The sequence below is a fragment of the Ceratotherium simum genome, chromosome 23, assembly GCF_057802395.1.
Source record: "Ceratotherium simum simum isolate JZ-2026a chromosome 23, ASM5780239v1, whole genome shotgun sequence".
NCBI classification, from domain to species: Eukaryota; Metazoa; Chordata; class Mammalia; order Perissodactyla; family Rhinocerotidae; genus Ceratotherium; species Ceratotherium simum.
This window is the reverse complement of record NC_141922.1, coordinates 16,223,707-16,295,795: the sequence shown is the minus strand read 5'-3', so window position 1 is coordinate 16,295,795 and position 72,089 is coordinate 16,223,707. Positions and strand designations below refer to the sequence as shown.

At 39.6% G+C, this 72,089-nt stretch overlaps 1 long non-coding RNA gene across 1 annotated transcript; it reads right to left on the bottom strand.

Annotated features, from left to right (window-relative positions):
- Positions 1–54,653: 54,653 nt before the first annotated feature.
- On the bottom strand, positions 54,654–61,231 carry LOC147913980 (uncharacterized). Its single transcript, XR_015555921.1, has 3 exons — positions 60,899–61,231; positions 58,822–58,940; positions 54,654–56,870 (listed from the first exon to the last, which is right to left on the bottom strand). It is a non-coding gene; the product is annotated as an uncharacterized LOC147913980 (long non-coding RNA).
- Positions 61,232–72,089: the final 10,858 nt, after the last annotated feature.

The window sequence follows — 72,089 nt, the reverse complement described above, 5'->3', positions numbered from 1 at the left end:
TCCAATATAGAATTTTGTTCCTAATGTGTCAAACCTGCTTTTTCCTTCATCTTGAAATTTTACATGGTGACTATAAATAACACTAAGGAGTCTCAACCTTGAAAATATACCAAATCATGCTATTGTACCTAGAATGTTACCTTTGGGGGCCATGGATGCAAGATAGAGTGGGTGTTCTTTGAATTGCTAATAATTGGATAATTGGAGTTGGAAATGAGGTGGGTCTTGGGACTAGAATGTAAGCTTTATGAAGGCAGGATTGCCTTTGACCCCATGCAGACCAGTAAGGATGAGCACAGCCACTTCCTACTGAGTGCAGTGGCAGATCAAGTAACAACAGCAGCCCCAGAGTGGTGGAACCCCAGATAAATCTTTATTTATTCTTTCCTTGCTAGGAAATCGTAAGAAAAAAATAGGACTGACGTTTTGGTGTGGAATAAAGTAGTGCTACACTTCCCTCCCCATTTTAGAGGAGATCTAGTCATGGTTACAACATGTGGCTGATGGTGGAATCCTTTGTAATCTTACCAACCTGTCATGTGGAGGAGTCTCACAAAAATATCCATGGGTGTGTGTGGATGTAGGCCAAGAGAGCTTGATTTGTGGCATTGGGCTCAAGGCCACTCATCCCTTGTGACCATAGCAGGTTACAGCACGAAGAGAGAATGCCTTCCTCCCTGGAACAAGATACCTTTCTCTCAAATCAATAATGGTAGGCATGAATCAGTTACTGCTGCAGACAAGGACTGTTGAACTGTGAGGGATGCTGTAGAGCAGTGACAACAACAAGAGGTAAGGAGAAAGGAGGAAAAGGTGTCCTGCCACACTAGGTAGCTTTTATGTCCTCTTTCCCCAACATTATTCTAATTCTTTGGACCAAAGCCAAAAAAACAATGCTGGGGTTCTTGGAGTGTTCATGGGAGGGATGTGACCTGGATGGTAGGGTTTTTTTTTTTTTTGTGAGGAAGATCAGCCCTGAGCTAACATCCGTGCTAATCCTCCCCTTTTGCTGAGGGAGACCGACTCTGAGCTGATATCTATTGCCAACCCTCCTCCTTTTTTTTTCCCCCCAAAGCCCCAGTAGATAGTTGTATGTCACAGTTGCACATCTTTCTAGTTGCTGTATGCGGGACGCGGCCTCAGCATGGCCGGAGAAGTGGTGCGTTGGTGTGCACCAAGGATCCAAACCTGGGCCGCCAGTAGCAGAGCGCGTGCACTTAACCGCTAAGCCACGGGGCCGGCCCTGGATGGTAGGATTTTTAAGGCTCCCTAGATGAGTTGAATTGTAACCAGGGCTGCAAAGCATTGTTTGGATCAGTGATTCACAAATTACGAAAGGTTAAAAAGGACCTCCTTGGAGGTTTGTCAAATTGCATATGCTCAAGATTCTCCATTCTCTTCCTACTACCCCAGGTAATTCTGATTTCCCCACCAATCTGAGAAATATAGATGAATTATAGAAACATAGAAATAGTAGATGATTTCTAATGCCTCTTTCAGATAAAATATGTCCGTGATTACTCTTTTCTACAGTAGGATTCTTCTGATCAATGGATTGGACTAGATCACAGATAAAGACATTCCTTATGTTTTTCTTTTGAACCTCGGTTATAGGGGATTGAGTTCATTATCAACTGGGTTTGCACATGGTCAAGGTCCCTATTGAGAATGGAGGTGTAGTCTTAGTTTCCGCTCTGTGCGTACACATAACCCACCTATTTTTTCAAATCCTCAGCGTCAGTCAAACTTCACAGTAAAAACATAGCATTTGAGCTTAAAATCAAACTACTGAACTATAACAAAATTACATTCTCTTGCTTATACATTAAGTTTGACAGTCTACGAATAGTTTAGAAGATGATTTGAAGAACAAAGGGATAAAATTTCGTTGAGTTACCATTTGAGTGGAGGGATTTGGCCCTGCCAAGGGTGCTTTTCCTCGATTCCCTAAAAATCAGTGGTATGTTGGAGGGTACACGGACAATCCTAAGCAATTGTAGCTGCAGGATAAGGGTGTGATCATTACCAAAGAATCCCAAATGGAAATGACTCCCTACATATTCAGCCATTGTAAGCCACTTCAGATACCCATGAGATCAGAAATTTAGAAGCATAGGAGACAGAGGAATTGCCAACTTAATGCTGTTTAATATTAATTAAACTTAATATAACTCAGTCATCTGTTTTTCAGATAATCCCTGACAGAATATCAGAGAAGAACTAAATCTATATTCATATTATATCCATATTTAAATTATATAATCATAAATATGTTCATAATTATATATTCATATTACATAACATATATTATCATATGTTCTAGATTTATGAATATTTCTAGAATCACTGAATAAGAGGAATAGATATACCAAATCAATAATTTCCATGAAATTGGTTATTTGGGGAAATTCACATGAGAAGAACTGATACAGGCGTTATTCTTATAAACACACGTTCTCAGTACACTGTGAAGAACGCTAAAATACTGCTATATGCCCTGCACAATAACCATTCAGGAGTGGCAGCAATTAAAGTCTCCTAGAGAAGAGGCATCATGGAGGAGGTGACTACCCAGCTGTGTTTTAAAGTACATTTAAAGTAACTAACACCTTTGAGAAATACAGTTACTGAGGTGGTGCTATCTTGGATAGGTAACATATAAAGGACAAAAAGAGAATAGCAATCTTGGTGAATATGCACTGCATCAAAATTTTGATGGCTTTCCCTTTGGGAAGATAATCATACATATAATAGAACTATCATTGTCCCTTCTTCATCTGGTATAAGTATGTAATATTTACAACAGGGCAAGAAACACTCAGTGTCTATTGAGCAACCCAATTTCTTTTAGTTGGTCTTTTGAATAGTCAGATGTTAAACATTACTGAAATGTATAAAATTAAATTAGCTTTTCCAGCATTAGCTCTAATGTAGCAAACATGGACACTGGTGGTACATATGGGGAGAAGTAGAAGAAGTCAAGTCTAAAGGAGTGGAGGACCTGGGTCCAGGGTCCTGGTCATGCTTTGAAACTTACACCACAGAGTTCAGGTTTCCTTGGATATAAAATAAGGGGCAAATCTGTACTTCACAAGCCAGGATTGTCAATAAACTCCGTGGGGAGTTTTGAAAATATATAGATTCTCAAGACCTAGCCCGTGATTTATGTAGACAGTAAGGTCTAAGAATGTGCATGTGTAAAAACTCCCCAGGAGAGATTGCTGCTTCCAACCAAGATGGAATAACAGGGATTACGTTAACTCTCCTGCAGAAACAAGTAAAAAATTGGGCAAAACAAATGAAACAATAATTTTTAAGACATTGGACTCAGACAACAAAAGACAATGATCCCTGAGAGGCAGGAAACAAATGAGGCGAGCCCTACGATTATCCCTGATTGCTGCTTTGAGAAAGTTTCCAGATTGTGTTGCTAGCAGGAGATATCCAGGCTGAGCGTGGTGGTCTCCCTGTGTTGAGTAAATGGACTAGGGAGTCCCAGAAAGCCAGAGTGGCTAGAGTTTGCAGAGTAAAGTACTAGAGAAAGAAAGCAGCATACAGAGGGAACCCTGAAAACGGCAGAGGGTTCCCCCTCTGGGCTTCAGCTGAGTGCTGATCAGTGTGCATGCTTGTGAGAAAACTGCACCAGGGCAGCCAAAGAGGCAACATCAGCTCTTGATAAACACTCTCAGCAAACCGGGAGGAAGTGGGAAATTAACATGACAGAGAGCGTTTATGAACAAAACAAAACGAACCAAAAACTTGCTGTTAACATTGTACTTAATGGTGAAAGACAGAATTATTTCCTCTTAAGATCAGAACCAACACAGGGATATCTACTCTCGTCACTTCTATTCAACATTGTACTGGAGGTTCTAACTAGTGCAATTAGAGAAAAATAAAAATAATTGCATCCAGATTGGAAAGGATGAAGCAAAACTGTCTTTACTTGTAGGTGGCCTTATTGTCTATATAGAAAATCTGATGGAATTTACAAAAAAAGCTGCTAGAACTAATAAGTGATTTTTGAAACATTGCAGGATACAAGATTAATATACAACACTCAATTCTATTTAAATATATTTGGAAATTGAAATAAATATCATTGACAATAGTATAAAAATTTGAAATACTTAAAGATAAATCTAATGAAAGATGGATAAAACCTGTACATTGAAAACTATGAAATGTTGCTGAGAGAAATTAAAGCAGACCTAAGTAAATGGAGAGATATACTTTGTCTATGGGTTGGAAGATTTAATAATGTTAAGATGTCAACTATCTTCAAATTGATCTAAAGATTCAACACAATCTCAATCAAAATTCCAGCAGGCTTTTTTTGTAGAAATTGTGAAGCTGGTTTTAAAGTTCATATGGAAATGCAAAGGATCTAGAATAGCCAAAAAAAGAAACTTTGGAGATGAAGAACAAAGTCAGAGGGCTAACACCACCTGATAGATAAACAAACTAGAATTGGCTAGCTCAAAATCATGTCCTGAGGCAATTAGGAACATTCTGAAACTATATTAAGCCATTGTTTTCCTATTTAGCAAATGACTAGTTTGATGAGCTAAACAATAGCCTGGAGGTATATGAGTTATGGTTTCATTGCCATATTGTATGTAGGAAGAAAGGAAATATGAAGTATGGGCCACTAGAGTAGGGATCAAAAAATCTCGTGTTCTAAAAGAACCCCTATTTCTTTTTTTTTTTGTTTTGTTTTTTGGCTTATAAACAACAGAAATTTATTTCTCACAGTTCTGGAGGATGGGAAGTCCAAGATCAAGACCAGCAGATTCGGTGTCTGGTAAAGGCTGCTTCCTGGTTCATAGACTGCAGTCTTCTTACTGTGTCCTCACATGGAGGAAGGGGCAAGGGAGCTATTGGGGGCCTCTTTCATAAGGGCACTAATCCCATTCTTGAGGGCTCTCTAACAGAACCCATATTCTTAATGCCTACAATGGAGAAGCAATATTTACCTGCTCACCCTTATTCACTGTAAGGATTAAAGCATGTAACTATGTTTTAAAGGGACAAAACACTTCGCAGCTCTGGAATTGTTAGCACGTGAATGCAGATCTTTCATAATGTGTATTTGCAGCTCCCAAGGAATGAGGAAAATTACCCAATTATTGCTCGATCTGGGGAAAAAGTGCCTGAAAGATGGGAGATAGAGTCACAGCCTGCACCATCTGTAGGATATGAAAGCCTGGTGCTCTACCCCACATCCTGTGCTCTGCATTGGACATTAATTTAGAGGAGTAACATGTAGGGAAAAAGGAAGTATAATCCAGATATATACGAATTAATACTGTTAAACAAGATATGTGTAGCAATTTCTACCAGCTCAGTAGATATGGGACGTTAGTGGTGAGTGGTGAGGATTAAATGAGAAAAAACCATGTGCATAGCATGACGTACAAAGTATGGTACTTATATTAGGAATTTTATAATGTTAGTCACAAATATACATGGTTGTCAAACAAACCCCCCAAAATAATGTCAGAACTTAGGAGAGTGAAAGCATTCCCTTCTGTGAGGTATAATGTAAGCCATGCAATTTGGTCCACTTCCATTATTGCCATGGTTACCTGGAAGCTCAGTACCAATTAAGAAGCATATTTCTAACAATTCTAAAATTCCTATCCATTTTATATCTGATTCATCTTTTCTTTGATGCTAGTTTTCTTTTTCAATTAACTTTCCCATAAACTTTTTGGGAAGAGAGAGGAAGAAAAATAAATGAATGAATAAATAAATAATGTATATATAAAAGGCAACATACCAGCTGCAATTTATTCACATTCATTAATAAACATGGATGAACTATTAAGCAGATTCTATGTAAACCCCACTTGAAAACTAGCCTCATTATATTATAGTTAAACCCCTGCATCTGTGAGTGTGTGTTTGTCTGTCTTGTGTGTCTGTGTCTACCCTGGTTCCATTGAATCTCATCATTCTTTAGGGACTTTGAGTTAAAGGCAAATCCATCCTTTTTTGGCCAAGGAGAATGAGGCGTTAGTTAATTAAATTCCTTGTAGGCGTCTTTCCTGATGCAGTAATACTAAATTCAGAGATAAGTTGTCTTGGCAACTGCTTTGGCGACTGTTACCAGCCTGCTTTTTAGGCTCGTGAATAAAGATGTTTGAGAATGTAAATCACCAGCTGAGGTCTAACAGATTTTATTCTCACTCTTCTCAAGATGCTGGACACAAATTGATAACACAGTTCACTTTCATTTATGTTTGAATAATAAAGCAATGTTCATAGCTCAGCCCTTAAATGATTACATATATTATTTATGCTTTCAAAATGTAATAAAGATACACACTTAATGTCAGTTTTCTAATTAAAGTTTATGACCAAGCTTGGTGATGGTTATAGTTTTTGGCAGAGATTTTCAATTTTCTTCAAATGCTTTCTTGGGATTCACAAAACAGCTTCAAGCATAAACATGTTTAGCTTGGGAGAATGGGAGGGGCAGAAACCAACACACATGCACATGAAGATAACACATATGCAAAAATTTCTCAGGTGATGAATCTGGCAAAAATTGACAATAGTCTTATTTTTTAAAACAATTTCTTTTTAATTAAAAAATCCTTTTAGGGTTCACATGCACTGGAGAAATTGGCTAGTGAGTGAATTTGTTAACTATCAATTTTGTGGCTAGCTAATGTGCACCAATGTCCTTTCTTAACACTAAAATAATATGTGCCAATAAAACCATTTTTACTAGATAATAAAATAATCCTTACTAGGAGAGGCTTTACATTGAATATTTTATAGAAATCTAGGGTATTAAACAATTATGTAGGATTGAAAGCGGCCTAACATCATTTGGGGATACTGAGACCCAGAGAAACCATCAGTGTCCTGAGTCTATTGTAACTGCAATCAGGCCGTGAGTTCTCCAACATCACCAAAGCAATATAGAGGGTTCTGCCATGGTGGCCTTCCCTACACTTATTTCTGGCCAAAATAACTCTTTCATGATATTTTTCCCTCCATATAAAGACAATATGATATGATTTAAAAGTTTGGAGTTCTGAGTCATATAGACCTGGGTTCAAATTCAGATTACTTATCTTTTTTTTTTTCATCTAGTATCCATAATCTTGATTCTCACGTAATTCTTACAGTCAGGCAGCAGCCTGACCCTATCTATAAAATACATGGAGGGGTTCTATAACCTGGAACTTATAAATCTGACAAGGGATATTTGTGAGAGGCTGATCTTACTCTGCTATGAGAAATTCACATAGTCTTCAACACATGGATAGAGTCAATTAGCTCTACAGAACAAAGTGTGTTTCAATATCAGTCTCCATTTAGTGCCCACTGGTGAATTGTTCTCATTCAGGATTGCTAAGGAAGAGACCTCTGGCTTGTCATGTCTGAATCTTTTTCTCTGTACCCCATCTTGTCCTTTTCCCATATAGCTTAGTCTGCAACAAAATATCTGCTTCTTGGTTCTTTATCTTAATATGTCAAAGCTAAGAAAGGCTGGAATATACTATGGCTCTCTCTCTAGTGTAATGTGCTCAGTTCTTTTTTAAACCCATCACTTCTGAAGCATATGATATGGTTCTTCTCTAAGAGTCACTCACTAGGGCAGTGCTGTCCAATAGAAATTTCTGCAGTGAAGGAAATATTCTGTGTCTGCACTGACCAATCTGGTAGCCAATAGCCTCATGGGGCTATTGAGCACTTGAAATAGGACTAACATGATGGATGAGCTGAATTTTAAATTTTACTTAATTTTAGTTAATTTAAATTTAAATATGCACATGTGAATAGAGGTTGCCATATGGAACAGTACAAGTCTAGAGGTTGGATGGATAGATATTGGGAGCCTGCCTCTCTACCTCTCTTCCTTCTTTTTCCTCCCTTTCTTCCTGCTTTCTTCCACTCTTTCTACTTTAAGTTTTCTCTTCTATACATGATAAAGTAACTCAGGTCAAATAGAGCTTCTTCCAAGGAAACTTATTTGCTTTTTAATGGAACTCTTTTGGAGACAGTCCTTACACTGGAAAAAAAGTAATGCCAGGCTCCATAGAATCCTGGTAGGGAAATCTTTTGAGGTTAAGGAAATCTGTGGTTATCCTGTGCCCCTCAAACCACATCTTACAGGTAAGTATTCATCTGCCAGTTTAGAACAGAAGGCATAGTTGAGCATCTCCTATATGACTGACATTGACATTTCTTGATATGCTGTAGTAATATCTTTTCTCCTTTAAATAACTTGATATAGATTTTAATGCCAATAGCTTTCAGTGCTTTAAGTCATTAAATCTAGACTCTGTTCTTAAAACAGGTAATGACTTCCTTTTTAAAGGCTTTGCTCATCTATCCCTAGTCCCCCCATCCCTATGTCTTATGTAAGTATTGATACCACCTATGTCACAATAGTTTCTTTAAATCTCTTGTGTTCATTCATTGCACGAACACCATGCTTCCTTCATTCTGCTAGTGCTGGAGGGAAAAAAAAGAAACAAGATAAATATGGGCATTTGTATTCTAAGGTGGAAGACAAACAAAATATTCCACAGGAAGCCATTAGGAAGGTTTCCTAGTTTCAATAGAAATTTCCCTCTTCCGTTCTTCCCTGTCTAGTACCTAGTGTCTGGCCAAGAGATTTTATTTTGGGAAGTCTTTGTCTCTCAGCTTCTGAAGTCACAACCTTCAACAGTGATTTGAGTGCATGGCCTGTGGTTACTGAAGCCCAGCCCTGTTCTTTCAAGATTAGACTTTCTAGACACCAGCTGGCTCATGATCCAGCCACGTGGGAATCAAGAGGCACAGCCCTCTTGGTAGCTGAATACAGGGCTGCTTTCTAAAGCTGTTGTTTCAATAAATTACCTTCTAAAACTGCACCCAAATGTACAATTTAACCTACTATGTCGACTGGGTAATCCATTCAGCAATGTTCCCAACTCCTCTTAAAATATCCTTTTCATAATTTTTTCTGATGATGTGAATGGTTTGCTTCTTGCAAATTTATAAAATCCTTGACATCTAGAGTGATGTAGTACCAAAGTAATTTGTACCCCACTGATTAGCAATGAGACCAATTAGACAAACATTCTAAGAAAATTGTAGTGTAGATGAGGGAAACTATTCTCCATTCATTCATTTAATATTTTGGTGCTTACTGTCTTAGGACCTCTGTCTGGGTACATTTCTTTAATTTAACAGCAATAAAAATTATTAGTAAGTTGTCATTTTCATTCTTACCTGTAGGTGAGGAAGCTAAAGCATAAGATGTCCAAGCAAATTCTGCAAGATTTTGCAGCTCATAGGGGTAGTTGACACACAAACCCAGGTCTGCGCAGCCCCAGGGACAGCTCTTTCCACTTCTCACACATTTAACCCACTTGAAAAATCAGGCTGATGTGACATATATAATTCATACCTCATATTTAGATTCCAAGTGCCATTACCAGTGAGTCTTATCTATTCATTACAGCAGGCCTGACAAGATTTGAAACTATAGATACTCGTTTGCACTAGTTCGTGTCTTTGAAGAAAATGTATTTTCTTACCAGTATTACAAAGTACGATTTCACAAAGTGAAAGTTTCTATCATCCAATTAGTCTTCATTATGAAGTTTTAAAAAAATGTGTGACTCTCTGTATACATATATGTGTATATTTTGTTTCCCATACACACACATTTAAGTCCAGTCTTGAAATTGACTTTTGATCCTGAAATTGCCTTTTAGGATAAAAAGGAATCTCATTTTCTGAAGACATTGGTTTAAAAAGTTGGTTCCCAGTTTGAGTTCATCTACCAGTTTCCCATGCAGCTTTGACAAACACAATTAACTCCTGGGGCCTCAGTCTCTCCACCGGTGAAATGGGAATGATGGCCATATTAACTGTTCTTCTTACTTTTTTCTCATGAAAATAAAGAATTATAAATGAGTTTGACATACAGTACTTTTCCCTTAGAAATGAAGCCTAGTTTCTTATTGAGTACATTGTCCTCCCTTGACCTTTGTCACTTGCTGTAACAGTAATAAATTTATCACCTGCCCATCTAACCTCTATATCACGTCTGATGTTAATATTTGAAGCATTCTTTTCACCATGGAGAATCCAGAACCCTCTCTCTCTTATTTCGTATTCCAGGAATATCAGAATATATACCACTAGGCTTTGCATATAATTTGAGAAAGAAAAAAAATCCACAGCATTCTGAGATAAGCCTGTTTGGGAAGCTGCTATAACTGTCTCTGCAGAGTGACCACAAGGTGGCAGCCTCTTAGAACATCAGGGCTAGCAGAAGTCCTGAGCAATTGCAATGGCCATGGTTCTTGCCTTTGGTTCAGCCCTATCAAGGTCCAGTGTCTGCCAAGGTGATAGCTGCTCAGAGGTCCATCAGCCAAGAGTTTAGGGAACTACTTCTTGACAGCATTTTCTAAAAAGCAGTAACCACATCACTCATCCATTTTAGAGTGCCATAACTTTCAGAATGCTTTATTCCATTCAAGAATCTAATACCTACAGTGGTTAGAAAAAAAAAGGGGGGGGGGGCTCTTCCTTATATTTTCTTATTGCTTAAAGTCATTGGTTTTCAACCTTGACTGTACATTAGAATATCCTGGGGAACTTTTAAATCAGTCTCTGGGGCAAGGTTCCAGAAATTGATTTTTAAAATCACCCCAGGTGATTCTAAAGTGCATTCAGAGTTGAGAAGGATCTTTTCAGGTCCTCTCAATTTATTCCTTCATTCACTCACCATTTATTGCATCCTTCCTCATGTCAGCTTTGAGCAAGGTGATGGTGATGAGATGAGATTCTACAATTGTCCCTGAAGACCGTTCAAGTTTGTAATTCAATTCAATGAAAGTCAATTCAGCAAACATTTATCAAACTCCTACTACACGACAGGTACTATGCTAGACACAGAGGAGGCTGAGATGAGAGCAATTCCTGCTGTCTAGCATTTGTATTCCAGTGGGCAGTATGTACAAATAATTATTATATGTGGCAGAATTTGTTATTATTAACGTCTTACCTTTCTATAGCATTTCGTAGTAACACAAATATTTTTCACCAACCTATCTAACTTGAAGCCAATACAATAATTCTTGAGACTGGTAAGCAGCGATCTATCTATGTGAAATTCAGAGAGGAGACCAATATGCTTTGCCAAGAAGAAGCAGAGTAAGTCTTCCCACCGTATCTGTGGACTCTGTGGTCAGTGCTCACTGCCTCATTCTATGCTGTGTGGTGGGGCTCAGAAAAGACTGGTTGATTTTGACTGCAGGAGTAATGTATTTGTCCAAGGGTGTATTTGTCTTGGGAATTTTATTTCCCAGAGAGTGAGTAGAGGACCATTTCTGTCCACACACATCCTGGGATCCTTCCTCCATCCAGTCAAAGGCCTCTTCTGATGCTGTCTTCATGCTCATATCCTTTTTATATGATCTCCTCCTACTTTCACCAAATTTCTGATCTCTAAAATTGTTCTGGATGTCTATTGCCTTGAAGCAAAAGCTGAAAATATTTAGTTCCATCAGCAGATCTGCTTGTCATAAGCTTCTGTCAATCACAGAAAGGTTTAATTAGGGGGCTGAAAATTAGTCCAAATGTATATAAAGAAGAAGCCAGACAAGTTTCATGTTCAGAGATCTCCATTCTGTCAACTAATAAAGTGTTAAGCCAAAAGCCATCTGGATTGGGACTGGCACCTAAGACAGTTGATGACAGGCACGTTTTAGGAATTAACCTTATGGCTGATTTTGAGAGCTGACTCTTAAAGGAGTGAGGTGTGGGTGAATATCCTCCTTGTCTGCAGAAACAAAATGATATTAGCATCCTTCAGGTCAGTAAGAACAGGTAGAATTTCCTGGGTTGCTGTTTTATTTCCCCATAATAGCAGAGAATCCACTAAGTAATTGATTCCCAGAGGACACATGGCCTTTCTATTGCACAGAAGACTTTGCTGCTGAAAATCCCACTGTGGGGCTGTGGAATTGTCTTTCCTTTTCTTAAAGACTTGGCAATCCTAAATGGTTAGGATTGTCCAGATTTAGGTACTATAGCCTAAGAGAAACACTAAAGAATTGGAATAATCCAGGAGAAGACATTCATGGATGAGGTATCTGAAGGGAGTCCTTTAAAGAGGAATAGTAAAGTTTTAGGCTGAAGAAGCAAAGACCCAGAACTGAGAATTGAAGCATGAATCTTCAGTATGCAAACATCTATTTGTGGAAGTGGGGTTATATTCATTCTCTCTAGCTCCAGAGAGGAGACAAACACCAGGGGTGGAAGTGACATGGGGGCACATTTCAATTTACTCTGATACGGAAAACAATAGAGTTACTGAGCAATGGAAGCAGTTCCTTCATAAACCCTCTTTATTTCAGAGATGTTCAAGAATACTATGTTAGGAATGTGAAAGTAAGGATTTCTGAATTGGCTAAGAAGTTGGCTTAAATGAATTTTGCTGGGAATATTCAACAGGTCTGGATATCCACCTAAAGAAGTTTTAATTCTCTGTCACTAATTATGCTTATCATATTGTCTATGTCATTGAACTTTACTCTCTCAAGTCAGGGAAAACACTTGATTGATGTTAAAAATCAGCCAGGCATGCAAAGTGGACAGGTAAGCCGTTACCCACACTTCTAGGTATATAGGACACTCATCTAGTCCCTGTTAAATGAGCATATGTATAACTTTTTGTTTTTCTAATGTCAAATCAGCTGTGTACCAGAGGGGACTAAGGGTCCCACACAACCTGATTCCAGTCTACCCGTCAGCCTCATATTGACCTGACCTCTCACACTTTACACTTGATCCTACTCAAACATGAGAGTTTTCTGAACACTCTTCTATATCATACCCTCGTGCCTTTGTTTAGGCTGTTCCCATGTCAGAAAACCACTCCCTTCTGTTCCTTCACTGACTTCTCTACCCACCTCACTTGATAGTTTTCTCCTCCTCCTTGAGGGTCATCTCAGGCATCATTTCCCATAGGAAGTCACCCCTGACTCTCAAGGCTATGTTCATTGCCACTCCTTTGCTCTCACAGTACCTCCTACACCACTCTCCTCTCCCTTAAGCTCCTGGCACTCGTTACTAACCAATAATGGCACACTTTCTTGGCTGATCCTAGATTCAACTTTAGAATCCTTTTCAAGTCATTCTGGGCAGCCACTACTAAAGAACTAGAGTTGATGATCCAGATGAAACCGGCTTGGCAGTCCTAGTCTGGGGCATGCCTCACTCATGACACTTTTTAGATTGTATGGAAATAGTTTGTGAACTTGGTTTTTGCACGAGGCTGCAGTCATCGTTAGGGAAATTGCTGTCATTAAAAATTTTTTTATTCTCCATACCATGCACGGTGCTCGATATGGGTCTTTACATACAGCTCCTTGTTATATATGTAAACTGAAGGACTTGGCTGGGAGGAGGTTGGAAGCGAAGAGGAGAGCTCTCGGTTTCCTTCACAATCCAGTCTCAGTGTACCTGCCTGATGATGACCTGGGCTGTATTGTCTTTGAATAGGGAATTGGCTGAGGCACCATGACCTCTGTCTTCCTGGGGGATGGGCTGGAGACACTCCAATCAGTGCTCCTGTAGGTGCCTCTAAAACCCTTTCCTTCAGGGTCTGAGGGATCCCCTGGCAGGAAAGGCGTTGCTTGCCTTTGAAGTCCTTTCTTTTTAAAGAGCCCTTCAATAGTCAGGCCTTTGTGTGGGCAGATTTTCATGCCTGCCTCTTCTCAGTGCCTTGTATGGAGCTCTCACCTTTCCATTTCAAAGCACCCAATTACTCATGGGAGCGCTTTAAGTCCAGCTCCATTTCAGCTGTCTCTCCCCTATTTGCCAGCAGGGGGCCTCAGTTCAGCACCGGTCCACCACCTCTTGTTTTGGCTGTAGCCTCCTCTGCTCTCTCCATCACCTCCTTACAGGCCACACTCGTTCCTTCTGCTTGATGCGAGGAGCTTGCCTTCCAGAAACTTGTCCTTAGTAGCTTTTGCTTCTGAGCCTCCAGCACTTCAGGAACCGTAGAGAACAGTAGAGCCGGGGGCTGATTACACGGGCTTTGGAGGCAGAAAGGAATTATTCCGCCATTCACAACCCATGTGATCTTGATGTGATGCTAAATGACACTGAGCCTTAGCTTCCTTGCCTATAAAACAAGATTATAAATGATTTTAGCTGCCTCATATGATTTCGTGGAAGATTAAATGAGATAATACCTGCTGTACCCTTAGCAGACCCTGCCTTACAATAAGAGCTTACAAAAATTTTTTAAGTGAGTAATTGGATGCCATAAGAAATCTAAAAACTAACTGCAACATAAAGAGGAGAGTGGATTAATTCATTTTAGGTAGAGGAAATATTGGTCAGCGTCATTGGGGAGATAGATTTTGAGCAGGCCTTTGTGGCAGAAATGGCCTGGAAGAGCGTTACAAGGAGAAGAGATGACATTCCCAAAGTCGGAGGTGGAGAGCAGGACAAGGTTGCAGATCAACCGGGGCTTGGGGTGCTAGGAGGGGGGATGCAGCGGAAAATGAGACGGGGAGATAAATAGAGACCAAATGCAGACTCCGGCAGAGTTGCCCAAATTCACCGAGTATGGGAGGTGTTGACATAGACCCTGGAGGAGAGGGGATGCTGAGACAAAGAGCTGTGATGTGCCACACCCCAGGGTGGAGTTGTGGCTTTTGCCTTGAGGGGTAAGCTGAGGGGTGTGTCCTTTGTCCTACTTTTGCTCTCTGGGCAGGAGGGAAAGGATACAAGGAGATTCATTGGCCAAGTCCAGCAGACAAACCCCACCTGCAGCAGGAGTCAGTGGTCCGGGAATTTGCTGGTGAACCGAGTAATTCTCCTTTGGAAGAGGAACCCTGATTTAGACCAGACTAGCTTGAGCCTTATGCTAACAGGGAAGGGCTTGAGGAGCCCCACTGGCCCTGTTCTGGGCCCTGAAATCCCTGCCTTAGTCACTTGTTTGGTTAGTAAATCTTTGAAGGCTGAAAAGGCAGATCAGATAGCAGCTCCTTTATGCAAAGGCTGAGACTTGAGCATGAGTTGGGTCACCACTAAGGAGAGGGGACTCTGTCAGAGTTGCCCCAATTCACAAGTATGGGTAGTGTTGACATGGACCCTGGGGGAGAGGAGATACTGAAACAAAGAGCCATGGGGTACCAAGCACCAGAGTGCAGGCCTGGTTGTGACTTCTGCCATCTGGAAGCTCACCACTGAGAAAAGATGCTCATATCTCTATTGGACTTTCATCGCAGTCCATCTGCAAGTTTAACTTAGAGAAACAAAGACTCATAAGTGGGAGTGGACATGTGGGAAACGACTACTGGGTGGAAAAGGGGTTACACTTACTCTGCCCAGCTCCAGAGAAAGGACAATGACCAATGGTGGACATTTCAAGGGGGCCAGATTTCAGTATAAACACTCAGTGAAAGAACTTTAGAGCCATTGAATAGTGCAGACAGCTGCTTTACAAAGCTTCCTGTTTGTCGAGATGTTTAAAGACAGGCTGTCGCTTTGCGGAAGAGGGTTCATCATTTGTTCATTATTGAAGTAAGAATTTAGTTTAAATGAACTCTTATCTTGGTTAGGAAGTTGGATAAAATGTATTTTCCTGAGACTTTGTGATCTGCAACATACTTTGTTCATTCATTCAAGACTCCTGGATGCCCTGAGAAAAAAGAGTTTCCCCAGTCCACTTGTATCTAAGGATCGTTATTCCACTGTCTATACCAGAGCATACTATTATCTCAGCTGAGGGCAGCTCAGCTTTATTTATGTCTGAAACTCCAGCCCTTAGGATACTGCTTATTACAGAGTGGATGTGCAACAATTGTTTGTTGAATGAATATCAAATTAATTTTGTTGATTCTAGGATTCGAACACGGACTGAGTCCATTTTGTATACTAGAAATACCTACTTGGAAAGATTATCTCTAGCTAACATTTATCAGGCTGTTGTTATTGGCCAGATGCCAGGTTTAATGCCTTACATACATTGTCTCATTCAACCTCTGCAAGCAAACCTATTAAAAAGATCAAGCAGATACTATTATCACACTCTTTTTACTAATGAGGAAACTGAGGCCCATGAAGGCTAAGTAGCTCCCCCACAGTTACACAGAGAGTAATTGGATGATGCAAGGTTGAAATGCAGGTTGTGTGACTCCAAAGCCAGCACAGTTCATTGGTGCCCTGTACCTTGAGTGAAGGAGTGATCATTAGCCATAGTTAGTAGGGCAGTATATGTTGAAAACATTGCTAACAATTATTGAGTGCTTGTGACATGCCAGGCATTTGCTCACTTAGTCCTCATAGCAGCCTCACAATGTAGGTACTATTGTTGTGCCCATTTTACAGATAAGGAACACGATCCAGGGTTTTGGGATCTAGGTTTATCAGACCCTAAAGCTTATCCTTCCAATGTTATGTGATCTTCTTCCCTCTTTTGTGACACTGAAGAGCAAATAATGAATCCTCAACCATGAAGTGTATATATTGCTTTAAGAAAATTGTATTTGGATTTGACCTGGAACTGGATCTTAACTCATCAAATACTCTGTTAGGATAGTAACATTCCCAAATGTCTTTTGTGCTTGCCCACAGGCCATGGCTTAGCTAAGGGTTTAGAGGCAGGTTAGAAAGTGACAAAGAAACTCATCCTAAAGGCAGTGTTGTGGAAAAAACTGAGAATTTAGGGTCAAATAGTGATGGCTTCAGGACCTGGTTCACCATTTTACTAGCTATGAGACCGTGGAGGCCGCTTAACCTCTCCACACCTTAGTTTCATCATCTATAAAATGGGGATGACAGTTAAACCCACTTCATAGTGTTGCTATAAAGATGAAAGGCTAATACACACAAAGCACTGAATTTCAAGTCTGACACATGCTGCTTCCTCCTTCTCCTTTCTCTTTGTTCTGTTCCTCTTCATTCTCCTCTTTCTTCTCCATTTTCTCATTGTTATTCATAAATTTTTAACATGAGGTAAATTAGTGCACACAAGATATAATTCATTCCTTTTTTATATTTTACCCTAATCCAAATCAACCATACTCCAGAAATAATTCTAGACCTGATAGCTGGGTTGAAACCAAAAGTTGTGAGCGATGTTTTAATATAATCAGTGTGCCTTTATGGAAAGATGCATAGTTCTCCTTCTCCCTCTTTGGTTTAGTAAGTTTGAGATCAAAAGCCTCTTGCTGAGGAAAAGGGAAAGGGTAGATATGAGCAAGAGTGCATATATGCCTGTGACAGCAGTTCAGTGTAGGGAGTTCTCAGGGACAGCCAGGATGGGAGGCAGGGCAGGAGATCAGGAGGAAGCCAAGAATTCACCACACTAACCTTACACATCACCTGGGCAAGGCACTCATTAAGAAAAAAATCCCTCTCCCCTTGCCTGGGGATCCCTCCTGGGTCCTTTTAGGTTGAGATCATCAAATTTGTACTTTTGAGATGCTAAGCAGGAAGAGGATTTGCCATTTCATCTCTTGGCCTCCATTTCTTCCTCTCTTGATGAGGACTTGTGCTGCCTCCTCCTGGGGCATTGTGGGGAACATTAATTAGCTAATATTGGTAAAGGGCCTTTGATGATGACTGCTAAATGTTTGCACCGTGTATTTGCCATTTTTTCCAAGAAAAAGTCCATAGAGTTACTAATTAGGCATTGTTGAAGCACCTCATGCCCCATTATTTTACAGTTGTCTTGCAATTAACTGGCATCAGTACCATTTCAAATGACATTTATTGCCCATTTCCCTGGTTTAATTTTTGGAAATTTTATGGGAAGCCTGGGCATTGTTTCTTATTCACTGTAACTTGAATAATTAACAACGTAAATATGGCTTTGGATGGTGATATTGTCAACAAGGAGAGTTCTTTAGAGACTTTAATTAAGAACACCACAGCACTGTACTTCATGTGAAAGTTTATCATGGGGCCTAAGCACTCTAAGCTCTTTTTTCCTGTGGGTCCATGGCTCATGCTTGAGTGTGTATGTGTGTATGTATGTGGGTGTATGCATGTGTGTGTGTTTGCATGTGTGCATGTGCGAGCGTATGGTTTTTATGACCAATAGCGTAGCATGAGATATGAGGACAAGACCAAAGTCCTTCTTTGGCTTAGCTTTCCCTAAGGCATAAACTAGAGAAGCTTATTAATAAATTTTTTTCCATTTTCTTATTATCACCTAGAGATTTGAGTTGGCTCAAATCAAACATCATTTGATAAATGTCTACTGTATTTATCAGGTATTGGAGTAGAAGTGTTTCATACTTTAACTTTTACTACAAGTTGATAAGGTCTCTTACAATGACAAAATGAAAGCTCAGAGAGTTTAAGTGAGGTGTTCAGGGTCACACAGCTAGTAATAGATGAAGACAGGATTCAAGCCCATGTCTGCCAGACTCTGAAGCCAGGACCCCTTCCACTCTCTCTCTAAAATTCCTGAGCTATCTATCCAGAAGTGACTCTTGGTAACTCAAAAGGCCGACCTGTGCCTTTTCTAGGAAGCCTTGCGGGCTCGCCTAGCTAAATGCATCTTCTCTCCCATATCTGATATTACTTTTTATCCCTTCTCAGAATCTGGCTTTTATTTTCAGCTGTGTACCTATGGGGAGGACAATGTCATATGACGGTTATGCAGCAAGGGCTTTGGTGTCACCTGGATTATATTTCTCACTCTCCCTCTTCCCATCTGAGTCATCTTGGACAATTTTCAGCACCTCCTAACCTTTATATTGTTGATGTAAAGATGAGAGGAGATAATGTATGGAAAGCGCTTAGAAGGTTTCATGGTGCATAGAAAGCACACAATACATAGTGGTTGGATGGATAGATTTTTTAAAAAGTATGAATAAATGAATGAATGGCAAAGAACTTTGCTCATTTGTATGATTACCTCCCCGAAATTCTGATCACTCAACCTTGTATTTAGTATCAATTCAATAAGAAATTTTTTAAAAAATGAAAATGAATCTCAAGAAGATTTGAGAAAGGCTAGTGTACTGACTGTGGCCCACACTGTGATGGGAAAACTGGACTAGATCACACTGATTATGATGGGGTATCCAACTTCTTGATGAAAATTACCACTAAGATTAGAATATCGTGATTGTTGATGAGCTGAAATCTATGGGTCTGTTGTGTTGTGATTTCTTCCACCCCATTTCATGTGTAGGGACAGAATGACAGAGTCCAAGGGGAAGCCTGTACTTGAAATCACAGGATTCTTACCAGAATTCCAACTGTACCATGTGTAATTATCTATGTGACACTTAGACCTGTGAAGAACTATCCACTATAAGCGGTAAATTCCAGAGGAACTATCAAGACTCCAGGAAACAGACTCAGAAATGGAGATTTTCTTTTAGAAACTTTATAGGGGAGTGTTCTCTGTAAAACCATCTGTCAGGGAGGGAGAGAAGCAGGATTGGGTAAAGGTGGCTGCAGCAAAGCAGAAGATGATCCTCTAGGCATTTCTGGAATTGGAATGGCCCTTCAGAGCTGTCTTGAACTGAGAAAGAGGGCCAAGCCTTTGAACCTTGCAGATTGTCCCCAGGAGAGGGGTATAACTTTGGGCAAGGCCAGTGGAGGGAAATTCCTGGTCGGAAATTCAGCTGTGAGCTGTCAGCACCTCACGCTCTCAGCAGCTCCAGGAATGTGTTTCTTAGTCCTGGCAAGGAATGTGGGTGGAGCGCTACAGCATCCACGGCAGAGGTGGAAAATGGATTTGAACTCAGGAAGTCTGACTGATTGTCACTGCATGATGATTTTTTTCCCCTGCCACTCAATGACTATTATCATTTCCATTTTAATGCTGGAGATATAGAGTCTCAGAATTAAGTAACTGCCCAAATGATGTGCCAAGAGATTGTAGGGCCCATAGTACACCACCAAAGCCCATGCACATTCCCTAGGACTGTATGTCTGCCTATTTTGACAGCAAATGAGAAGTCACTCAATAGCTTGCTAAACTATTCAACATTCAATAGCTTGCTAACTCATGAGAAGAAGACTGAGAGGGACCGTGTGTGCGCGCGCGCGTGATGTTTCAGAACAAGCGGAAATTAGCTGTTCCCTCAGCATAATTGGTGTCACTCAGGACTTTAGATGAGTAGCAAAAGGCAGTTATAACATACTTTATGTCAAGAGGATTCTTCAGGTCTTATTGCTTATAAATATGACTCCGTGCCATCAAACCTAATATACACTTTTTGAGCTTCACTCACTAATTCCATATTATTTCAGCAGTTATTTACTGCACATCTGTGATGTGCTCACTAGGAATATGAAGATAAATGGAGTTTATAGATTGGTGGCAGGGTCGTGTTGGATCTGGACTCCAAGATTATAGGAGGATTCTGCAGACATAGTGGCCCAGGAAATAAAAACAGAGAACAGTTTCTAAAACCTCAGCATATTCCACCATCCCAAAACTGAGATATATGCTGCAAAAGGAAGGGAAAGAGGGGAGGCTTTAGGGAAAGCAAGGGTGTATTTGCTCCAGCTTCTGAAATGTCCTACAACCAGAGAAGATGTACTTATGTATACAAGTGGCCGTCTCTGCCAGAGTAAGTCCCCGCAGGGTTAATTGGCGTGATCATTAGCCCATGTACTTACAAGATGCCAGCTTCAGGGCCACATGAGCTCTTGGAGACAGAGTAGCCACCACAAGCCTTCTCTCCATAGCAGGACTGGACCAGGCATCCATCCTTTCTCCCTCCCTGACCCTTCCTTCTGGGAAAGGCAGGGCTTCACTCTAACCATCTCCTTTTTCTTAGTATTTACTCTTACCTGCCTGTGCCTTGAGGAGCTGTGTGTCTCCAACAGGTGCAAACAATTCTTGGGGTCCCTCCCCACTAAATGTGAGAGCAGAGTCTGGCAAGTCAGTTGGTTTGCAAGCAGAATGAAATGGGCATGAGCCATGGTTCCATCACTTGCTGGCAACTGGCAGGCTAGTTAAGTAGTCTGGGCTTTGGTTGTTTCATCATCTGCAAAATGAGGTGAGGGGATAGGATAATAACCATTCCACATTGTGAAGACCAAATGGGAGAAAACTATAGCTCAAAATGAATGGTTGAATTCAGATTAAATTGTTACTTATTAGGCATATACCAAAGGCTGGTTGCTGGAAACATTATCTACATTATCTCAATAACCAATTGACGCCACAATCCCCTTTTGTGCAGGTGAAGAAATGGAGGCTTATAGAGATGATTTAACTGGCTAGAGATTACCCAGCTGTTAAGTCTATGCTGAGTCCAGATATCTAGATTCACACAGATTAGAGACTGCCTGGGCCTCAGAGAGGGCAAGACAATGTTTCCCTAGTAGGTGGTGTGACTACATGATGTCTAAGTCCCTGCCAACAGCAGGGTTCTATGATCTGGGTGGCTTTATGAAGATGTCTACTGGTGGAATTTTGTGTGCTGGTGTGAGTGCAGTGAGGTTGGAGTTGGGAGGAAGAAGGATGAAGGATCTGAGTCTCATTTGTTTAGTCACTCACTGGGTACATGTGCTAGTCCTTGTTTCATGTCCCTGCTCTGCTAATATCCTTCAGTGGCTTCCCAGGGACTTTTGCACAAAAATGATGACACTATCAGTTGCTGCATGGCCTGTCTCTGCCTCCTCCTCCAGCCTCAACTCATTGCCAACCCTGACCCTCCTCCCTGCCTTGGGGCTGGACACACTGGGCAGCCTCAGTGTCTGCTCCCTTTTGGCTTTGCAAGTGCTGCTTCTTCTGCCTAGAACTCTCTCCTTTCTTGTGTTACCTAACTAAAGCCTTTTCCTCCTTCGACTCTCAGCCGTGCCTCTCTTTCTCAAGGCAGCTTACTCTGCTGCCCCAGGGCCAGCTCAGCTTCCTGTGTGAATCACTAATATAGACCTGTCTTTCCTTCCTTCAGAGCATCTCGCTCGCTCTGCAGCTATACATTCTTTAATGGATCAGTCGATTAATATTTGTTTTTCCTTTTCGACGTCCGTTCCGTAAAAGCAGGGACAGAACAGCATGGCTGACAGAGACCTTAGATGTCTTCTAATCACGGTCACCTGCTATGTAAATATTCTCTAAATCCCTCACTAAATCCCAGTCAGCTTCCAATCTGTATAAAACTGGTATATGGTAGATGTTAAATAAATATTTGTGATATTGCAGAAAACTGCAATTTTTGCAGTTTTCACTTGCGAAAAAATTGTCTTCCATTCCTTTAGAGCACTAAGTTCGCATCTAAACATTCCTTAATGGATCAGATGACTAATAACAATCAGATGGAGGAAGGAAGGAACGGATGTAACTGGTACTTAGCATACACTTAACTGCTTGCTGCAACAAGTGCTTGTCATTATTATTTCGCAGGGTGAGGAGAATTTGAGGGCTGGTCTGCCTATCTAATCAGGAGCTTGTGTCCACAGTAAAAGTAATTCTTTGTGTAGTATGGGGATGGGGTTTGGTAAAAGCACAGAGTTTGGAACCAGACTGCCTGGCTCTAAAGCCTGACTTCACCACTTCTTAGCTCTTTGAATGTAAGTGAGTTACTTAACCTATCTTTGACTCAGTTTTGCCATCTGTAAAATGGGGGTAATAGTGCTTATGTAGGAGAGTTGTTGTGAGGACTACATCATTTAGTATTATTTTATAAAGTGTTTAGAACAGTTCTTGACATATAGTACATGCTATATAAGTACTTGCTATTATTTTATTTGTTTAGGAGATAGATCATGTTACATCTTTTCAGGTGCCAGCCCCTGTAATCATTTCTTTCCTAAGTCTCCTACCATTTCTCTAGTAGTTCTAACTTCTTCTGCCTCCCTTCTGACCTGAGTTGCTAACACCTGACCATTTCTTGAGCCTACTTGGATTATGACAATATTGTCTTTTTTCTCCGTGATTTCAGTAGAAAAGGAAATTTCTTTTCAATTGTGATTTCAATTTCAAAATTCAAATTTCGATTTCAATTTCATGATTTCCATTGAAATTTCCTCACTGGTAGAAAATAGCCCAATAGTCTCCATTATACTTGAGCTCTGCCCCAAGAAAATTTGGTTCAACAGGTTCAATCAGCCAGAAGCTGCAGTGCTGGAGGCAAGTGAGCTTGTTTACCACACTTTTGCCAGCGTGGGTAAACACGGTTCAGCTGCATCGTGCTAAGTGGAGCTGCAAGTTTTCATGTTAATTTTTGTGTCTGTTAACTCTCTCCTTTCTGACTCCCCAATGGACTCTTTAGCTAGCAACTTGACATTAAAAAAAGGAATAGTAATGAAATGCCTTTGTAAGATGGGCTGCCAGGGCAACTTAAAAACAGAACTAGTTATTAAGGTTCACTAAAGGCATAGAGGGTTGAAACTTTAAAGTCTTATCTGGTTAAGGCAGAGAATAATGTCTGGTGTGGAGGACAAAACCCAGGGTCCAGAGGTATGACTTGAACCCAGGCTCCACCACTTCAGACTTCAGTGATTGTGAGGATGTCCCTTCCTCTCTCTAGGCTCCCTTGTCTGTTAAAGGAAACAGTTCAATAATTCACTCAAAGAATACTTATTGAGCTCATAAGAGACTTTGTTCTAGGCACTGTTGGGCTAGATGATCTACCAGATGTTTTACAGCCAAACCATTTTGTGAAGTATATCTGAGAAACCTCTAATATGGTGAACTTGGGGGCAGAGACACAATGGACTGCATTGTTTTAATCTGTGTAATTAACACATAGCATCAGGTGTGGCATATAATATGCACTCTGGAAATATTTGGTGTTATTTTTAAAGATCCAACTTTTGCCTTTTCTGTAATGTTTGTGTACTATTTTATTAATTTAGGTTTTCATATTTATTAGTTCCTTCCATTTCCTTTGGGTTTATTTTGCTCTTCTTTTTCTAACTTTTGTGGTAGACACACAAATCACTGACTCTTAGCTCTTTTTTTTTTTCGTCTACATATAAGTATTTAAGTTGTAAATTTTCCTCTAGCACTGCCTTAGCTGCTTCCTAAAACTTTTGACATGTTGCCTTTTCATTATGATTGTCTAAAATATTTCAATGTCCTTTGTGATTTCTTGTTTGACTCGTAGTATTTAGAAGTGTGTTGTCTAATTTCATATTTTTTATTTGCATATTTTTGTTTTATTTTTTAGTAATTGAATTCTGATGTATTTCCTTTGTATTCAAAAATGGAGTCTGTAAGCAGAGTCTGTGATATTTCCTTTCAGTTCTAGAAGAGACTTCCTTACATATGTATAGACCAGGCCTGGGCTAAGGATCCGTGGAGATTTCTCCAAGTGGCAATCTGCAGACTCCTGTCTGCACAGTGCCCTTCTCTTTGTTGCACTGCCCTGCAAATCCCAGTGGCCTTAGCAGCCCTCAGCCCTAATCTCTGCCTCCTCAGCTCAGCAAGGTTGGTCTTCTCTCCTTGGGTTCCATCACCTTGTGACATGTGGCAACCTTGAAGCTCCCCCAGGAAGGAAGTCGAGAAAACATCAAGCTAACCACATGTGTTTGCTTCTTTGCTGGCATTACAGTTCTACAGTGACACTGCCCCCTCAAACTCTTCTCCAAAAAATCCTTCATATATTTTGTCCAGTTTTATAGTTGTTTTCAGTAGGGAATATGGGGAACAGTCTAGAACCCATACTCTGTCATGGCCAAACCCAAAGTTTCGCTTTTTAATTTAATGCTATTTAAGTTACTAATATTAAACAGAAGAAAGTTTTGGAAATTTAGGTTTTAAAATGCATGTTTTTAAAATTTGACAAAATGTACTTGTTTAATTTTTATCATGGTTGTTAACTTATTTTTTCTTTGCATTTCTAATAACCATTTCTTTCTGTTGATGAACTTCAGAGGGAAAAATTATTGAGCCATTTTTTTCTTAATTTGTGAGCTTCCATCACTCTGAGCAGCTAAATTGAACCTGCAATTGCTGTATAAAGCCTCTTTCCAACAATACCTGAACAGTGTTTTTTACTGGATGCTTTTTAAAGATAACACAAAGAACTAGTTAAGAATGACTAATTTAATACATAAGATCAGCTATGAATGGCTTGCTAATTGGTTTACTTAAGCACAATGATATCATCTCACAGTACAAATGGTATCCTGATGTAGCTATAACAGAAGTGGTTGATACCTCCCCTCTCTCCTCATCCAGGTAATGGTGAGCTCTTCAGGAATAGGCAAAGGGCAATATTGCTCTCCTGCTCCTGCCTGGATGTTCTTACTGACTCATGTCTGATTCTACCTGTTTTGCTGAATCTCTTCTGTATTTCACATTTGCCTAGGCCAGACATGCCAGATGATTCTGTTTCATAAAAGTTATCACTTTGTGCTGAAAGTCTAACTCCAGAGAATTTTCAGACTCTGTCTATAATTCCTTGTAGTATGAGCATTATGAACAGTCTTCATTTATTGCATTTCTTTTAGCCATTCTTGTTCCTACTCCTTTCTGCACCCATCCATGAAAATGCTGAAAAATGAGGGTTTTTTTCCCTCTTACAGAGTACATTTTGCAAAAATTACATTGCTAAAGCTCTTTGTTATCTGGGACTAGTGTCTCCTCTCTGTAGCAAGGAGAGGGGTTTAGGAGGCTTGGCTTTTGATGAAAAGAAAAAAATAATTCAAGTTTTATGCTATCTGAAAAAAATCTGTTTCACTGAGTCAAAGGTTATGTACCCTCTATAATTCTTGTGTCACATGGTTAAAATAATTCCTATCTGTAACCATCTCAGGTTTTTTCCTTTAGTTATTTCATGCTTATTTTAGATGGTACAAATGAACTTAGTAACATCCATTTTGGGTGTTTGAAAGCTTTTCTTTTTCTTCTGTTCTTTCATATGTTTCAAAAAGATAGGACTACTGGAGCAGAGGATTCTGGTAGGTGAGATGTTATTCTATCTTCCACTCACTTGTATAGATTCATTAACCAGCTATAATTTAAAATTACAACTGACACTATTTTTGGGAAAAGAATTATGCTTTATATTCTGGAGGGTACAAACTAAGCAAACTCCCTGCCCTCAGGGTGCTCAAAGCATACTTGGAAAGCCCAGGAACAGTTATATGCAAAATCAAATGGCTATTCAAAGTTTTTAAAAAATGCAAAAAATAAAGGAAATTTCATGAAAAACAAATGATTGGGCAGGTAATGTAAACAAATGAGAGAAGAAACAGGATTGGAGTAGGCTGAGAAATCTTTTCACAGAAAGACTGTGTTGTCAAGGATAGTTTGTGCAACTTCTGTATACTTAGTGTAGCCCCCAAAAATCTTGATGCTTAAACCTCATGATTATGTTCATATACAAAGGTTTAGAATGCTTTTTGTTCTTTGAAATACAATAGGCTGCTCTGTCTATTTGATGCTCTATCTCCTTCTTATTTAATATATAACTGGCTATCCTGGTGCTCTGCTCTCTTTTTCTCAGTAGAGAACCTTATCTGCTTTCTAGAGCCCCAATCCTCCACTTCCTCACTTGTGATGCCACTAGTAATGGGACTGGCTCCATCTTCTGATTCTGAACAAGGTTGCAGGCCAATATGGACTTCTATGCTCAGGTCATAAGTGAACGAGGAACAATGGACCAGGAAGAGCATCTCTGAGTGCACTCAAAACTACAATTGGATTGTACATGGCCCCTTGGAAGTAAGTAGTTGCCAATATAGTTTTGCCTGTGATTGCTTTGAGGCTAGTCCTGAGCATCTTTCCTCCAGCCATGCCCCCAGGGACAGATATTTGGGGAATTTAAAGAAGAAACTTCAAACAAAAAGGAAGACTTGCAGTCATATTAAGGAAAAGCTCCCCTTGTCTTTAGCTGTAGGGATCACCTTATGATTGTATCCTTTTACTCTCTTATGTATGATATATACCCCTTTCTCTTGGAAAATGACACTGGAGCTGTTGACTTTGTTTTCATCAATCAAGATGAGCCAACCTGTATGGTTTTCTAGGGGTAAGTAAACCAGGCACAAACACTAAATTGTAGTTCTGCAATCACGAGCAGGAGAAGAAATGTGTGCACTTCTGGATGTTTCTGTTCTCTAGACAGAAGCTGAACACTGAAGCTAGGACTTAATGCTTCAGCATCCGAATCTCCTTGGGAACCCGCTTTATCCTTTGTTTGAAAGCATGGACTGGGAGGTGAAACTTAAGCTCCTTTTACAAAACCCTATTTAATCTGGCCTCTTCTTTATCTGCAGGCGTAAGCCAGCCTCCCCAGAGCTGAAACTTTGTTTGCTGGGCAATAGAAAGTTATACCCTCCCACTTCTCACTTCACAGGAACATGGTCCAGGAACTCAAACTTGAACTGGATCTTAAATGATGGATAGAAAAAATGTCACTTTCAGAAGTAACATCTCCATCCCAAAGTTAAATAATTATTCACTTTATAATTTTCTTTATTTCTTCTATTAAAAAATTGAATCTTTTTTTAAAATAAGGTTGTAACTCTATTCCTTGCAATCCATTAGTCAATTGCTCCACTAACATTTATTGAATACTTTACCAAACTGGAAGACATTTTTTTTTATGTAACACTTCTATGTATAGTTGAGACGGTACTTGGACTTTCCAGTCTACCCCATTAATCGTCTATTAGTCCCCACATCTGCGCTATAGTTTTGATACTTTAAGCTCAGTTTCTTAACCTCAACACTCTTGGCATATTGGGCTGGATAACTCTTTGTTGTGGAGAGAAGTCTTGTGCATTGTGGGATGTTTGGGAGCATCTTAGACTTCTGCCAACGAGATGCCAGTAGCACATGCCCCACCCTCACTCCAACTCAGTTGCAACAAGCAAAAAAGCCTCAAAGACGTCATCAAACATCCTCTGTGGGACAAAATTGCCCCACAATTTTAGCTCAATAATATTTTAGCTCAATAATACATTTTATATATCAGATAAGACAAACCAACTCTTATTCTTCCTTTTTTTCCCCTCAAACATATCTCAGTTATTCTCATACATTTATTCTCCTAGTTGAATTTCATAATCATTTTGCAGATATATTTAAATTGTATATCAATGGGAAAATGGCGTTGAAAAATATAAATTATCCAATACATATATATTTTCATTTATACCAGTTTTTCTTTCTTTTGCATTCCAAGTTAACATGCAGTCTTGTAACTGGTTATAAGATTATTATTAAAAATATTTTCAATTTGTCTTTTTGTTTAATATGCATTATTACCCATGGGGTAGGTATATAAATTATCATTTACATTTCATAGATGAGACTTAGAAGTTGAATGGAGGAAGGTAGGACTCAAGGCTGTTGACTTGGATTCTAGAGCCTTTTCTTTCATCCCCTGCCTCGTTTGAAGGTCTAAAATTGGAAAACAAGACAAAGAAGATGTAAAAGATAGTGTGAGACATTTCCTACATTTAGAAGAAGGATTGGAAAGAAAACTTTCATTTTTTCCATGAGAGAGAAGATTTTTCCCCTGGTTTGGAGTGTCCTAACTTTTGTGCTTTCTCTCCTGGACCAGAAATCCCCTATTTTTGCAAATTCAAGAGATTCGTGCAGTTTGAATAAATTTGAAGATTGTCCCTTTTTAGCTATGCTGGGGTGAAATTCTGAGGCATGGGTACCTCACTCCTTTTAATAGGGCTCTGGGACTTGATTTAAAGGAGCAGCAGTGTGTAATAACAAGGTGGATTATGTGGTCACAAACTGAAACTCATGATGATCATGACTTTTGACTTTTCCCCTCTCTTTCTCTCTCTGCCTAGATTCTAGAAATGGAGGAATAGCTTGGAACATAAAAGCACTGTGCCCTCAGATCTTTTTGACAAAAATTCATTCCATAAATGTTACCTATGCACGGTCATGAAGCAGAGACTTTTGTTTTTCTTCTGCTTCAGATGTGTCTATAAGGGACTTGGTTCACTAAAGCAGAGTGTGGAAGACTAGGAGGGGTCAGAAACAGCAATTGTTCCTTGCCCACTGAGGCAGGGCAAGCTTGGGTGGACAGATCAGCCAGAAAGAAGGAAAGATGGTCCAGATCAGATGACAATACAGTATCTGAGAACACGTAACAGACTACAGGGAAGGTCTAGACTAGTGGCTGTGATTAACTAGGATATGAATTCAACAAAAGTTAACAGGGATGTGCTAAGAGAAAATGATTAAAAATCCGGTGGGCTAGCAGCATCAGAGAAAACTTTTCACAAATAACCGGGCTCCAGTTTCTGAGCTAAGTTCCAGAGCAGAGAGGGAATGGAGTTAGGAAGAACTAAGAAAAACACAACAGAGCACTAAAAAGAATTTACAGGAACCACATGATTGGAATGAGGAGCTGGCTCAAGGGACATGTCAGAGACTCACTTATCTGGAGAGGAGAATGAGATCCCAAAAGATCAGTAGCAAATATTTCTTTATTCTCTATCTTTACGTGTTAGAGCGACCTGCGTTCACCACACCACAGGTGAGAGTTTATTCATTAAATTGACAAACGTTTTTAGGACACTTACAATGTTTGAACTTGGTGTTGGGAATTTAGTAGACAAAATAGAAAAACACCGTGTTGTCATGCAGTTTATATTCAAATAGAGAGAGAGAGACAATAAACACAATAAATAGAGAAAATACATAATACGATAGAAGGTAATAGGTGATATGAAAAAATCATGTAGGGTAAAAAGGATTGGGAGTGCTAAGTGTCAAAACAAAATAAACATGAACTTAGATAAAGAGAGACTATTTTAAATGACTATTGCAATAGGTAGAATGCTCTGATCCCAGAAATCTGCAAATATTTCAAAATTAAACAGAAAAAAAGGCTTTTCTTTTTAGGGAGGGGTGTGCAGAACGGGCAGGAAATTTGTGTTGTGCAGGGCAAGTGGGTGGGGTGAACATGTGGCATTGTTGGGGCTTTTTCACAGGGAAATGTTTTTCTCTGTGGTTAGCAGATTCTCAGAATGAGTGGTTAAGGGGGGATGTCTGCACCTTAGTGATTTAGTGTTTGTTTAAACTTGAGGGAAAGCCAAATTTGGGGGGCCTGTGGGGAGGACAGGAGCCTGTCTAGAGTTTGGTCAAGCTGAAGTTGAATGGGTATGTCATGGGCGGTTGTGAGCACTTGATCACAGGGAGAGTGATTATGTATAATGTTAAATAGGTCGGTCAAAGACGGGCTCCTTGAGAAGATGACATATTAGCAGAGTTGACGTGAATGAGAAAGCAAAGACTTGGAGCAATGAGGGAGCAAAACATGCTGATACTGGGAGAAAAAATTCCTGGAGAGGGAAAGGCGAATGCAAGGCGTTGAGGTGAGCATATAGCTGCTGTGTTTGAAAAGTAGCAGGACAGATTATATTTTCTAAAGATTGCTCCAATAATGTCTCCCATCCCACATGCTCCTTTGCAATGCCACCTTGCCACGTTCCCATGAACAGGTGGAGTTTATTTCCCCATGTCCTTAAATTCTGCCTAGCTCTGTGAGTGCTTAAGCCAATTGAATATAGCTGAAGTGTCACTGTGCTAGTCCCAGGTGTGGCCCATAACTGGCCAGAAACTTCTACCTCCTGCTTCCTGTAACACTTGCTCCTGTGACACTGACTCTTGAACCCTGACTCCCCTAGCTGCCGTGCTGTGAGAAGCCCAAGGCACACGGAGAGACCATAGGAGGTGCTCTGGTCCACGGCCCCAGCATCGATTGTGATTCACGGGAGTGAGCTATCTTGAATACCCAGCCCATTGAGCCTTCAGATGTTTTCAGCCCCAGCTGACACTGGACTGCAACCATACAAGAAACCTTAAGCAAGAATGTCCGGCTGAAATCAATCAACCTACAGAACCACAGAGACATAACAACAAATTATTGTTTTAAGCCAATTAGTTTTGGGGTAGTTTGTTATGGAGTGATAGATGACTGAAATAAATAGCAAGCAGGGCACTGTAGCTAGAGGGGAGTGAGCAAGAGGGAAATTTAGTAGAAGATAAAGTCAAAGGTGAACACAGGATGTCCAACTGGATATTTCCTCAAAAAGACTCTTGAGTTTTGTACTGAGTGAAATGGAGGGCCTTTGCAGGGTTGTGAAAGAGAACTGACATGATCTTATTTACATTCTAAGAGGATCTCTCTGGCTGCTGTGTGGGGAATCAATTGCAGGTACGGTTGTAACAATTCATGAGCAATGATGAGCAATGGTGCTGGCTCAGATCAGGCTGGTAGGGGGGTGGGAGGTGAGAAGTTGTTGGCATCTGTATATATTTTGGAAATAGAGCACAAAAGTGTTTTCTGATGGATTGAGATGTGAGAGAATGAGATAGTTAAGAATGCCCGAGATAGTGGAAGAATGATGTTTCCACTCCTAACTGAGATGAGGAATACTGTTGGAGGAGCAGGCTCAAGGAGGAAGATTGAGAGTTTGCCTTGGGGTATTTTAAATTTGAAACATTTACTGGACATCCCAGTGGAAATACCACGTAGGCAGTAGGACATTGTAGGTTTGACTTAGTGAAGGTGTCAGTGTTGGAGATGTATCTATGGGAGTTATCAGCATGTGGGTTTTTTAAAGCCATGAACTAATGAGATCACTTATGGAGGGAGTGTCAGAGAAGAAAAGAGAACAGAAGAGAAGAGGACCAGAGACTGATCCATGGGGCATTCCAAGGTGAAAAGGCTGGGAAAAGGCAAAGAAACAGCAAAATAGAATGAGAAGGAACAGTGAGTGACATAGGCAGAAAACTAGACTATAGTATCCTAGAAGTCGAGTGAAGTGTTTCCAGTAGGAAGGAGTTACCAGTTGGGTCAAACGCTGCTGATAGGCCAAAGAAGAGAACTGAGAGTTGACCTCTGTATTTAGCAAAGAGTCTCAGCCAGCTCATTGCATTCTCTTTTTCTCGCTGTTTCTCCCCGTACACAACACACTGTTTATTAAGTGTTTACTATATGTCAGATACTTCTTAGGTCTTGGGGTTACTAAGGTAAGTGAAATGTTCCCTTAAAGAGTTTACAACCATCCAACTGATTAAACAATATTTACTGCATAATTATTATGTGTAAGACACTCTGCTAAATACTCTGAGGGATATAAATGTTGTATAAGACACATGTTTAACCTAATTGGAAACAATAAACAGAAACACACAGACTGTAAAATTGCAGTACAAGTGAAGCCTATAAGAAATGTCACAATGAAGTGTAAAGTTTCAGTAAATGGCAGTGCATAAGACAAAATGCTATATGTTGAAGAGATAGGTTGCCTAAGTTGGAAAAATCTGGAAAAGCTTCATGAAAGGCACACAAATAGAAAAATTCAGGGGTGGAGAGCATGTGGCACAGGCTTTGGAGGTCAATACATAAGCAACTTTGGAGAAATCAGAAAATGAGTATAAAAAGTAAGTGCAACAATGTGGGTGAACCTGGAGGATATTAGTCTAAGTGAAGTAAGCCACCCACAGAAGGATAAATATTATATGAGGAATCTAAAATAGTTAAACTCATAGAAGCAGAGAGTAGAATGATGGTTGCCAGGGGCTGGGGGAGAGGGAGATGGGGAGTTGCTTTTCAAAGGGCATAAAGTTTAATTTATGCAAGATGACTAAGTTCTAGAGATCTGCTGTACAACAATATGCCTAGAGTTAATAATACTGTATTGTACACCTAAAATTTTGTTAAAAGGGTAGATCTCATGTTAAATGTTCTTACTACCATAAAAAAACAATAAAAACCCAATAATTATGAATTTAGAGAAGTAAGTGGAGATACATCAAGAATGGATGGGGCTCTTGTGCATGACTTGGGGTTTCGACTTTTTCTGTGCTATGGCAGGGATGGGATCTGGTGGATGAGGAAGTTTTGAACCACTGGATGCATCATGAATTTCTAATTTAGGGTAATCAATCTGGTAGTAGAAGTTAGGATGGAGTGTGGTTGGAGGATGATAGGACTCAGAAATAATATCACTGAAATGGATTGCTACTTTGAATAATACAGATATTTTTAAATCTTCTCAATCTTGAGGAGACTTTCCCTCTTCATTGATGTGTGTGTTCTTTTACATTTAGGGTGGGGTGTATGTGTGTGTGTTGGATGAACATCTATTTCTTGATGCATTAATTCCTAAGTACTCAGTTTTTGGTGCCAGGAATGAAATCCATTCGTTTCACATTCTAGCTGTCATTACTACTTAAGAATTTAATTGCAATGCTTGGGATTTTCTTATATCCTACAACAAAAAGAGCTTAATTTGTTTTAGAATTCATTTTTCTCATTTATTTTCTGGTTATACAATCATATCATCCACAAACATTGATATTTCAGTGTCTTCCTTTCTGATTCTTACACCTCCTTTTTTTAAATGTTAAGTCTGAGCGCGGTGCCTGGCACATATTACCTCTCAAAAAACAATTTCATTCTTATCTTCTTTTTCCCTGTTTTTAGGTGTCTGGAAAAATTGTCCAGTAAATATGTCAGATTTAGGTGCTTTTATTTTTCAGTCACTATTAACCTTTTATATTGTTTTAAATCTCTTGATCTTATCCTATAACTTAAAAGTCTCTTTTTCTTTGCATTCTCATCCATTTAAAAACACTTGTCACTGTTAGTGCCGTTGAGTGGATTCCGACTGCTAGTGACCCTGTGAACGATAGAGTGGAACCCTGCCCGGTCTTTTTGCCCCATCCTCTCACCTTCTGATGCTATATCAGATACGGCTCCACTGCTCTTCATAGGGTTTTCGTGGCCAATTTTTTTTCAGAAAAGGGTGGCTGGGTTCTTCTTCCTAGTCTGTCTAGTCTGGAAGCTCCGCTGAAACCTGTCCACCATGGGTGACCCTACTGATGTTTGAAATCCCGATGGCATAGCTTTCAGCATCACAGCAACATGCAGCCACAAGAGTATGACAACTGACAGGGGGGTGGTGTGGTTCCCTGACCGGGAAACGAACCCAGGTCCCCGCGCTGAGAGCTCCCAATCTTAACCACTGACCAGTAGAACTGGCTTTAAAAACGTTTACTAAGCACTTATGATGTGGGTAACCTGAACATAACCCACTCACCATCTCCACGAAGATCTCAGTCAACTAGGGGAGCCAGACACTGATTTAAATCATTGTCGACACAATAAAATAATAGGTATTATGTAGGTGCAAGTCAATTGCTAAATTTCTCATTTCTTACTCCAAGTTTTATTAATTTTTACTAAAAATTTTAAAATAAAAATTTTATATTTTCAGTTTTTGGTAAATTGGTTAAATTCAAATACATAAATTTTATGAATTTTTTCCAAAACATTATTAATATTGCTATCACATGATCATATACATTTTATTTTATCTTTCCATCGTTTTATTCACAATTTTTTTGTGTGTGTGTGTGAGGAAGATCAGCCCTGAGCTAACACCCGCCAATCCTCCTCTTTTTGCTGAGGAAGACTGTCCCTGGGCTAACATCCATGCCCATCTTCCTCTACTTTATATGGGACGCTGCCATAGCATGGCTTGACAAGCGGTGTGTCGGTGCATGGCCGGGATCCGAACCAGTGAACCCCGGGCTGCCGCAGCGGAGCGCATGCACTTAACCGCTTGCGCCACCGGGCCAGCACCTTATTCACGATTTTATGTCATCATCTTCCTTCCCCCTTTTGATGGTTTTTAAATATTTATTTATTGAATACATATTTGAGGTCAAGTTTTTGTGTCAATATTCCCTTAATCATAATAGCACAAATTACAACATTTTTGCTGATTAATTACCCTTTTGACACTATTGCCTGTATGTACTTTGAATTCATGTTTTTATTTTGTTACATTAAACATATCTTTGCAGGCTATACTTTGGTGTATTTTATTTTGAAATTTAGAAGAGACTCTTTAATAGAAACCATGAGAATGTTCACCATAAATGGGCTCTCAGACACATTTTGGATTTTCTCTTTTATCCTAGGAGCTTACTGTTGCTATTTCCAGAGTTCACTTTTCATGCCTCTACTATGTGTAATAGATGCTTTTAAACTCTTTCTCCCCCTTTTAAACTCATTTGAAAGATAACTATAGCTCATCAAATTTTCCTTATATTTTAAAAAATTAACATGGGTTTTTAGAACTCTATTTTCCCTCCTATTTTTTTTCTGTTTTTAAATTAGCAGACTACTTCTACTCTCTGAGAATCAGGAATTTACACAGCCTTCTGGCCTAAACCTCTGTTAGTAGATGATGTCAATTTTAACAAAACTGGCTGCAAATGTCTTGAGGGCTTCCCAGTTGTCCTGATGGACATGCGAGCCTCGGAACAACGGAAAGAGGGGCGCAGTCAATGATAATTTAAACTCTCTTCCAGCTGTTCTGTATAACACCTGGGGGACACATTAGTTTCACCTCTATTTTGAGGTACTTTTCAATATCAGTGCAATCTGCAGCATTAAACTCAGTATTAGCACACACATTCCAGCTCACAGACAGGGTGTCCATAAAGGAATTCTTGGGCAAGAACTGCCCAGTTGCAAGATGAACTGTATTCTGACAAAAATCTCTTGTTGAATCATATAGATGTGAGGCAAAAAAGGTTTTATTTGCTACTAGTAGGAGGGTCAGTCTAAAAGTGAAATGGCCCTGACATCTGGCAGTTAGCAGAGATTTTACATATTATAGGTCCTATGGGTACTGGGGCTGGTCATGAGACAAGTGGACCAAAAAACAGCAATGTGGTATGGGAGGGGGCAGGCAGATGGTCTCTAAGGTCAATTAACTGTTACCAATTTCTGAGAAGTGAATTTGAAAGTGAACTCTTGTCTCTTCTCAGAAAACGTGACATAAAAGTAAACATGTATGAGAAAGTACTTTTTGCATTTTTTGTGGTTCGAGCTAAGCAAGGGAAATAACTGGTGCAAGCTTGAAGCTTACAGCTCTGTTTTTGCAGAAAAATCTTAGCACTTTATACTCTGAACGCCTCTAATGTACACATATCCCATTGGAAGTCCACTCGGCCCTACGTGGACAATGAATCACATCCATATAAGTGGCACCAAAACGAGGGGGAGCTGATGTAAATCATAGATGCCACTTCAAATGCCCAAAGCCGAAAAGGGTCCCACATTTTCACTGCCCTTCAGTCAGCTGTGTGCATACATACACTAACCTCTTCATGTTTGCTATAGAAGGTTGTGTCCGAGCACTGGGGTGTCTTGCCCTTATAGTGCGCCGGGAGTGCCTACAACCCTCACGGCAGCCTGTTGCCAATGCCTGGGTGACTATGGGAATACAATAACCCACCTCCTTTGTCTTAAGACAAGATCGCTCCCAGAGTGTTAGCTGATACTCCAGAGCTCCCTGCAAGATCAGGCTGCAGTTTGGGGCTTCATGGAAATCACACTCCTGCTTGGCTTCTTTCACTTCCTTCCTCTGCTTTCTTTCCTCCCTTCCTGGTTTCCTGTAGGAGCACTTCCTTAATATATCCCTTGCATATCCTTAATATATCCCTTGAGCTGGAATCTGCACCTCAGGGTCTGCTTCTGAGAAAACTCGGCCTAAAACTCAAAAGCAGTTAAGGTGGATTGAGTTGAGGTTTAAAGGAGAGAATAAGCATGTTTAATTTGTTTGAGGTAACTAGTCTCATCTAGACACAAAAGGAGTGGATGAAAATTGTGGAAAGGAGTTTAGAAATCTCGTTACTGGAAGGCACTTTGCAGAAATTTAATGAAGCTATAGAAATTCATAATTATTTTTTGCCTGTGTATCAGCCGAGGCAGACTTTTACAGGTACAATTGCCTAGGTTCAGCTGAAATGTGATGGAGTCTAAGTTCCGTGAATGCATCTTGCAATTTACACCTTGACTATACAAAGTGTAGGTTAGAGACATATCCTTGTTTCTCACCCGTGTCTCCTGAGGACTTGGTGGTTTAGGAAACTGCTTCATGCTACAAGAACCTGTGACTTTCTATCTAAGGTAACATGCTTGGGCTGAATGTCAGGTGGGCTGTAAATGCCGGGGAATTAATATCCTCAGAGTAGTTACCAATTAACAGGAGTTAGTGCATTAAATATCCCCTATTTCTCACTGCTTAAATGAGTACTCTCTGAGGCATGTACTACACCAGCTCCTGGAGGTTGAAACCTAGTCCCTGACAATGGCATTCTCTTTTAGCTTCTTTTTCTTGCCTGTCCTCATTCTCCACTCCCCCTACTGATGTTTCCTGGGATCTCATTCCATATCTACTAGCAATAAATCCGTATGTCAGGATCTGCTTCTGCAGCCAGGTACCTGAGTGTTACTGTAGATATTCAATAGGCAATTTATTGTTTTCCTGTTTAACTTGAGGGGTGACTCAGGGGTCTCGAGGATTTGTGAGCTTGTTTTGCAGAAAAAAGAGAACGCCTTCAGGGAGGTTGTGATCGCAGGATGGCCAGCCCCCAGCTGCCGGGTTCGCTGCCAAGAAATCAGATTGCCCAGGGGCTTGTTGAGAGTGACCCCTTTGTATCTCCGAAGCTCCTCCTGCCAAGCCCCTTAGCTCTATAAAATTCCCCTGCTTTTTGCTCTTGTTCAGGGCAATTTGAGCAAACCCATGCTTCCACCTTCTCATTTTGGCCAATTCGAATGAAACTTTTCTCCCTCTCCAATCAGCAATGTCTCAGTGTTTGGTTTACTGTGCATTGGACACACGAATTTGAGATTAAGAGGTTCGGTATCAATTTTGGCAAGCCAGCCAGGAGTCTTGTGCCCATGGCTGCATGGCCCTAGTGAGGGTTCAAGCAGTCAATGGTCCCCAGCAGCTGCCTGGGGGACTTCCCTTGCAGCTCCCCCTTCCCACTGGCTTCAACTGCCCTCAGCGCAACACTGGCTTGGAGTGGAGAAACACATTAGACCTCAGTCTACTTTTTGTCCTTGTGTGGATGTGTTTGTCTTATCAGATGTGAGTACTTTTGGTTTTGCTTTACTGGGTAAGTTGCCACGCCACGTGCGATCATGAATTCCCTATCTCTCCATTTGCAGTTTATGTAATTGATTGAAAGGAGGGACCCTCATTTGGGAGAGACGCAGGGGAATATGGACTTCACCTTTTGTTTTTGTCCTGCAGGAGTTGGATTTTGTCTTTGCATGGGTGCATTTGTCTTGTGTGTGAGTCAGATATGGGGAACACTAATTCTATCCCTGAATGCAGCCTCCTGGGATGCACACTCCCAAACTGGATGACTTTTGGTTATGAGTCTATGAGACATGAAAAGATGATTTTCCTTTGTAATGTTGCCTGGCCACAGTGCTCCTTAGGTTCTGGAGAAAAGTGGCCTGTTAATGGATCTCTAACTTATGTTACCATCTTGCAGTTGGAGTTCTTCTGTAATAGAGAGGGGAAATGGGGTGAAATCTCATGGGCAGGCTTTGATGCTATTGCACCAAAATGAGTCAGCTCAAAGGAGATACAACCTGATGGTGCAAAGGGCTAAGAAGACCAAACCGGTTCTGCTGGACTCCAAGGTCATGATGGTGGATGATGAAATTTTGATCAATGCTTTAAATTCTCCCACAGCGCCCTCGGCTCCCCTGCTGGCCCCTGTGCCACCTCCTTTTCAGCCAGCACCCCCTCCACTGGTTCCTGCTCCACAACCAGTGGACCTTTCACTCATGGCAACCTCCAGCCCACCCCCAAATGGATGGCAGGTCATGGGAGCCACACGACCCCCAATACTTGAGGGAAGCCAGGATATGGTCTCTCCTTCCTGTTCCCAGCAGGATGCACAATTCAGCCAGGAAGCAGGGGCTCCTCAATCAGGGCAGTTTCCACTCCGCCAGATCCCAATCATAAGACTGAATGCTAATGGCCAACCAGAGGCATGATATGGGTGCATTCCCCCTTTTCTACTTCAGATATTTTTAACTGGAAGAACAATAATCTCTCCTATAGGGAGGACCCCAATCATATGACTTGGTTATTCTCCTCCATCTTTTTGACATACTATCCCACTTGGGCTGACATCCAAGCCTTAATGAATATTTTACTCACAGTCGCAGAATGCCATATGGTTATTGAAAAAGAATGAGAAGAAGCCCCTCGGCTCCATTTTGAGGATTGGAACAATCAGCCTGATTCTGCCAAGGCCATGCCCACAGTTGAACCAAATTGGGATATAAATGGGGGTGGGGGGGGGAATGCCCCACCTAGAACACTACAGGCATCATATTCTGGAATGATTAAGAAAAGGAGTCCCACAACTTAAAAATTTAAACAAAGTTCAGGAAATTCAGCAAAAACCATAGGCTAATCCTTCCCAGTTTTTACAACGGGTGTATTAGGCATATAGGAAGTATACCGGTGCTTATCCTGAGGCACAAGAGAATCAGAAAATGGTCAACATGACCTTCATCAGTCTGAGTGCCCTGGATATCAGAAGGAAACTACAGAAGGTCGATGGGGCCTTCGGGCTGCCCATCTCTCTCTTGGTTGAGCTTGCTTTTGAGGTTTACAACAGTAGGATCAGGTCCAGGAGTAAAGGAACAATGGAGAATGAAGAGCAGGCCTCTCTGCTGGCTGCAGTGCTCGATCAACGAGCCTCTGGGAAGACAGGGAGAAGATCAAAAAATGGAGCGATAAAGGTAAGAGAATGCCCACCCCTGGGGAAAGATCAGTGTGCATATTGCAAGGAAGAAGAACATTGGAAGAAGGATTGTCCCAAGTTGCAGAAGATGGAGAAAGGAGGTAAGATCCCCTTAACCCAGATGGTGGATATAGAAAACAATCGTGGAAAGAGGTCTGTTCAACATCGGTAGGTAGCAGGGTTGCAGGGTTTAAGGTAGAAATAGCTTTTAACTTTCTATATCCACGATTGTTTTCAGATCATTGAACAGGTGTTCTTGAGCCGACCTGATTTGACTGATCAACCCTTGGAGCAGCCTGACTTGGACTGTTCACTGATGGAAGCAGCTTCATGGATCAGGGACAATGTCAAGCAGGGTACGCAGTTGTCACCCTACAGGACATAATGGAAGCAAAGGCTCTACCTCCACTTACCTCAGCTCAAAAGGCTGAACTTATAGCCCTAACTAGCGGTCTTCAAATAGGTAAAGACAAAAGAGTCAATATATATACAGACTCAAAATATGCCTTTTTAGTGGTCCATGCCCATGGGGCTATGTGGAAAGAGAGGGGACTCTTGACTGCTGGAAAGAGGGACATAAAATATTCCCAGGAAATATTGAGCTTATTAGAGGCCATTAATTACCCCATGGCAGTAGCCATTATGCACTGCCCTGGATATCAGAAAGGGGACAATTTGGAAGTGAGATGTAATCAACTGGCCGACCAGGTAGCCAAGACTTTTGCTAGGACTATGAGTTTTGAGGCACTCCTGGCTCCCTTAGTTCTCCAAATTGGCTTTGCTAAATTCCGACCTAGCTACACCCAGAAATATTTAGAGAGAGCAGGAGAATGGCGATTTGACTCCTCCTCTCTGGAGCATCCTCGCTGGAAATGTAATTTGGGAGGACTCATCCTGGCACCTGAAGCCCTTCTGGGAGAAATTGTTAATTAAATCCATCAGAGCACTCACTATGGGAGGGATGCCACCTTGCAGTGGATCCAAAGATATTTAATTGGTCCAAATTTGCAATGGACCATTCAGAAAGTTACTCAACAACGTGTTATCTGTGCCAAAAACAAACTCAGGATGGGATCGCCCTCCTTGAACAAAGGGGTTAAACATCGAGGAGTGGCCCCCTGTGAGGACTGGCAAGTGGACTTCACTGTGATGCCTTGAGCCTCTGGAAATGTCAAGCACCTCCTAGTATTCACACATACCTTCACAGGGTGGGTTGAAGCTTTCCACTCCAGAACTGAGAAGGCTGCCAAAATGACCAAAGCTTTGCTAATGGAGATCATTCCCAGGTACAGACTCCCACTGTCAATCCACAGTGACAATGGAGCCACATTTGTCTCCCAAATGACCCAGGAAGTATCAAAAGCCATGGAGATCACTTGGAAACTCATGGCACCTCATAGCAGTTCAACTTGACTGGAAAGACTGAAAAGATGAACTACACATTAAAGAAGACGATTGCCAAAATTTGTCAGGAAACTGATTTAACCTGGGACCAGGTGTTGCCCTCTGCCCTGTTGAGGATCCATGTAGCTCTCTGAAGTAGGCTTCAATTGAGCCCCTTTGAAATGATGTATGGGAGACCATTCTCAGCTTCACCAATGGGGGGAGATTATACAACAGTAGGAAATAGCAATCAGGCAGCACTTAGATTTTTTTTGTTTTTTGTTGAGCAAGATTATCCCTGAGCTAACATCTGTTGCTGATCTTCCTCGTTTTCTGCTTAAGGAAGAGTAGCCTTGAGCCAATATTTGTGCCAATCTTCCTCTACTTCATATGTGGGTCACTACCACAGGATGGCTAATGAGTGGGGTAGGTCTGTGCCTGGGACCCAAACTCTGGAAGCCAGGCTGCCCAAGTGGAACACGGTGAACTTAACCACTATGCCACGGGGCTGGCTCTCCATTTTTTTTTTCTGAACAAATTAGCCCTGAGCTAAGATCCATTGCCAATCTTCCTCTTTTTTTTGCTTGAGGAAGATTAGCTCTGAGCTAACATCTGTGCCGATCGCCCTCTATTTTGTATGTGGGATGCCTCCACAGTGTGGCTGATGAGTGGAGTAGGTCCACGCCAGGGATTCGAACCCACGAACCTGGGCTGCTGAAGCGGAGCACACAGAAGTTTAACCACTCTGCCATGGGGACAGCCCCAGCACTTAACATTTTTAAATGAATTTCTAACTTCTGTTCATAAGTTTGCCTCTCACAGGTCTCTGTTCCCATCAGATGTTCCACTCCACCACATCAAGGCAGGTGATCCGGTTCTCCTTAAGTCTTGGAAGAAGCATGGACCAGAGGATCAAATGACCCCCAAGTGGACTGGGCGTTATGAAGTCCTCCTGACCACTCATTCATCAGTCAAATTATCCAGAGTCAAGCTGTGGATTCATCATGCCTGAGTGGGGCTTGTCCTCCCAATACTTAGAAGCTGAAAAGAAAAAAACTGGTCTTGTGAGCCACTGAAAGACCTTAAGTTGCTGTTCCAGGTTAAGACAGCTGACACAAAACAGTCACTTAAGTAAAATGAATTGGGTTCTTGCACTTTGGGTTCTGGAAATTTGGGCTAATTAAATATGGAATAAGGTGCTGTTCTAAGATAAAAGCAATCAAATAATGATAACGCAAAATGCAAAATATAGCCCAGTATCCGAAAGTATTTTCAATCTCAGGTTGAAAAATTTCCTTCCTCAGTTTCCCCATCTTTGCTCCCCTTCATCAGGAAGTAGTAAGAACAATTGACATCCCACTTCCTACAAGAATGAGGAAGGGAAAAAAGACAGGGGAGATTAAGCCAGGTACACGAGGGTTACTGTAGACATTCAACAAACAATTTTCTGTTTTCCCGTTCAACTTGAGGGGTGATTCAGGGGTCTCGAGGATTTGTGAACTTGTTTTTCAGAAGATTTGTGAGCTTGTTTTTCAGAAGAAAGAGAATGCCTTTGGAGAGGTTGTGATCACTAGACAGCTGGCCCCCAGCTGCCATTGACGTCTAGAAGTCACATTGCCCAGGGGCTTATCAGGAGTGACCTGTTTGTTTCTCCAAAGCTCCTCCTACCAAGCCCCTTAGTTCTATAAAACTGCTCTGCTTTTTGTTCTTGTTAAGGTGGATTTGAGCAAACCCATGCTTGTACCTTCTTGTTTTGGCCAGTTCAAATAAAACCTTTCTCTGTCTCCAAGCACCAGCGTCTCCGAGTTTGGCTTACTGCAGGTTGGGCACACAAACTTGAGAATAAGAGGTTTGGTATCACTTCTGGGGAAAATCAAATTAGGACAAACACTTTCAACCTCAAAACTTTTGTATTCCTATGAATGTGTTCCCCTGAGATCCAGTGTCTTTAAAGGCAATTTACCTGTTTCACTGCTCTGCAAGTTTGGAGCACACTCCTTTGGGAAGTATTTTAGACCCTGTAACTCATGTTTATGAATATTGTTAGCAAGAATAAATCTTTTTTTGTGAGGAGGACCAGCCCTGAGCTAACATCTGATGCCAATCCTCCCCTTTTTTCTTGAGGAAGATTGGCCCTGAGCTAACATCCGTGGCCATCTTCCTCTACTTTATATGGGACACCGCCACAGCATAGCTTAACAAGCGGTGCGTCAGTGTGCGCCTGGGATCTGAACCTGCAAACCCCGGGCCGCCGCAGTGGAGCGCACGCACTTAATTGCTTGCACCACTGGGCAGGCCCCTCTTTTTCCTTTTGACTATGGTCTGAATAATCATGAGTGGTATTGTAAGCAGACATGTTTGAGGAGAAAAAAATCAAGGAAATTATTAGGGAAATTGTAGAAGAGCAAAATTTGCCACACCAAAATGTATCTCTTTGGCATGAGGATTAATTTAGGATAATTATTTATAAGAAACAAAAGACTTAGGGAGATTTTCTTTTTATTCTCTCACTGTGTTACTGAACCAGGTTCGTTTTTGCCCATCACCCAGAAACCCAGTCACCAAGATGACAACATTGCAGCAGAGAGAGTGTTTTAATTACAAGGCGGTCAACTGAGGAAGCAGGAAAATGAGTCTCAAACCCGCCTCCTTGAAAATGGGAACTCAGGGATATTTATGGGGTAAGAGGGCAAGGTGGTCTGAAATGTGGAGATAGATGATTGAAGGTGAAGAGAGGTGAGGTAATTGATGATCTGTGCAAACATAGTCAAACTTCATGCCTCTTCATAGGATGCATGTTCACAAAATGGCGGTGGCCTCATGATCTGAGGGTGGAGATTTAGCTCCTTGACATCAAAAATGTCACTTGTTGAGCACTTGTGCAGGCCCAGTTGATGGGTTGGTGGTCTCAACCAGCCTGAACTGGACAAGGGGTCCTAATTCCTGAAAAACAGCTCAAACATCCATTACCATGGTGACCCAAGTGCCAGGGAGATGTTATCTATAAGAATCTAGTGGGAGTCGTCTGGTGTATTGCCTAAGCAGCATGATTAACAATGGGTTGGTGAACAACTAAAAGCTATAATTAGTAACTGAAAAACAACTTTAGTTACTGGCTACCTAATCATCAATGGCCAACTGTTTACTGGTTTCAATTGCATCTTTTTTTTTAAATTAAGGTAGCATTGATTTATTACACTGTATAAATTTCAGGTGTATATCATTATATTTTGACTTCTGTATGGACTGTTTCATGTTCACCACCAAAAGTCTAGTTTCCATTCATCACTGTACAAATGTCCCCCTTTACTCATTTTCTCCCCCTTTGCCTCTGGTAACCACAATTTTGTTCTCTGTATCTACGTGTTTGTTTGTTATTTTTTTTAATCTTCCACATATAAGTGAAATCATGCTGTATTTGTCTTTCTCCATCTGATTTATTTCGCTTAGCATAATACCCTCAAGGTTCATCATGTTGTTGGAAGCTTTTCTTGTTACTTCCCCATTAATTGCCTAAAAAAATTTAGATAAAGTGCTTGTTGCCAGAATAGAGCTGTCACCAGAGATATCTACAAAGAATTTGGGCTGCGTGTGGTGGGAGGAGTCTCAGCAGAGCCTAGAGATCAGAGTCCACTTTGTGTCCCATTGTCTCTGCATGGCCCAGCAAACATTTCTTTACCAAACATTTGCTTTTCTTTCTCCATGTGAATTGCCTTCCTCCTCTTTGAAGTCCCAAACCACTAGCCCTTCCTCCTTAGCTCAAGGTGACAGATAAGCCTCAACTACCTGATTTGTCCTTGGGCCTCCTATATTCTTGTGGAACTCCCATATGCACCAAATTAAATTGAGTTTTCTCCTGTTCATCTGTGACATATCAATTTAATTCTTAGACAACTCAGAAGAACCTAGAAGGGCAGAGGAAAATTTCTTCCTCCTCGACAAAATCATATTAAGGAAATCATAGTCAACCCCAAAGTGGTGGGAAGCTTTTCTGTAAGTCTCTGATTCAGTAAGTATTTATCAAGTCTTGTTGGTAAATATTTATAAAGTCCTGTTGATAAAGTGCTCCAAAATACTACATGCCAATTTCACAAATATAGAGGCAAAATCATAATTACAATGTTAACAATTTGAATCCGTCTTGGCTGTGTGGAGCCAAGATAGTTGTAAGTGTGGATTTGATTTTGGGGCATGCAGCCCATAGCCATGAAAGCCAGGAGGATATTCATGTTGGTTAACCAAAAAAAATGAAATGAAATGATTTCAGTGTGCAGCTTGCTCAGATGCTGTCTCAGGAATCAGGTTCTATGGAAGAATTCCTTCCTATTTTTGAGTGAAGATATGCAATCCTGAAATAGGTGCATGCCCAGACCCCCAAGATGGCTGGTTAGTAGGTTCTAACATTCATTAGGCTTCATGAGAGACAACATATTTGTTTAAAAATAAATCACTCTATTTCTTATTCTACCTCATAGTCTTAAGCTTTTTCTAATTGCTTTATGTGAGCTTGTTTTGTTTGCACAACACAATTGTGAGATGCATTGTGTCATCCCAGCATACTGTATAATTTTAAAGACACATGGTAAGTTCACTCACTTATTAATTTTACAAGTGTTCATTGGATGTTTGTCGTGTGCCAGGCAGTGCCTTCTGGGAACTGATATCTACTCACTATGGCAACTCCTTGTCTCCCCTTGCCATGAAAAAGCAATAAAGAACACATAGTCCCAACTTGCAGGGAGCTTCTAGTTTAGCTGTAGAGACAGGTGAAGAAAGGAATTTTCCAAATGGTAAGGTCAGTGCTATGAAAGAAGAAAGTATGGAATAGAAGAATTTCAGCCCATTCAAGCTTGGGAAGGCTGAGAGGGGAAGCAGGGCCAGGGACAAACCCAGAGTAGGTGTCATCTAAACTTCAGTATACATACATTAAGGACTTAGCTAGATGAAGCGAGGACATTGGAGGCAGAAGGAGAAACACGAGCAAGCGTTTGAACATGGGGAAGAGCACAGGGTGTGGGGGAACTGCAAGTGGTTCAATACAGCTGTGGCGTAGGGTGTGCTAAGGGCTGGCAAAAAAAGGAGGTGAACCAGAATGCGAAAGGCTTGAATGTTGTGCTACGTAGTATGGATTCCATTTGAAGGGTTATAGGGAAAGACTGAAAAATTTTGAGCAGATTAGTAACAAAATCAGATTTTTACTTTAGTTCACTCAGACTGCTCTGTGGAAAGTGAATTGTGAGAAAAAAGTCTGGAAGGAAGAAGACCATATAGGAGGATACTATAGCCTTGAAGGGATAAGGTGATATAGTCATTGGGCCAGCATCAGTAGAGAGACTACATGTAAGGAGTTGGGGTGGCATGTGCAGGAAGTGATGTAAGTAAGTGCAGGAAGTGATGTCAGCGTCATAGCAGAGTAAGTTTTCCCTTTGTCTTTCTCCTGTAAGTTACAACTAAATGAATGTTCATTAACCAACAGAGGATTCCATACACAGCACAACAGGATGCCTGAGAGATCCACACAGTTATACATCTGAAGGTGGGTGGACTGGAACCCTGGGAAGCAGTGGAACTAGGTGTGAAGACAACTACCCCTCCCTAGTGGCAGTGATTCAGGTTGCAATTTCTCACACAGTGACCAGTGTGACTGTAGGTGGGGGCAGGGGCAGCCTGGCCCGTGCACAAACACTTTCAGAGAAGTAGCTTGGCCTGCAGGAGTACCCACCTACCAAGGCAGCCCTGCCTGTGGGAACGCTCCCCACTGAGTGGTGGCAGCTCAGCCCCTGTGAAGACGCCCTGTCCACCAAGTGCAGCAGCTCAGCTGAACTGCCCACGAGCACAGCGCTGCCCTATGTGAAAGAAAGCACCTCTCCCAGCTAGCACAGCAGCTCAGCTGGTCCCCTGCAGAGCATAGCAGCTCCAGCCATGCAAGAGCAACCCACCCACTGAGCACAGAGGCCCCACCCATGTAAGTGCAACATGCCAAGTGGCTCCAGCCAGCCCACACAAATGCAGAGCAGCCCTACCAGCAGACTGGGCAGGATCAGAAAACACAGCTCCTGCCACCTCCCCCCCCACCGTGGCAGGTGGAATCTGTGAAGTGATACTACCACAAATGTGCCAGCAGCAGATCAATTCATCAAACAACATGAAGAATTACAGTAACACTTCAGAGCAGATCGAAAATGACAAGGCTCCAGAAACCCATCCTGAAATCACAGAAGATTACAATCTAAATTACAGAGAATTCAAAATAGTTGTCTTAAAGAGACTCAATGAGTTATAAGAAAACTCAGAAATACAGTTCAATGAGCTCAGGAATAAAATTCATGAGCACAAGGAATATTTCACCAAAGAAATTGAAGCTCTTAGAAAAAACTATACAGAAATTCTGGATATGAAGAACACAATTAATGAGATAAAAATTAATCTAGAAACCATAAAAATAGGGCTCACCTTGTGGATGACAGAATTAGTGAATTGAAGCTAGAAATATAGAAATGCTTTAGGTGGAGGAGGAGAGAGAACTAAGATTTTGAAAAAATGAAGAAATTCTTCAAGAGATATCTGACTCAATTAGGAAAAAGAACATAAAGACTATAGGTATTCCAGAAAGAGAAGAAAGGGAGACGGGAGCAGAGAGCTTTTTCAAAGAAACAATAGCTGAGAAAGTCCCAACCTTGGGGAAGAAAGTGGATTTACAACTACATGAAGCCAATAGAACTCCTAATTACATTAATGCAAAAAGACCTTCTCCAAGGCATATAATAGTAAAACTGGCAAAAGTCAATGACAAAGAAAAAATAGTAAGGACAGCAAGGCAGAAGAAAATAAACCACAAAGGAACCTCTATCAGGCTTTCAGTGGATTTCTTAACAGAAACCTTACAGGATAGGAGAGAATGGAATGACATACTCAAAATACTGAAAGCAAAATACTTTCAGCCAAGAATACACTATCCAGTAAAACTATCCTTCAGATATAATGGGGAAATAAAAGCTTTCCCAAATAAACAGGAGAGAGTTCATCACCACTAGACCTCCCTTACAAGAAATGATGAGGTAAGCCCTCTTGCCTGAAACAAAAAGGCAAAAGTTTACAAAGCTTTGAGCAAGAAGATATAGACAAACAAAATCAGAAAACTGGAGCTCTCTATCACGAAAAGTTAGCAAACATTTAATTATAACACAAAAGATAAAGGGAAGGAAAGCATCAAAAATTACTATAAACACTTCAATTGAGTCAAAAACTCACAACACAAAAAAAGAATAACTTGTGACAACAATAACTCAGAAGAAGAAGAGGAGTGGGATGGAACTTGCTTGGGCTAATGGAGATAAGAGGCTATCAGAAACTGAACTATCTCACCTATGAGATCTTTTATACAAATTTTATGGCAACCACTAAACAAAAAATCGGAGCAGAGCTACAATTAAAAATAAACAGAAAACTAAGAAAACCATCACACAAAACCACCAAACTGAAATGGTAGTCAGAAATACAAGGGAAAAGAAACAATGGAAACATGGAACAACCCCAAAACAAGAGATAAAATGGCAGTATTAAGCCCTCATATATCAATAATCACTCTAAATGTAAATGGATTGAATTTTCCAATCAAAAGACACAGAGTGGCTGGATGGATTAAAAAAAAAAAAAGACCCACCAATATGCTTCCTCCAGGAAATACATCTCAACTCTAAACAGAAACACATGCTCATAGTGAAGGGATGGAAGATGATACTCCAAGCAAAGGACTAGCAAAAGAAAACAGGTGTTGCCATACTTATATCAGACAAAGCAGATTGCAGGATAAACAAGACAATGAGAGACAAAGAGGGGCAGTATATAATGATAAAAGGGACATTCCACCAAGAGCATATAACACTTATGAATATCTATGCACCTAACACAGGAACACCAAAGTATATGAAGCAAATATTAACAGACTTAAAGGAAGAAATAGACAGCAGCACAATAATAGTAGGGGACCTCAACACCCTACTTACATCAATGTATAGAGCATCCAGATAGAAATTCAACAAGGAAAGAGTGGACCTAAATGAAACACTAGACCAGATGGACTTATATATACATATATATGTATATATAGAACATTCCATCCAAAACCAGCAGAATACACATTCTTCTCAAGTGCACATAGAACATTCTCAAAGATAGACCATATGTTGGGAAACAAGGCAAGCCTCAATACATTTAAGAAGATTGAAATCATATCAAGCACCTTTTTCAACCACAATACTACAAAACTAGATACGAACTACAAGAAAAAAGCTAGGAAAGGCACAAATATGTGGAGATTAAACAACATACTACTGAACAACAATTGGATCAATGAAGAAATCAAAGGAGAAATAAAAAATACCTGGAGGCAAATGAAAATGAAAACACAATATACCAACTCTTATGGGATGCAGCAAAAGTGGCATTAAGAGGGAAACTTATAGCAATACAGGCCTACCTCAACTTATAAGAAAAATATCAAATAAGTAATTTTAAACTACACCTAGCAGAACTAGGAAAAAAAGAAAAAAGAACAAACAAAGCCCAAAGTCAGCAGAAGGAGGGAAATAATAAAAATTAGAACAGAAATAAATGAAATAGAGACTAAAAAAACAACAGAAAGGATCAGTGAAACTAAAAGCTGGTCCTTTGAGAAGAAAAATTAAATTGACAAACCCTTAACCAGACTCACTAAGACAAAAAGAGAGAAGTTTCAAATAAATAAAATTAAAAATAAAACAGGAGAAATTACAATGGATACCAAAGAAATACAAAGGATTATAAGAGAATACTATGAAAAACTATATGCCAAAAAATTGGAGAACCTAGAAGAAATGAATAAATTCTTAGACTCATACAACCTCCCAAAACCGAATCAAGAAGAAATAGAGAATCTGAAAAGACCAATCACAAGTAAAGAGATTGAAACAGTAATCAAAAACCTTCCAAAAAACAAAAGTCCAGGACCAGATGGCTTCTCTGGAGAGTTCTACCAAACATTCAAAGAAGATTTAGTAGTTATCCTTCTCAAACTATTCTGAAAAATTGAAGAAGATAGAATGCTTCCCAGCTTATTCTATGAGACCAACATTACCCTGATGCTAAAACCAGACCAGGACAACACAAAGAAGGAAAATTACAGGCCAATATTGCCGATGAATATAGATGCAAAAATCCTCAACAAAATATTGGCAAATCGAATACAGTAATGCATTAAAAGGATTATATAGCATGATCAAGTGGGATTTATACTGGGGACACAGGGATGATTCAACATCCACAAATCAATCAATGTGATACACCACATTAACAAAATGAGGAATAAAAATCACATGATCATCTCAATAGATGCAGAGAAAGCATTTGACAAGAGCCAACATCCATTTATGATAAAAACTCTCAGTAAAATGGGTATAGAAGGAAAGTACCTCAACATAATAAAGTCTGTATATGACAAATCCACAGCCAGCATCATACTCAATGGCGAAAAACCGAAGGCCATCCCTCTGAGATCAGGAACAAGACAAGTGCCCACTCTTTCCACTCCTATTCACCATAGTACTGGAGGTTTTGGCCAAAGCAATTAGGCAAGAAAAAGAAATAAAAGGTATTCAAATTGGAAAGGAAGAAGTAAAACTCTTGCTGTTTTCAGACAACATGATTCTATATATAGAAAACCCTAAAGAATCCACCAGAAAACTATTAGAAATAATCAACAACTACAGTAAAGTCACAGGGTACAAAATCAACTTACAGATATCAGTTGCATTTCTATACACTAATAATGAGCTAGCAGAAAGAGAAGTCAAGAATACAATCCCATTTACATTCATAACAAAAAGAATAAAATATCTAGGAGTAAATTTAACTAAGGAGGAAATGATGTATACACTGAAAACTATAAGACATTATTGAAAGAAATAGAAGACATAAAGAAATGAAAAGATATTCCATGTTCATGGATTGGAAGAATAAACATGGTTAAAATGTTCATATTACCTAAAGCAACCACAGATTCAGTGCAAGCCCAATCAGAATCCCAATGACATTCTTCATGGAAATAGAAAAAAGTCCTAAAATTTATATGGAACAATAAAAGACACTGAATAGCCAAAGGAATTCTGAGAAAAAGAATAAAGCTGGAGACATCACAATCCCTGACTTTAAAATATACTGTGAAGCTATAGTAATCAAAACAGCATAGTACTGGCACAAAAACAGACACAGATCAATGGAACAGAATTCAAAGCCCATAAATAAAACCACACATCTATGGACAGCTGATCTTTGACAAAGGAGCCAAGAACATACAATGGAGAAAGGAAAGTCTCTCCAATAAATGGTTTTGGGAAAACTGGACAGCCACATGCAAAAGAATTAAAGTAGACCATTATCTTATACCCTACACAAAAATTAACTCAAAATAGATTAAAGACTTGAATGTAAGACCTGAAACCATGAATCTTCTAGAAGAAAACATAGTACGCTCTTTGACATTGGTCTTGGCAGCCTCTTTTTGAATACCATGTCTACTCATGCAAGGGAAACAAAAGAAAAAATAAACAAATGGGACTACATCAGACTAGAAAGCTTCTGCAAGGCAAAAGAAGCCATGAACAAAATGAAAAGACAACCCACCAACAGGGAGAAAATATTTGCAAATCGTATATCGGACAAAGGGTTAATTTCTAAAATAGATAAAGAACTTATACAACTCAACAACAAAAAAACAAACAACCTTATCAGAAAATGGGCAGAGGACATGAACAGACATTTTTCCAAAGAAGATATACAAATGGCCAACAGGCACATGAAAAGATGTTCAACATCACTAATTATTAGGGAAATTCAAATGAAAACTACCATGAAACATCACCTTACACTTGTCAGAATGGCTATAATTAACAAGACAAAAAATAACAAACTTTGGAGAAGATGTGGAGAAAAGGGAATCCTCATGCACTGCTGATAGGAATGCAAACTGGTGCAGCCACTATGGAAAAGAGTATGGAGATTTCTAAAGAATTGAAAATAGAAATACTATATGACCCAGCTATCTCACTACTGGGTATTTATCCAAAGAACTTGAAATCAGCAATTCAAAGAGACTTATGAACCCCTATGTTCATTGCAGCATTACTCACAATAGCCAAGACATGGAAGCAACTCAAGTGCCCATCAACAGATGAATGGATAAAGAAGATGTGGTATACATATAGAATGGAATACTACTCAGCCATAAAAAAAGACAAAATGGTTCCATTTGCAACAACATGGTTGGACCTTGAGGGTATTATGTCAAGAGAAATAAGCCTGACAGAGAAAGACAAACACTGTATGATTTCACTCATATGTGGAAGATAATCATATGGATAAGGAGAATACATTAGTGGTTACCAGAGTAGGGGGAGATGGGGGGGGGTGGGTGAGAGGGGTAAAGGGGCACATATGTATGGTGATGGATAAAAACTAGACTATTGATGGTGAGCACGATGCAGTCTATACAGAAACTGTTATATAATATTATACGCCTCAAATTACACAATGTTATAAACCAATATGATCTCGATAGAATAAAAAAAATGATACCACAAAATTATCATATGTAGAGGTAGGGCCAGTAGTCATAAAGTTTCAGGAAGATGGTAGATAAGTCAGCTAGCAACTAATCAATAAATACGTTATAATAAATATATAGTTTTTTGGATTTTAATAGTTTTAAGAATGTATAATGTGTTGTAGTTTTACTTATCATTTTAAATAAATACTTTCATTAAAAAAAAACTAGACTGTTGGTGGTGAGCATGATGTAGTCTATATAGAAACTGATATATAATAATGTACACCTGAAATTACACAATGTTATAAACCAATATGATCTCAATATAATGATTAAAAAAATAAACAACAAATAAATGAGAAAAAAAAAAGCATGTGCATTAAGCAGAAGAGCCAGATGGGCTGAGGAAGGAGGCATGACGTAGCCTAGCTTCACGAGTGACTAGAGAGCTCATTTTTTTTTTTGTGGTTAGTTCTGCTTGAAACTTTCCCACAAGGCCTTTGTTCACGTGTGACAAGTCCAAGCTAACTTCCTCTTCTGTCTGAATCTGCTGACAAAGCAAAACACAGATATTTCAGCTTGTTGTCTTTGTCTCATGGTTGATTATCTGAGATTAAACCGTTGCTCTCTGAAGATAGCTATTTTTAGAAGAAAAGCCACTTCTTGTTCAGAAGCTAAAAGCCTTCTGCACCTTGCTACGTAATCACATGTGATCTACCCATTTGCATCCTTTTGATCTCTCCCTATATAAGCTGAGACACTCCTGCAGATCTTCAGATTGGGGTGAGCTCCCTATTGCAATAGTCTCAACATTAGTCTTCTAATTTGTCTGTTTTTTGTCTTTGACAGTTTGGTGCCATGACTTAGGACAGGACCTTGCTTTCAGATTCCTTTCTACTCTACCCAGGTAATAAGGCCACTTGGAGCCTTTTGTGCTCTGTGCCTGACTGGCCACTCTAGGGTCCAAAGATGAGTCCTGATTCTGGTCCTACATTCTAGACTTTTGTCTGTTGGCAGCATGGTAAGAATTTGATTTTGATTCTTTTTGAGTACCCAGTTGCTTTCTGGTGCTGGAATTTTATTTTTTTTGCTTTATTGTCTGATCATTTGGTAATCTTTGTTAATGAATTAAATGGGTTATTGATATCTTGTCTCTGTAGGGTGAAAGATGACAGAAAATCGATTTTATTACTCTTCTTTGTTTTTTTAACCAATTTTTCCCTATTTTGAACTCAAATCAATTAAGAGTTTTACCCACTGGGAAGATATGAGCCCTTTTTAGATAAAAAATGAGTTTTGTATTTCTGGTTTTTTGCCTGACCCATGGGTTGAAATTTCGGAATTGAACCTATAAGTTCTCCATGTCTGTATGCATATGTTAATATATCTGTGGATATGTCATATTCTCCTACCTCCAAATGGTATTACTAAATTACATTATAAAAATTTTAGGGGCCGGCCCCGTGGCTTAGCGGTTGGGTGCGTGCTCTCCGCTGCCGGCGGCCCGGGTTCGGATCCCGGGTGCGCACCGAGGCACCACTCCTCCAGCCATGCTGAGGCCGCATCCCACATACAGCAACTAGAAGGATGTGCAGCTATGACAGACAACCATGTACTGGGGCTTTGGGGGAAAAATAAATAAATAAAATCTTTAAAAAAAAAAAAAAAAAAAAAAAAAAATTTTAAAAAGAGCTCTATTCTGATTGACTTAGAGCTAAATAAGGACTTAAGCAAATGGAATATTCTTAAAATTCCCAGATATAGAAAAAACTAAATATTTAATACTTTCAGTGTGCTAAAAACATATTCTTATAGGCACTAACTCAAATGTTCTAAGAATTCAAGTTTACATAATTTACGTCAATTTTGGCAAATGAGACTAATTTAATATTATTGGTGTCATAAAAACAGCTGTCTTCTGAGTGATCAGCATTAAGTGTAATAAAATGCATATATTTGTTCTATTTGGGCATATTTTTCCTCAACTTATAAAGGTTTGATGATTTAATAAGATATCATGTCAGTTACTATATTTTTAAGATTATAAAAAATTATAAAAACTTCTGACTTACAGAATAATACTTTACAGATTTAAATAATTTATAGAATTATTAATTTACAGGATACATAATTTACTGAATTAAACTATATTCTGAATTACACTTTATTTCAAAAGTAATTATGTTTTATAATTTCAGTTTAAAGAAAGTTTCCAAAATCTTTTGGTTACTTAAAACCTTGGACTGATGCTAAATTGACTTAATTAGTGAATTATCATTGGATACCCAGATCATATCTAAGAAAGATAAAATACTGAAGCATTAATTACTAAATATAATTTCACTTTTATACACTTTTTCCTATTCTTTTTATATAATACAAGAGGCTATATATTTGGGTTTGGTAATGGACATGTTCATTTTTGCCACATTGAGAAGTGGTAGAATAAGGGATATTTATGGCTATAAAAAGTTATGAGATGTGTATTTATTAGCTCCGCTTGTCTGCTAAAAAATATTTACGTGAAAGATAGTTTACAATTATCTACTGACAGAGACTTGCTCCTTGAGCAAACTTTAGTCAGGCTCCTCTAAGCCCTTTTCTAGACTAGATCTCAGCCTTGGCCTGCTGAGTCCAGTTTTAGCAAAGAATTCTGCCAAGTTAACTGAGAATCCCCCCACTCTTGTTGTCCGATCAATTCCTCATCCTCTGCCTTGAATATCTAAGTCCTTCACCTGCTTTTAGTAAGAATCTTCTTAAGACAATTTAGCAAGAATCCCCCCACCTTTGATATCTAATCAAGTTCCTTTTAGTAATTTTCCGTCCGCTGACCCTTTCACTCTCCTCCTTGGCTATAGGTCTCCAGCTGTCTTTGCAGTTTTGGGAGCTGAGCTCAGTTCTGTGCCAAATTCTCTCTTCCCTACTGCAGAAGCTCTACACAGATCTGCCTTGCCATTTTAACGTGCCCAGTGAATAACTTTTCTTTCATACCACCTCCTAGTTTTCTCCATGGGAGAGAAGTTACTGTAGTTAAAAATTATAATCAATATATGTGAATGAGACTCTAGTAGGAGCGATAGTGGCAGAAAGGAAAAACTTTGCATGCAAAGTGTGCAGGATATATTTTGTTAAGGGAGATGGGACTAGATTTGTTCTAGAGTAAAATGATTGGTTGTTCCAGAGTTGAGAAAGAGGAAAGTGTGTGACAAAACCTGCCTGGACACAGAAAGTTGTAAATGATTCATGGAAGGGAATTTTATTTCTTGTAGTCAAAGCTGGCTTAGGTGGTTTAATGAGATTATTTATAAGATTTTTAATAAGACCTTTAGTGTCATATATACTGTTTCAAAACTATAATTTAGTTTTCTCTCTATTACAATGACAAATTTTTCTTAGATTATTGATCTGTTCTTAATAAGAGCTTATAAAAGATTTTTTTCTTTACCATCTGAGTAATCTGCCTAGAAGACAACTATTAAGGGTCTTATCAGAATAATTTCCTATGCTCTGTGTGCACTTTATCATATCCTGGATTATTTAAGAGAAAAAAGTCTTTTCACTTAAAAGAGCTGAAGTTTGTTAAATTATGTTACCTCCTATATCCACTTTTAAAAATATTTATTATTATTTTGGTTAAATAGATAACCAAATATTGGTTCTCAGTGATCCTATTTAATCAAGTGTTCGAACTTCCTGAGAACTTTTTAAATTTTACCTTTCAAAAATCATACCCTAAATGACATCTTTTGCATTGTCAATGAAAAAAATGTAAATCTTGACTTGAGTAAGGAAAGACATTATTAAGGGAGATTATTGCAATAGGAAGATGCTCACAGTCTAGGCCAGAAAAGTTTCAGGCAAGGTGTGAGCAAGCATGGCTTCTATATGCAGAGGCCCTGGGATAGGTGACCACGCAAAGTAGAAGAGGGATACAATTCTAAGAGCTGTTGTGTGGAAGGGTCCCTGAAACTTAGTAAACTGCATCAAATATTGTACTAGTAGAAAAGTTGAGGCAGGAAAGTTAGTTTGTGGTTAGGCACGTGGAGTTGGGATTCTGGGTCTGAGATGAAGCAAACAAGTTAAACTGTAGGAAGCTCACATAGACTTGAGGGCCTAGTGGTCCTCAGCAAAGCAGCTTAAAGCTGTCGTAAGCACAAAGTTTGATCAGCCTTGTCAGTCTCTCTTCTTGGTCAAGGCAGGTTCAGAGAGACTGTCCTTGAACAAGGCAGGGATAAGGAATATCTCAAACAGGGAACGGCTGTGTGAAACAGCTCATCATTTTCTCAGTGATGCCCCTAGAGGGCTAGTTGAACTATGTATTTGGTGTGTTAGCAAAGGTCAGTTGTTTCCATGTCCTTCAGATCAGGCATCTTAAAAGTGGAACACCTAAAATGAAAAAGAGAAATGTTAGTAAAAATGGATGGATTAAAGTAAAGAGCCAGAAGTTGAATCCTAAGGGTATCTAGTCCAGTGAATTTCAAGAGGTCAGTGGTTGAAATTGATTATACAGCACTGCTCCTTAAGTTGTATTATGCTCTTAATTACATTGCTCAGAGACTAGATTACCTGTCTTATGAGGACATGCATGACCTGAACATTTCACCAGACTTTCTTAGTCACCCAGACAGCAGCTTGTCCAGGGAGAAACTGGGTCCCTGCCTGGTCTGCTGTAGTGAGGAATCCTTCTAGGTTAACAACAAGTTGTCAGGCTTTAGGCTGCAGTGTGTCTGCAGGTCCTGGGGAAAAAGACCAGCTACAAGGCAACCTAGAGTCCCAGTAAGATTGTGGTCAGTCAGGTTTCAGTTCTCAGTGACTCCAAATCAAGATGGAGGGAGAAAAATCAGAAAGCTTTTTTGGAGGCTAAGGTTAGTTTATAGCCAGATATTGAAGGAAACTGGAAGAGTTGGAAGTCTGGTAAGGGTTGACAATCTAGCAAGGTGAGAGGATCCAGTCCAATTTAGAGGTAAATACCAAACTGGCTTTTCCACAGTGAAAGAGAAAGCTTGGTTACCAGACTAGACACAGTCTGCATGTCTGTCAGTCACCTGCAATTTACACAGAAGTCCAAAACAGCTCAAAGACAATGAATAGAATCAGAATCTGATAACTCACAGGGTGTGCTTAGTTTCCCATTGAAACACAAAATTCTCTCTACAGTCCCTCTTGCCCTTTTGAGCAAAGACAGTCTCAAACAAAGATCGTTCTTGATCACAAAATAAGGCTGGTCTCATTAGATGTGGCCTGGTTATTTACATAGATGCAGCAAGAATGACAATTTACCACAAAGGTCTTCTTACGTTTGCGTTGCTGGGAGTTTTCATAAAGAATCTCAGATTGGACTTTTGTGAGCTTCTTGAGGATAGGAAGCCAAGCCAAGAATCCATCATCATTTTTCACCTGCAGTACCTATTGATTTGGCAGGAGTTCCTCTCTTTCTGAGGTTCCCAAAACATCCTAAGATTCCTGGTCCTGCCAGGAGTGACCTTCCTCACGCACCTATAAGGATGGGAACTCTGTAGAGTCAGGCACCAGGCCAGTTTTCCCAAGGGGCATTTTGTAAGCATTGACTCCATAAAGCCAACCTTAGTTCCTTAAAAGTATCTGGTCATATCTGATTAAATGAGCATCATTCTCAAATATGACATTATAGGCAAAGCCTTCGCTGCATAACCAAGGTTTCCAATTAAGTCCTGTTAACAAGGTGGACAGACTCTTATTGAATTTATGCAAATAACCATATTGCCACGAAAATAGGCATACTCCTAATAAGAGTTTCCGAATTTTGGAAGGATGAGTCAGGGTGGAAAAGATAAATGTTTCATTTCTGTTTACAAGAGCACAGTCTACTAAATTTTTATGCATGATAGATAGCTTAAGAGAAAGTGGTTCTGGGGCCCAGCCCCACGGCTGAATCATTAAAGTTCCGTGTGCTCTGCTTTGGCAGCTCAGGTTCACGGGTTCTGGTCCTGGGCACAGACCTGCTCCCCTCACCAGCCATGCTGTGGTGGTCCCACATACAAAAAAATAGAGGAAGACTGGCACAGATGTTAGCTCAAGGCAAATCTTCCTCAGCAAAAAAACAAGCAAAAAAAAAGTGTTTCCTTATTAAAAAAATAGAACATTAAAGCATCAGCACTATTCCAAACAAAGCCCATAATTATCCTGCACCAGTTCCCGTAGTCCTATGTAATTAAACCTGTTCCATTCTATCTTGGATTAGCAGTCTAATGATTCCATCTCCTTCTCTATTAGAGTTTTAGAAATTCTGACTTAATTCACTGGTATGGTCCCCAAAGTTATTTAAGCAATGCCATCAGAAGCCTTTGCCCAAGAGTACCTGGCATAGTCCTTTTCCCCGTGTCTCTGAGACAGTCTTTCTTTTGAAGACAAAGCACTTGGCCTGTAGCTGATCTGCAAGCGCTCTTTGGGAAGCATCAGAGTAAAACATAAAACCACCTGTAGATGACAAAAGATTTAAAATGGCCAAGGTTAAAGTATGTTTGATAATTTTCAAAAGTGAAAGATTTGAGGAGATTTCACTATAAAAATAATAGAATTGAAAAGGAAATTTTATTTATGTGGTACAAAGTCTATTCAAAAAGTTTTAGATAATATCTTCATAAACATAATGATTAACCTTATTTTCAAAGAAGAGCGGATACTGCATCCAATTTATGAAAATGGATGAGCATAATCTTTACAGAGAAAAAAATGTCAGATATAATAACTCTGAGACATAATATGCCATGAATATATCAAGCATATAGTTAGAATATAATAATAATATATCTAGATTATCAAGCAAAGAGGTTCACTAAACCTGTGTAAGTTTAGGAAGAACATACTTGAGTAGAATAAAAATGTATTCTTGCAGGGCTGATTACTCAAAAAACATAGCTGTGTTTACTAAACCAACTACATCAAACTTGTCTGATTTGCAAAAGATTTATTTAAATCATGTAAGCTTGAATTTTAAAAACATTTGGTAAGTTTCTATAAGAATAATTTTTTTTCACATTGAACATATGAGAAATTAAATTTCCTTAATTTCTGGGAATTTCAGGAGTTTTAAAATTATATAGGCTCTTATTTGTCTCTTAGCCAATCCAAAAGGAGCTTATTTAAGGGATTTTGTGATTTAATGTGGAAATGCCATTTGGAGGTAAGAAAATATTACACATGCATAATACACACATACAAACATAAATTCATACATATACAGACAGACACAAATAGAGAGCTTATAGCTTTAATTTTTAATTTTAAAGTTTTAGCCATGATTCAGGCCAGAACACAAAAATTCAAAACTCACTGGTTCATATAAAAGAGCTGACTCTCATCCTTGCCTCACTATTACAATTTTACAAAGATTGTATTTCTGGCAGATGGGGCAAATTGAAATACCTTGCTTGATATGAGGGTTGAAACATCCTCTCCAGTATTTGTGGAGGAGACCCTTAAAATGTTCTTTGCCCTGATGTGTAATCTTATGGGAGCTGTGGACTAAATTTCAGGAGAGGAACGAAGCAGAGACCAAGTGGCAATCTGGCATCTCCAAAGTCCAGCTGAATTTAGAAAACAGCCAGCCTGTCTCCAGTTAGCTTTTTCAGCCTCAAGCTGTTGCTCTTGGTGTCGCTGAGTTCCTCCAGAGCCCCAAGAGTGGTAGAAGGACTTAAATCTTGAGTGACTACAGGTAGTTGAGGAGCCTGAGTGAAAAAGGAAAGGTCTAGCATGGGTGGATAGTGGTGAGGAGGAGGTAAAGGTGTTTAAGATTGAAGACCAAAGGATTCAAGGGAGCTGAAGGGAAGGTTGAGCGTGGAAAAAAGGAAGAAGGAGAAGTTGTGGGGCAGGGACAGGGACAGATCCCTGGGAAGAGACAGGTCTTAGAAGGTGTTGAGGAAGGAAATGGCTTTTGAAGGAAGCAATAGTCTCTGAAAAGTTTTTGTGGGAGAGACATTGTTCCATCTCTTTGTACCAAACAATGAAAATGGTCCATTGTTTAGATGAGACTGTGGAGTGCTGGGATTCAAGATTCCCGCTAAGAATAAGCCAATTTGGAAAGATTCTAAGTTCCCCAAAGAGGCCATTGAAATTCTAAGTTGTTTTTAGTAAAGAAATCGGGTGGAATTAGTACCGTAATGATAGAACACATACCCCATAGGGAAGATGTCAGTGGGCCAATGGTTAGATTGATAATGAAAGGAACACCTGTTGGTTCTAAAGCCTTGGGACCTCAACCCAAGGTATGATATCCCTGGAGAGAGTCAGGGGCTTTAACCACACTCACAAAAGCCAGAAGGAGAAGACAGAGAAATAGAGGGAAAAAGACAAAAATAAAGGAAAAATAAAGCCAAGTCTTTACCGTGCTACAACAGATAAATGTTTGGAACACTGGATTAGGAGTTATGACTCACCACTGTAGATCCTAATTTCCCCAGCCAGGAAAGGACACAGAGCTCCATAAGAAGACATTAACACTGAGGTGAAGAAAGCAGGGTCCAAGGGGTAGTAACCACTCCATCGGAGTCACGGCATCATTACTGTCAAAGGAAAAAAAAGCAATCTGGACATTAATATGAAAGACTTCATTGACTTCATTAAGGGAGATATTGCAATAGGAAGAGGGGAATATTATAATAGGAAGATGCTCAAAGACTAAGCCAGAAATGTCTCAGGGAGGGGACGGGCAGGCAAAGCTTTTAAATGCAGGGACGCCTGGGATGAGTGGCTGTGAAATAGGGGGATGGGGATGGTGAAAGCTGGTGGTGGAAGGGGGATTTTTGAAACGTAACAATCTTCATCAAATAGTGTACTAACAGGAAAGTCGAGACAGGAAATGTTGATTTGTGGTTAGGCACCTGGGGCCGGGTGTGCATCTGAGATGGAGGAAACAAGTTTAAGTGTAGGTGAGTCTCACAGAATTGAGGGACTTGCGGTCCTAAAATTGCATCAAGCTCAAAGTTTGATTAACCTTGTCAGCACCTAAAATTGTCTTTGAGATTTCCCAAAGGGTCCCTGGAAAATCAAAAAGATTTGTTCTTCCACCTCGTAAGAAGAGAAATGTTAGAAATAATTAGGGTTATTTGATATGTTACTGATGATGAGTTGCATGGGGAATATTGTCCAATCAGAGAAATGCTTAGACTTCCCTAGGTTAAATTTGTATGGGTAAAATGTTATTAACATAAATATTTAAACAATTGTATTCTGTATGGGAGAGCTCTAGAGAATTGTCAAAGTATTTGCTGTCCATGATTTGTTTCTATTTATCAGAGTCCTTTGCCTATAAGACAAAAGCAGTGTAATGTTATCAGTCATAATTTGTTATTTTTTAAAAACATTAACTTGGTTGCAATTTTACTTCTTTAAATTGGATCTAGTATTTTCCCGGCCAATAGTTTTCTATTGGGGATTCACATTACTTATCTATGGAGTTTTATTAACCTACTGATATGTAGAACATATTCCAGATTTAATGAATCTATTTAATTGATAATCTTAATATATTTTTGGTATATTCTTTCTTTGTGCTAGGTATATATGACATCTAATATCTCAGGATTTTTATATGTTATATCTGAAAATGTTTTCTCTGTAAAGATTATGTTCATTCATTTTCATAAATTAGATGTAATATCCACTTTTTTTGTAAATAGGCTTAAATCTTTGTGTTTATAGATATTTCATCTAAAATGTATTGGATTGACTTTATTTTGTTTGGCATTACATGGAAACTACCAGATATGCTTGTCATTGCATTATTCTTGTAATGAACTCTCTTTCGATCATTCCCTTTTGAAAAATATCAATAATAAGTAAACAACAGCCATGTTTACTCTTTTGTCATCTACAGATAGTTTTGCTTGTGTGTTTTGTTTTACTCCTGTTGCTTCCTTTTAATCGCTTGCAATTAGCTATAGGGCTGAGTGTTCCACCTTCAACAAAGAAGGACTGTCTTAGAGCCTGCTGAAAAAAGATTATGCTAGGTCCTCTTGGGTACAGGCTTCTGATGACATTGCTTAAACAACTATGAGATCATACCAGTGGATTAAGTCAGGAGTTCAAGACATCTAGTGGAAAAGCAGATGCATTCATGAGACTACTGACCCAAGATCGAGTGGAAGAAGAATTAATAAAATAGGACTGAATGAACTGGATGAATATGGACTTTGTTTGGAACGGTGCTGATGCTTTAATGTTCTATTTTCTGGATATAAGGAACCACTTTCTCTTAAGCTATCTATCATGCATAAAAATTTAGTAGACTGTGCTCTTGTAAACAGAAATGAAACATTTATCTTTTCCACCCTGACTCATCCTTCCAAAATTCGGAAACTCTTATTAGGAGTATGCCTATTTTCGTGGCAATATGGTTATTTGCATAAATTCAATAAGAGTCTGTCCACCTTGTTAACAGGACTTAATTGGAAACCTTGGTTATGCAGCGAAGGCTTTGCCTATAATGTCATATTTGAGAATGATGCTCATTTAATCAGATATGACCAGATACTTTTAAGGAACTAAGGTTGGCTTTATGGAGTCAATGCTTACAAAATGCCCCTTGGGAAAACTGGCCTGGTGCCTGACTCTACAGAGTTCCCATCCTTATAGGTGCGTGAGGAAGGTCACTCCCTGGCAGGACCAGGAATCTTAGGATGTTTTGGGAACCTCAGAAAGAGAGGAACTCCTGCCAAATCAATAGGTACTGCAGGTGAAAAATGATGATGGATTCTTGGCTTGGCTTCCTATCCTCAAGAAGCTCACAAAAGTCCAATCTGAGATTCTTTATGAAAACTCCCAGCAACGCAAACGTAAGAAGACCTTTGTGGTAAATTGTCATTCTTGCTGCATCTATGTAAATAACCAGGCCACATCTAATGAGACCAGCCTTATTTTGTGATCAAGAACGATCTTTGTTTGAGACTGTCTTTGCTCAAAAGGGCAAGAGGGACTGTAGAGAGAATTTTGTGTTTCAATGGGAAACTAAGCACACCCTGTGAGTTATCAGATTCTGATTCTATTCATTGTCTTTGAGCTGTTTTGGACTTCTGTGTAAATTGCAGGTGACTGACAGACATGCAGACTGTGTCTAGTCTGGTAACCAAGCTTTCTCTTTCACTGTGGAAAAGCCAGTTTGGTATTTACCTCTAAATTGGACTGGATCCTCTCACCTTGCTAGATTGTCAACCCTTACCAGACTTCCAACTCTTCCAGTTTCCTTCAATATCTGGCTATAAACTAACCTTAGCCTCCAAAAAAGCTTTCTGATTTTTCTCCCTCCATCTTGATTTGGAGTCACTGAGAACTGAAACCTGACTGACCACAATCTTACTGGGACTCTAGGTTGCCTTGTAGCTGGTCTTTGCCCCCAGGATCTGAAGAGTCACTGCAAGCTCAAGCCTGAGGACTTGTTATAATCCTAGAAGGACTCATCACCCCAGTTGACCATTCATGGTCCAGCTCTTTCCCTGGATAAGCCACTGTTTAAACTACTAAGCAAGACTGGTGAAATTCTCAGGTCATCCATGCCCGTATTGGAGAAGTAACTAGTGCTGTGGACAACATCACCAATACAACTGACATCTTAGCTTCAAAAAACTCAGTGAGTAGTGAGAGACTGAATATATAAACAGGCAATGGCAATACTATATAGAAAAATAGAACTTTGACCCACAACCTCTATAGCAACCAGTCTAAGGGTCCGACCACAACCTGTTCAATACCAGCTCCAAATCAGGACCTGGTCAATCATTTCCAGTTTCCCTAATTTTTGGCCCACTTCTAACTTAGGACCAACTATAAAAGCCAAATATATACCTCCAACCAATCATATAGGATGGCCCACATCTACTTAGCCTACTTCCAGCTTTTGCAGGCCTCTAATTAGGGCATACCTGAAGCCTTCCCTTTTTTCCAATCTAGAGCTTTCCCATTATTCTACCTACAGTTGAGTTTTTGCCAAATTCTGGTGGTGACTCTGTTGCTATAGTAAGATCTGAATAAATAACATTTGCTTATTTTTGTTTGACTGATCTTCATTTATCTCCACAGTTTTCTTGGAGGTTGCACCAAGATACAGTTTGCACTGACTATCACTATGGACCCCAGTCTTGAACCAGGTGCAGAACCCATTGTATTCGCTGCTCACTGCTTGTCAAGTTCACAACGACATGGTAAGTCAGCACCAGGTCTGAACTTCACTCTCTTTGTGTTGACTTCCTTGGTTATTTATTCTCAGTTTGGTACCCAGATTTTGTTATCAGTTTCCGTTTGTTTGGCATCCTTGGTGGAATCAAGCCATTCTTTTCATTCCTTTCTGCTGCATTTGTGTTACTGTTTTCTGGTGTGCTGTCTAAAAGTGTAATTTGTTATAAGAAGGAGAGTCACAGGGTAGAACCCAGGCATATGCCTTGTAAGCCTGTTGTTCATGGCCACCTTATAGACTAGTGAGTTTGCAATTCTTACCAGAACTTCCCATTTGAGCAAACTTTGCTGTAGGTTGCCAATAAAATTGGATGAGGTTCTCTTTCTATCTCAAGTTTTTGTCCTGAGAGCTTTTTTTTTGATTCAGAGAGTATTCTCTCTGGTATTCCACCTGCTGGGAGACACAGATTGTTGTGTCTGTGTTTGGAGGTGGCCAACCGTCAATCTGGGGAATTGACATATGAGATGCGTAAGTATTTCATTTCTACCCCTGCTTGCCAGCTATCATGGGTTCATCAAAATCTAAACCTTATCCTCTTCCAGGTAAACTCTTGTTTCTTATATTTACTCTCATTACAGTTGTAACTCTTGCACCTATCTTTCCAAATGACATAATTTGCCCAAGTATGATTCAGGAATTCCTGTGGGCACTCTGGGGAACATTTGACTTTAACAAAATTATTCGTTTGAAATCTTCCTTAAAAAGAAAGAGAGGGGCTGGGCTGGTGGCATAGTGGTTAAGTTCATGCACTTTGCTTTGGTGGCCTTGGGTTCACAGGTTTGGATCCTGGGCACAGACCTACACACTGCACATCAAGCCATGCTGTGGTGGCGTCCCATATATAAAATAGAGAAAGATGGGCAGAGATGTTAGTTCAGGACCAATCTTCCTCAACAAAAAAAAAAAAAAAAAGAAAGAGAGTAAGATTTCTCAGTCCAAATGGGCAGCACTTTTTGATTGGTATACAGAGCCCTTCAAAGAAAATTAAGAATAAAAAATTGCTTCACTAAAAGAATCTTTGGCCAAAGCTATGAGAAATTTGACAAACCTAAGCGATAACAAACTAGACTAATTTACCTAGTAAATCCTCTTCTTTGTCTTCCAATTGCTTCTCTATGTCACGCTCTCCTGCTTCCCTCTAATCCTTGTGTGCTCTTTCCTTCCACATCTCTCTCAACTCCTCTCTCCTCTTCCCCTTGTCCAGACCCTTCACCTTCTCCCAACTCTCCTAAAACCCCCAATGCCAATTGGCTCTAGAAAATCCATTCTTTCTTTGTGCTACATATGCAGGGAACTATAGAATTTAAACCTTGGACTCAAGCTGAATTAAAACCTGTAAAGATTTCTCTAAACCTAGACAAGTCCAGCAAATAACATAAAATAACTTAGAGTTCCTCTGGGTTCATATGACCCAGAGTTACTTGATTTATATCAAGTCATACACATGTTGGTTGGAACCTCAGATGCTAAATCCTGTGTGGCAAAAGCTGATTGGACTTATGCAGAAGGGGACCTATTGGATCCTTCTTTCTACAGTATGCTTTAGGGTCAAAAAGTGGCTTGAAAAACAGGGCAAAGTCTCCTAAAAGCCATACCTGAAACATTTCTAATAAAAATTGATTGGACCATAATTCAATCATGCAAAAAAAGTAAAGATGAAATTACAGGAGATTGTTAAAATAGACTGGAAAATATCTTCCAAAAACATCTGGTAGTTGAAGATGCTGATGTAACAGTGGCCCTTTCATCTCGTTTTGTCAGCGGAGCTAAACCTGAAATTGGGCACCTAATTCAAAGAAGGAAATTAGAATGGGAAATAGCCCCATTATCTGAACTAAAACAACCTGGTATAACATTTTCTAAAAATTTTAATTAATTAATTTTATTGAGGTATAGTTGACATACAATATTATATTAGTTTCAGGTGTACAACATAGTGATTCAACATTTATATACATTACGAAATGATCATCATGGCACGTCTAGTAACCATCTGATACCATGCAAAGTTACTACGATATTATTGACTATATTCCCTATCTGGCATAACATTTTGAAATGGCTTTAGAATAAAAATGAGACAAAACCCCAAATAAACTTGTAGCCCTAAAGGTCAGACAGCTAAATAGACCACTTCCTAACCAACCACCTATTGATGAGGACACTTGCAGATATCATAAAAAGAAGGAGCACTGGAAAAAAGTTGTACCATTTTACAAAAGAAAAACCAAGACAAAAAAAAATCCCTCAATTGGGATCAATGAGGGTACTCTGGGGAAATAAAATACATCCAATATTCTGCCCTACTTTTAAACACATAAAGTGAATTATAAATATAGATGGTCAACCTCATTAATTCCTGATAGATATGGGTGCTACTCTTTCTACGTTAAATCCTACCACTGCTCGATCTCCTCCTCAGAGTAAATGTACCGTACAAATGGTAAGTATTTAAAATAATCCACAGATTTTTTCCTATCTCCCAGTCCTTGACTATAACCTTTGGGTCTTTGACTGAAAAACATTCCATCCTGCTCTATGGTGTCACCTTTGCAAATTTAATAAGGAGATATTTATTTTGCAAATGGGTTTGTAATATTAAATGCACAACAGAGGAAGTATTTCTTGATATTCCAGAGGACTTCTCTATTCATAATCAAGTTGTATCTGCTCTGGATATACCTGTGCCTTCTCCATAATATTTAATTCATACCCCTGATGAGGATCTTGACACCATACTTGACACTTTATGGGTTAAAAATTCCAACATTGGAATTAGAACAGAACCTATTCAAGTTCAGATAGATCCTACCAAATCATTACCCAAATTTTCCCAGTATTCTTTGAGGCCAGAAGCAAAGGAAGGGCTCAAACTCATCATCAAAAGTCTTATACCCATGGATCTTCTCATACTCTGGTGACACTCTCATTCTGCCAGTAAAGAAACCAAATGGATGAAGATATCAATTTAAGACTTCAGGACCATCAACAAAATTGTTATCTTTTGTTTCTCTGTAGTACTTAACTCAAATACCGTCCTGTTGACTATTCTGCCTAAAACCACTTGCTTCACTGTAGTGGATCTTTGCTTGCCTTTTTCTTTTCTTTTTTTTTTTTTTCTTTTAAAGATTTAAAGATTTTATTTATTTATTTTTTCCCCCCAAAGCCCCAGTAGATAGTTGTATGTCATAGCTGCACATCCGTCTAGTTGCTGTATGTGGGACTCGGCCTCAACATGGCCGGAGAAGCGATGCGTCGGTGCGCGCCTGGATCCGAACACGGGCTGCCAGCGGCAGAGCGCGCGCACTTAACCGCTAAGCCATGGGGCTGGCCCTTTGCTTACCTTTTTCAATGCACCTCTAGACCAAGAGAGTCAATACCTTTTTACCTTCACCTGGGGAGGGCAACAATATACCTAGGCAGTCATGACTCGAGGTGCACTGAAGCCTTCTCTAATTTTTCCCACGTCCTTAATCAAGATTTATAAGATCTAGGAGCCAGCCTCGTGGTGAAGTGCTTAAGTTTGCATGCTCCATTTTGGTGGCCCAGGGCTCACCGTTTCGAATCCCGGGCACAGACCAACATGCCACTCATCAAGCCATGCTGTGGCCACATCCTACGTACAAAATAAAGGAAGATTGGCACAAGTGTTAGCTCAGGGACAATCTTCCTCAAGCACAAAGAGGAAGATTGGCAACAGATGTTAGCTCAGGGACTATCTTCCTCACCAAAAAAAAAAAAAAAGAAATTTATAAGATCTCAATTTTCCTTGGGATTCAGTTCCGATATAACGTGTAGATAATCTCCTACTTTGTTCAGAGAACAAGGAAGCTTGCAAAAAGGATTCCATTTATTTACTCTCAGGCTCAGCAGAAAAGGGACATGATGTTTCAAAAGATAAATTACAAATGTTCCACAACACAGTCCATTATTTAGGATATGATGTATCTGAGGAGGGAAAATATTCTCTCCTGGTAGATTAAAGACTATCCAAATTTATCCCAGACCTCTTGCAAGATGACAGCCCAGAAGATTTCTGGATTTAGCAAAATATACTACAGATGATGGGTGCCAAATTTTTCTGTGATTGTAACACTTCTTTATGAATTAACTAAGTTCTCAATAAGAGACCCTATGATGTGGCAACCCAAACATGAACAGGCCTTCTGGAGCATAAGATGGCTCAACAGCCTTCTTGCTTAGGCACCCCTAACCACAAAAAGCCATTTTATCCATTGTACATGAGCAATCTGGACAAACCCTTAGAGTTTTAACTTAATTTCATGGGAATCATCAAAACCCAATTGCTTACTGTAGCCTCACCCTTCACCTGGTTGTAAAGGCTTATCCCATTTGATTTAAGGCAATACGTGCCATAGAAAAACTCGTTGATCTTTCTGCTGAACTAGTTTTAGGATCTCTGTTTAACCTCATGGTTCCTCATGCAGAACAGACATTGCTACTGACTGAGAACATGCAACATTTTTCAGCGAATTGATTAACCTTTAAGGAGATTCTGTTACTCTCTCCCTCTCACACTACCATTGACACCTTGCTGAAAAGCTACAGCCCTTATGACCACCAGAAAGCTGCTTGATTTTGTGTTTTCAACTTGGGGAATCCTAACTTTTATATCAAGTGATTGAGGGCAAACACTTAGCAGAAATCAATATGAAAGACTTCTTTGAGACATTACACCTTACTCAAAAACTATACTGTCCTTTTTACCCACAATCTTCTGAAAAGACTGAAAATACCATCAGAGGGGAAGGGGGGAAGGGGGAGGGCGGTAGGGATAATTAGGCACGTGTGTGTGGTGATGGATTGTAATTAGTATTTGGGTGGTGAACATGAGAATATGATGTAATCCATGCAGAAATAGAAGTATAATGATGTACACCTGAAATTTACACAATGTTATAAACCAATGTTACCACAATAAACAAAACAAAACAAAAAATTAGCAACACTTTCAGAAACCCTTGAGCTCTCTTGGCCAAAGGTACTCTCACTAGTTCTCATGGCCTCTTTTGGCCACTCCCTCGGGGACACATTGATTACCCTCCCATGAATTAGTAACTGGAAGGAGATTTTACCTTCAATATTAAAGTCTGCTTTAGTGCATGGTGACATGTCAAAATATTACAAGGGACTCTTGTACTATACCCGGTCCTTTCACTAGCGGGTTAAAGGTACCTATCCAAGACATTTTCTTAAACCACCTCTTTATGAATTTCAACCAGGATATTTCATCTACTGGAAGAGACATCAGAGGAAAACAGCTGCTTGTGACCTCATTGGAACAGACCTTATCAGGTACTATTAAGAACAAATATAGCAGTGAAATGCCGGGGAGTCAATGCTTGGGTTCATATTTAACAACTAAAGAAGTAATTTAGAATTCCACACAACTAGAAGGCTACAGCAATAGGGGACTTCAAATTGAGGATACTCAGAGATCTTATAGACACAGCTGATCTTTTGAAGGAGATAGTTGACCTAATATCTTTGGAACAAGTAGATGACTCCTGACAATAGACAACTTCTGCCTAAGATGTTGGACCAAGACCCTTATCTGATTCTTATTTTGTTTATTATCTGTCTGCTAATAATCACTCTTCTTCTCATTTTCTATAGACCTTTGGTTGTCATCCATGCATAATGGTTCTTTCTCTTTTTTTCTCTCCTTATATAATTGTTAGGTCAGAAAATACTTATTCTAATACCATTCTTAGATTATCTCAAACAGTAGCCTCTGCCCTCAGTCTTACCAACTGCTGGATGTGCCATCCATCACTGGATCTCATTATAAAATCTCTGGAAAATTCCAGTCTCATCAAATGAAACCATAAAGAATTATAGCCAATGGTGTTTCTACTTGCACTTACATGGAAAAATGATATTAAACAAATCAACTGGTAAATGACTTTACCAGTGTCCATCTCTCCAGGAAAAAGAACCAATTATTACAATCTGTTGATAAGACCCTATGTATTTCTAAATATTATTTCCACAACCTTCTTAGGGCAATGGGCCAAATACTTAGCATCTAGAGGAGACTAACAGAGATGCAAATATGTAACCCAGCTGATGTAAGGCGTTGGTTCTGACCCCATGTTATGATTAACTTCTTCCTAGATCTCCATGTGTCCCTACTGAGTACTACTTCCTTTGTGATCGGGATACCTGGTTCTGTTTGCTTCAGACTCTGCCAAATGTAAGTGATGGTGGTTGACTCCCTTGCTGTAGTAAGCTCTGACTAAATAGTCTTTGCTCATTCTCATTTGAATGGTCTTCATTTATTTCACAGCAGTGCTGCTTAATCAAAAGATTTTATTCTACCAACTTCTTGGAAATGTATTAGACTTGTGACTCACAGTGTGACTCCTGGTTATTTGCTTTTATATTAATATTTCTCTTTTTTGTTTTAGGTATTGCTGTTTAACAGGCCTGGACTTCAAGATCGTAAAACAACTGACCTTTGCTATAAGCTCTCAACGGATAGTCCAACTTATTCTATAGGAACAACACCAACAAGAGTCCTAGAAAGACTGTTTATAAGATCCCGCTTCATCTCACTCAGGAGTTTTATGCCTGTTTCTTAGTTGTTCAGGAACCTATTATATTCATTCATATTGAACAAAACAGGGACTGACAATGTTGAACTTTACCTGAGCTCTGTGTTTCTGGAAAAGAGTGATGGTTAAGAAATCCTACATCCTTTGTCTTCCACAAAAGGGCTTACTGAAAAGATCTATTCGTCTCCATAAAATTTAGATAAGACTCCCAGTTCACTCTTTCTCTTGACTCCAAAAAGACTCATGTGTTTAGGTATGTATGGACAATTGATTTTTGACAAGATGTCAAGACCATTTAATGAAGAAAGAATATTCTTTTAAACAAATGGTTCTGGGACAACTAGATATAGTCACATGAGAAAAAATGAAGTTGGATCCTTATCTCACGCTATATAAAAAATTAACTCAAAATGAATCAAAAACCTAAAGTAAGAGCTAAAATTATGAATTTCTTAGAAGAAAACACAGGGATAAATCTTTATGACCTCAGATATGACAATGGAATTTTAAATGTGACGCCAAAAGCACAATTCACAAAAGGAAAAAAACACGGCAGGCTTCATCAAAACTAAAACATTTGTGCTTCAAAGGATACTATCAAAAAGGAAAAAGACAACCCAAAGACTGTAGATATATTTGAAAGTCACATAGCTGGTATGGAACTTATATCTAGAATATGTAAAGAATTCTTACAACTCAATAATAAAAAAGACAAATAACCTAATTAAAAATGGGCACGGTTCTCAATAGACATTTCTCTAAGGAAGATATACAAATGGCAAATAAGTATATGAAAAGATGGTTTATATCATAAGTCATCAA